Source organism: Zea mays, chromosome 2 (assembly GCF_902167145.1).
Source record: "Zea mays cultivar B73 chromosome 2, Zm-B73-REFERENCE-NAM-5.0, whole genome shotgun sequence".
NCBI lineage: Eukaryota > Viridiplantae > Streptophyta > Magnoliopsida > Poales > Poaceae > Zea > Zea mays.
In genome coordinates this window covers 242,196,362-242,267,380 of record NC_050097.1, presented here as the reverse complement: position 1 = coordinate 242,267,380, position 71,019 = coordinate 242,196,362, and the positions used below count along the sequence as shown (strand labels likewise).

The window sequence follows — 71,019 nt, the reverse complement described above, 5'->3', positions numbered from 1 at the left end:
AGTCTGCCGCGCGCGTGGTCACCCAAGGCCTGCAGGCGACTCTAGGGGGAGCTCCCCGAGGGGACGTCGTCAAGACCAAAGATCTGGCAGAAGGCTGAGACAGCCTTGGACATGGCCACGCGGTCGACCTCCTTCTGCTCATCCGCCTGGGCAAGTGCCTTGGCGGACTCGTTGAGGGCAGACTCGAGCTCTGCAAACAGCCAAAGCAGAAGTCTTCAAACACGAGTTGAAAAATGAAGCTGAATCAAAATCTCAAAACAGCCAAGACATACCTTCGGCCCGGGCACGCTGCTCCGAGGCTGCGGCTTGGGTGGACTGAGCAGACCCGACGGCCACGACCAGGTCCGCCGCAAGGGCTCCGGCCCGAGCAGATGCCTCGGCTAGCTGGCCTCCAAGGGCCTCAGCCCGGCTTTCGGCCTCGGCGGCCCAGCCCCGAGATTGGTCCCGCTCACCGATGACCTGGCCAAGCTCCAACTGCCGCCGCTGCGCCTCTGCGCGTGCCGCCGCTGCCTCTGCCCCTAGCTCGTCACAGAGCAACCGAAGGTCTGCCGCCTCGGCGCACCGTTGGGAGAGGCGCTTGGTAGCCTCGGCAAGCGTGGTCCTCAGGAACCGCAGCGAACCCCAGACGTCGGCCTCGCGGCGGATGTACGACGACTTGGCGGTGCTCAGATCTGTCAGATCCTGAGGAAGGGAAGCGGGGCGTCACAAAGAATGCCTTGATCACATGAAAGGTATGCCTGAAATCCTTACCTAGAGGATCCTGGGAACGTCCCTGGAAAGGACCTCCAGGGTCGACCGAAGCGACCCCACCGTTGCCTCGGCACACTCACGAAGCTCGTCCCAAGCCTGCTCCTCTCGCTCATCGTCAAGAACAAAGAGGGGTTTCGAGGCACCACGGGTCCAGAACCGGAGCCTCTCCCCACGCCGTTCATTGGGACCTCGTTGCGCGAGGATGAGGTCGCCGCTCCCCAGAATGGGCCGCGGTTCTGCGCCCCCCTCCAAGGCGTCGGCACCCCCTGCGGTCGGCGCATCAAGTACCTCCTCGACTAAGGGGGAAGGCCTCCGATCACCGGCCTCGGGTAGCAGCGCCTCAGCCATCTCAGCATCGGCGGCGACGGATGGCCCCACGGGCAGAACGGCAACAGCCTCGGCGGAGGCTGGTGCCGGCATCGGCAACACGTCAGGTGGTGTGAAGGCCGCGGCCGCGCTAGTAGTCTCCCCCGGCACGACGGCCGCCTCAGCAGAGGGGTCAGCCTAAGGAGCCCGCCCCACGGCAACTCGTGCCGCCTGAGCCCCTCGCTTTGGGGCATCTTGTGAGGAGGTCAGCCGACCGGCGAGGCCCGGTGCGGCACTGGCTGCAGAAGCCGACGCTGCCTTGAGGACCTTCCAGGGAGCCAGACCGGTTGAGCCGTGCCTCCGTTTGCTGGGAGGAAAAGGAAAGGCAGAATCAGAACATACGAAGAAGGAACCGGGACAGAGGTATCCTCAGACACTTACCCACTCCGAGCCACGACCAATCGTGCCTGCGGGGAGGCCCCTCGAGCCTCGGTCCCCGTGGGCACCACCAAGGTTTGCCCCGCTGTCGGCTTCGGCACCATCCCTACCTCGGGTGCCCGGGGCGCCGAAGGGACGGTCCGCTCAGGCGCAGACACAGCGACCTGAGGATCAGTCTCCTGTGCTGCCGGCACAGGCAACGGCTCTTCAGGGACAGGCGGGTCGGCCTGACTCCCCGGGGTCACCTCAACCACCTCGGCCAAGGGGTCAAGTACCCCCTCGGCCTGCCCCTGTTCTTCGGACCGGGACCCTGATGCCCTGGCCCTGGATACTGATGGCGCCAGCCCACTTGGGGGCTGGCTCGACGACCCCGGGCCCAGCCGCAGATCTGGGCTGAGGCCGAGGCGGGCCGCCATGTCATCGTCCTCGTCGTCATCGTCATCGTCGTCGTCGTCGTCAGGCGTCTCCGGCGACGGCTCCCTCGGGAGCCCGTCCCTCTCCTGCCGCCGACGACGCTTCTCCAAGGCATCCCGAGCCCGCGTCCGCTCACGGGCCCGAGCTTTCTTCGCGTCCTTCTTCTCCTTCCTCTTCTCCGCAGCAACCCTCCGCGCGGCTCGGTCCACCGCGTCCTCCGGGACCGGTGGCAGGGAAGGCTTGTGAAACCCCACCTCCTGGAGACGGACGAAAAGTCTCGGCTGTGAGAACCAAGGGCAATCTGACACAAGAAGGAAGAAGGAGCGGACACTCACCAAGGACATACACCCGCGCTCAAGACGCATCGGGAGCTGGGTAAGGGCGCCGGCGTCTAGCCTCCCTACCGTGCCAGCTACCCGCCTGTGGAGGTCATTGGCGGGGAGGGGGACCGAGGACATCTGCGAACCCTCCAAGTCGACCCCCGGCGTCATCTCCGAAAGCAGCAGCCGCCGCTCCGTCAAGGGGAGCACCCTCCGGCGATGGATGGCGGCGACCACCCCCGCGGCGGTAAGCCCTCCGTCTCGCAGCTCCTGCAAGGCCTCTAGAAGGGGCTGGAGATTCTTCTGTCTGTCGCGCGGGGCCCCATAGCGCCAGTTGCTGCCGGCGGTGGTCACCACTCGTTGAGAAAACGATGGGAGCCTCCCATCGTCGTTCCGAAGGTAAAACCATCGGCGCTGCCACCCCTTGTTTGAAGACACAAGGATGGCGGGGATGTACTGTTGCGCACGCGCCTGCCTCAACTAGAGGATGCAGCCATCGGCCCGCACCACCATGCGAACTCTCCTTTCCCCCATCGTCAAGGCAAAGGGCTCCGCGGAGAAGAGATGGGTCCACAGATCCCAGTGGGGTCAATCCCCAAAAACCCTTCGCAAACCGCCGCGAAGATGGCTGCTTGCGCGATGGAGTTGGGGTTGAGATTGTGCAGCTCCACCCTGTAGAAATGCAGAATCGCCCGCATGAAACGACTTGCTGGCACTCCGAACCCCCGCTCGTGGAAAGAGACGAAACTCAGCACATACCCCGGCGGCGGGGACGGGGCGGCTCCGCTCGGGGGAGCAATCCACTCCGGCTGCGGGTCACCGGAGAGGGGATGAAGCAAGCCATCGGCAACAAGGGCCTCCAGATCGTCCGCCGTGACGGTGGAGAAAGGCCACGGGTCGCGCGACGGAACGACAGTTACCCGATCGGTCATCACCAAGCGAAGGAGGTGGCGGGGGAGCGGACAAGGTGCGCGGTTTTCTTTCTCTAGCTATTCCCTCAGGTTGCGGAAACCTAAGCGGGAGGCGAGTAGCAGAGTAAAGAACCACCACCGGTCCCTCTTCCGAATATATAAAGGCCCGGGCAAGACCCGTTCAACACTCCGCCCGAACCCGCCGAAATCCAAAACTCGAAGGCGAAACGACTGTTCCTCAAACGGCTCGCACAATGACTGCCCCGCGAAACACTCGTCCCATCGCATTAACTCTGTGGCAGGGCAGGCGACACCTTTGGCAGGCGAAGCGAGCGACGCTTCACCTCCGCCATGATGACCGCGTCAAAAAAGGTACGCCACGTGGTTCAATTTCGTATCCTTTTCCTCTTCCCCTTTCTCTCTCTTGCTACAGGGACCGGGAAAGGGGATACTCCAAAAGGGATCCTTCTCCGCGAAGGATGCGGGCCCCGAGCCCCCTACTGATCAGAGGTTCGAAGGCTGGCCCCTCGGAAGGGTTCGACAACCGCCTCAGAGCACTCGGGCTCCGCGCCCACTACTGGTCAGAGGTTCGAAGGTTGGCCCCTCGGAAGGGTTTGACAGACGCCTCAGGCCACTCGGGCTCCGCGCCCACTACTGATCAGGGGTTCGTAGGCTGGCCCCCGAAGGGTTCGACAGCCGCCTCAGAACACGCAGAGCGAGGGATGACTCTGGGTACGTCCGATACATGGCCGAGGCTCGGGCTACGCTCCCGAGGTACCCTAGGACATTTCTGAGACCAGCAGGAGCGATTCTGTAACGGAATCCCATCAGAGGGAGGCATCAAGCCCTCGGACCCTATCAAACGGGACCGGGACCGGCAAATCACCTGCAGGTACTTTTGGAGCGCGCCTCTGGGCCACTAGCCGACCCTTATCGAACGGGGCACGGGCGTCCACTCGGATCACCCGTTAGCAACTCACTGGAGACACCATGTTCGACGCCCTCTGAGGGCAACATGGCGCTCCCCCCTCTCCTCCCTGCGGAAAGGCGACGAAGGGGCGTATGATAAAAGCCGAGTCAGTCCTTGACCGTCCTCTCGCTCTGTGCGGAGGCTCGGGGGCTGCTCTCGCAAACCCGGCTCCGGCCAAACCGTTGACAGCGTCAACATACCAGCCCGAGAACTCGGAACCTAACTATGCACCCGGCAACGACCAGTTCGCATGAGGGAACAACCAGACTGGCCGAGGCATCACGAAACGCGCTAAGACCTCGGAGGAGTCAAACCACTCCTCCGAGGCCTCGGGGGCTACACCCGGCGGGTGCGCTCGCGCGCACCCACCGGAACGAAATGCAACCAAGAAAGGTCGGTCCCCTTGCAAAAAAGTGCGACAAAAACCTCCAAGCGAGTACCAACACTCCCTTCGAGGCTCAGGGGATACTGTCGGGGACCATAATTAGGGGTACCCCCAAGACTCCTAATCTCAGCTGGTAACCCCCATCAGCACAAAGCTGCAAAGGCCTGATGGGCGCAATTTAGGTCAAGGCTCCGTCCACTCAAGGGACACGATCTCGCCTCGCCCGAGCCCAGCCTCGGGCAAAGATAGTCGACCCAGGAGGATTCACGTCTCGCCTGAGGGTCTCCTCAAGCAACGGGCGCACCTTCGACTCGCCCGAGGCCCAGCTCGGGCAGGCTTCGCGGAGAAGCAACCTTAGCCAGATCGCCACACCAACCGACCGTATCGCAAGAGCATTCAATGCAAGGATCGTCTGACACCTTATCCTGACGCGCGCTCCTCAGTTGATAGGGCCGAAGTGACCGCAGTCACTTCGCCGCTCCACTGACCGACCTGACAGGAAAACAACACTGCCTGCCCTGCTTCGACTGCTGTGCCACCCGCTAGGGTGAGGCTGACAGCAGCCAAGTCCAGCCTCGAGCGCCATAGGAAGCTCCGCCTCGCCCAACCCCAGGGCTCGGACTCAACCTCGACTCCGGAAGACGGCCTCCGCCTCGCCCGACCCCAGGGCTCGGACTCAACCTCGACTCCGGAAGACGGTCTCCGCCTCGCCCGACCCCAGGGCTCAGACTCCACCTCGACCTCGGAAGACGGTCTCCGCCTCGCCCGACCCTAGAGCTCGGACTCAACCTCGACTCCGGAAGACGGTCTCTGCCTCGTCCGACCCCAGGGCTCGGACTCCACCTCGACCTCGGAAGACGGTCTCCGCCTCACCCGACCCCAGGGCTCAGACTCAACCTCGACTCCAGAAGACGGTCTCCGCCTCGCCCGACCCCAGGGCTCGGACTCAGCCTCGACCTCGGAGGAATCACCGCCTCGCCCGACCTTGGGCTCGGACCGACCACGCTACAGGGGGCCCATCATTACCCTACCCCTAGCTAGCTCAGGCTACGGGGAACAAGACCGGCGTCCCATCTGGCTCGCCCCGTTAAACAAGTAATGATGGCACCCCGTGTGCTCCATGACGACGACAACTCTCAGTCCCTTACGGAAGCAAGGAGACGTCAGCAAGGATCCGACAGCCCCGACAACTGTGCTTCCACAGGGCTCAAGCGCTCCTCCGACGGCCACGACATCACATGAACAGGGCAGCAACACCTCTCCAACAGCCATGACGGCATGTACATAGGACTCTGGCTCCTCTCCGCTAGACACGTTAGCACATTGCTACGCTCCCCGTTGTACACCTGGACCCTCTCCTTACATCTATAAAAGGAAGGTCCAGGGCCCTCAGACGAGAAGGTGGCCGCGCGGGAGAACGGGCCGACGCACAAGGCTCTCGCTCCCTCTCTCTCCCTCGTGAACCCTTGTAACCCCCTACTGCAAGCGCATCCACCCTGGGCGCAGGACAACACGAGGCCGCGGTTTCCCCTTATTGTTTCCCCCTTGTGTTCCGTCTCGTGCCGACCCATCTGGGCTGGGACACGCAGCGACAATTTACTCGTCGGTCCAGGGACCCCCGGGGTCGAAACGCCAACACTTAGTTTCCACACATCACAAATGGTTGGTTTAAGGTCCTATGAATAACCTCAAGGATAGATATAGTTGTTTCACCCTCAACAACCAACTATGTGCATCGTTGAACCGTCTGACAATGACACTATTGAACCATTGAGCATGATCTGAAGTCTCACAACAACTATTGTGTCAGAACTAGCCAACCATTGGGTATGCCTCCATTCAACACCTACCATCAGATCAATTCGACGCTCCATTTCTTTATTTGGAACCTTCCCACATAAATGTTGGACTATGTCGCAATGGTCTGACCCCTGCTAAATAGTCATAGCCTGAGGCCAACATGAGATGAACAGTGCAACTGTATGGTCCAACGCACTATAGCTAATTGGTCCAAAGATCGCATACGACCACCGGACAGCTATTGTTCATGTCCGGTGCACGATTTCTTTCCATACGGAGAACAGTCGACCGTTGCAGCTTTAGGTGCGTTGGCGCATCGGACAGTCCGGTGCCCACTGCCGACCGTTGGCGCGACCACGTGTCGCGCGAAGATTGCGCGGCCGACCGTTGGCGTGACCACGTGTCGCGCGAAGATTGCGCGGCCGACCGTTGGCGCTGGCGACCGTTGGCTCACCGGACAGTCCGGTGCACCACCGGACAATCCGGTGAATTATAGCCACGCCGCCCCTTTGCTTTTCCCGAGGGCGACGAGTTCGCCGCGGATGACTCACCGGATAATCCGGTGCACCACCAGACGGTCCGGTGAATTATAGCCGTACGCCGTCGTCGAGTCCCGAGAGCGGCCTTTTCAAGCGGACCAGCCTCCGGACCAGCCTCCGGTGTGCCAAGCCGAGCTGGAGTTGGCTGCTCAGAGCCAAGTCTTTTTCCAATTCTTTTCTCCCTGTTTCTAGCACTTAGACAAAATATGTTAGTACTCAAAACAATGTACTAAGTCTAGAAATGTACATTTTTCTTTGATTTGCACTTCTCGCTTGTTTGGCACATAGCAACTCACTTATTATGTGTTGTACACTTAATCACCAAAACATTATAAAAATGGCCCAAGGGCACATTTCCCTTTCAATCTCCCCCTTTTTGGTGATTTATGCCAACACATCCAAAATTACCAAAAGAAGTGCAACATCAATGTAATTGAGGACCAAATTGTTTTTGACTATAATTTGGCATATTTGGATCATTCTTTGCCACCACTTGGTTTGTTTTTGTAAATCAAATCCTTTTTCCTATCTCTTAGTCAAACACACTTGTTTGGGCAAACCAAGAGATATTCCAATGAAAAATTGATCAAGTACCAAAAACTCCCCCTTTTCCCATAATAAAAAATTCTCCCCCACAAGAGACTAAATTTTGCAATAAGAGTATTTTGGACAAATCAAAAGTTCTAACTCTATTGTTTTCAAAAATCACAAGTGGTAGCTGATCCATTTGCTTTTGCCTTAATTTCTCCCCCTTTGGCATTAAGCACCAAAACGGGATCATTCTTGGCCCTTCCCCATTGCCTCACCAAAAAATTCAATTAAGAGCAAAAGGCAATGAGAGCATAAGTATGAACTTGGAAGTGAGTACACTAATACCGGAGTGCAGTGGAAGTCTTTGCTTTGTCCAAGTCCATTTTCCCTTTCAGTGCACCTTTGAGACTACATCAAGTATACTCAAACAAATAGATTAGTCTCAAAGGGTCAAGTTGTAGCACATCTCTCCCTAAATATGTGCATCATTCACACATGGACTTGTGAGGTCCGGGGATCCCTTGCACAACTTGAGCACCATAAATAAGCAACAAATCATGTAAATGCTCAAAGTAACATGATCAGAGGCATAGACTACATGTATGCTATAGATCAATCCAAGTTACACGAATCTAAGACATTTAGCTCACTACGCAACCTGCAAAAGGTTTTCTCATCTAACAGCTTGGTAAAGATATCGGCTAGCTGGTTCTCGGTGCTAATGTGGTACACCTCGATATCTCCCTTTTGTTGGTGGTCCCTCAGAAAGTGATGTCGGATGTCTATGTGCTTAGTGCGGCTGTGTTCAACAGGATTATCCGTCATGCGGATTGCACTCTCATTGTCACATAGGAGTGGGACTTTGCTCAGACTGTAGCCAAAGTCCCGAAGGGTTTGCCTCATCCAAAGTAGTTGTGCGCAACACTGTCCTACGGCAATATACTCGGCCTCAGCGGTGGACAGGGCAACGGATGTCTGTTTCTTGGAACTCCAAGACACCAGGGACCTTCCTAGGAATTGGCATGTCCCTGATGTACTCTTCCTATCAACCTTGCATCCAGCATAATCGGAGTCTGAATATCCAATCAAGTCAAAGGTAGACCCCTTTGGATACTAGATCCCGAAGCAAGGCATAGCAACTAAATACCTAAGAATTTGCTTAACGGCCACAAGGTGACATTCCTTGGGGTCGGATTGAAATCTAGCACACATGCATACACTAAGCATAATGTCCGGTCTACTAGCACATAAATAAAGCAATGACCCTATCATAGACCGGTATGCCTTTTGATCAACAGACTTACCTCCTTTGTTAAGGTCAACATGCCTGTCGGTTCCCATCGGTGTCTTCGCGGGCTTGGCGTCCTTCATCCCAAACCTCTTGAGAAGATCTTGAGTGTACTTTGTTTGGGAGAGGAAGGTGCCGTCCTTGAGTTGCTTCACTTGGAACCCAAGGAAGTAGGTCAACTCGCCCATCATTGACATCTCGAACTTTTGTGTCATCACCCTGCTAAACTCCTCACAAGACTTTTGATTAGTAGAACCAAATATTATGTCATCGACATGAATTTGGCGCACAAAAAATCACCATCACAAGTCTTAATAAAAAGAGTGGGATCGGCTTTCCCAACCTTGAAAGCATTAGCAATTAAGAAATCTCTAAGGCATTCATACCATGCTCTTGGGGCTTGCTTAAGTCCATAGAGCGCCTTAGAGAGCTTGAACACATGGTCGGGGTACCTGTCATCCTCAAAGCTAGGGGGTTGTTCCACGTATACCTCCTCCTTGATTGGCCCATTGAGGAAAGCGCTCTTCACATCCATTTGAAACAACCCGAAAGAGTGGTGAGCGGCATAGGCTAATAATATTCGAATAGACTCTAGCCTAGCCACAGGAGCAAAAGTCTCCTCGAAGTCCAAACCTGCGACTTGGGCATAACCTTTTGCCACAAGTCGAGCCTTGTTTCTTGTTACCACACTGTGCTCGTCTTGCTTGTTGCGGAACACCCACTTGGTTCCCATAACATTTTGCTTGGGACGTGGCACCAGGCTCCAAACTTCATTTCTCTTGAAGTTGTTTAGCTCTTCCTGCATGGCCAACACCCAGTCCGGATCCTGCAAGACCTCTTCTACCCTGAAAGGCTCAATAGAAGAGACAAACGAGTAATGCTCACAAAAATTAGCTAAACGTGAGCGAGTTGTTACTCCCTTGCTGATATCACCCAGAATCTGATCGACGAGGTGATTTCTTTGGATTGTCACTCGGACTTGAGTTGGAGGGACTCGTGGTGCTTCTTCCTCCATAACTTGTTCTTGTTGTGCTCCCCCTTGATCACACGCCTTTTCTTGAGGAACCTATCCATCATCTTGAGTTGGGGGATGCACTATCATAGAGGAAGATGGCTGATCTTGCTCTTGTTGTTCCTGTGGTCGCACATCACCTATCACCATTGTGCGCATTGCGGGCGTCGGAACATCATCTTCATCTATGTCATCAAGATCAACTTGCTCTCTTGGAGAGCCATTAGTCTCATCAAATACAATGTCGCTAGAGACTTCAACCAAACTCGATGATTTGTTGAAGACTCTATATGCCTTTGTATTTGAGTCATATCCTAGTAAAAACCCTTCTACTGCCTTGGGAGCAAATTTAGAATGTCTACCTTTCTTCACCAGAATGTAACATTTGCTCCCAAATACACGAAAGTAAGAAACGTTGGGTTTGTTACCAGTAAGGAGTTCATACGAGGTCTTCTTGAGAAGGCAATGTAGGTAGAGCCGGTTTATGGCGTGGCAAGCTGTGTTCACAGCTTCCGACCAAAACCGCTCGGGCGTCTTGAATTCTCCAAGCATCGTTCTCGCCATGTCGATAAGCTTCATGTTCTTTCTCTCTACCACACCGTTTTGCTGTGGTGTGTAGGGAGCGGAGAACTCGTGCTTGACGCATTCTTCCTCAGATACTCCTCCACTTGCAGATTCTTGAACTCGGACCCATTGTTGCATCTTATCTTTTTCACCTTGAGCTCAACTTCGTTTTGAGCCCTCCTTAGAAAGCGCTTTACGGTCCCTTGGGTTTCTGATTTATCCTGCAAAAAGAACACCCAAGTGAAGCGGGAAAAATCATCAACAATTACAAGACCATACTTACTTCCCCCGATGCTAAGGTAGGCGACGGGTCCGAAGAGGTCCATGTGAAGAAGCTCCAGTGGTCTTGATGTTGTCATCACATTCTTGCTGTCATGAGTGCTTCCCACCTGTTTCCCTGCCTGACAAGTTGCACAAGGTCTATCTTTCTCGAAACATACATTGGTTAGTCCTAACACATGTTCTCCCTTTAGAAGTTTATGAAGGTTCTTCATCCCAACATGTGCTAGACGGCGATGCCACAGCCAGCTCATACTAGTCTTAGCTATTAAGCATGCATCTAGATTGGCCTCCTCTTTCGAAAAATCAACTAAGTAGAGTTTGTCGTCTAATGCACCCTTAAACGCTAATGAACCATCACTCCTTCTAAAGACAGATACATCAACATTTGTAAACAAACAATTGTAGCCCATGTGGCACAATTGACTTACAGACAGGAGGTTGTACCCTAATGACTCTACTAAAAATACATTTGAAATAGAGTGCTTGCTTGTGATGGCTATCTTTCCCAAACCTTTGACCTTGCCTTGGTTCCCATCTCCAAAAATAATTGTATTCTGGGAATCCTTGTCCTTGACGTAGGAGGTGAACATCTTCTTCTCCCCCGTCATGCGGTTTGTGCATCCGCTGTCGATTATCCAGCTAGATCCCCCGAATGCATAAACCTGCAAGGCAATTTAAGCTTGGGTTTTAGGTACCCAACTCTTGTTGGGTCCTACAAGGTTAGTCACAATAACTTTTGGAACCCAAATACAAGTCTTGTCTCCCTTGCATTTGGATCCCAATTTCCTAGCCACTACTTTTGCATTCTTACATGTAAGAACAAATGAAGTGTTGCAAGCACGGAAAACAGTGGTAGATTCATTACACATTATCCTAGGCACATGATGCACAACATGATTTCTCCTAGGCCTACTTCTACCGTGAACAAAAGTAGAACTAGAGGCAAACATAGCATGTGAATCAAAAGCATCATGAACATAACTCCTATTATAATTGGAATGACTAGCAATTTTCCTATTATAAATGAAAGCATGATTCCTTTGAGTATTACTAGCCATAGGGGCCTTCCCTTTCTCCTTGGTGAGAATGGGAGCCTTTTGGCTTGTTAAGTTCTTGGTTTCCCTTCGAAAACCAAGTCCATCCTTAATTGAGGGGTGTCTATCAACGGTGTAGGCATCCCTAGCAAATTTTAATTTATCAAAATTAATTTTTCAAGTCTTAAGTTGAACATTAAGACTTGCCACCTCGTCATTTAATTTGGTAATAGAAATAAGGTGTTCATCACAAGCATCAACATCAAAATCCTTGCATCTATTACAAATAACTACATGTTCTACATAAGATCGAGTTGCATTTGCCTCCTCTAGCTTAGCATTTAATTCATCATTTAAATTCTTTTAACTAGAGACAAATTCATGGCATGCGGACAACTCAGAGGATAGCATTTCATTTCTTTTAATTTCTAGAGCAAGAGATTTTTGAACACTAACAAATTTATCATGTTCTTCATTCAAAATATCCTCTTGCTTTTCTAAAAGTCTATCCTTTTCATTTAGAGCATCAATTAATTCATTAATTTTTTCTACCTTAGCTCTATCTAAACCTTTAAATAAACTAGAGTAATCTACTTCATCATCAGAAGATTCCTCATCACTAGAAGAACAGTACTTAGGTGTATCTCGAATACTTACTTTCTTCTCCTTGGCCATGAGACACGTATGGTGTTCGTTAGGGAAGAGTGAAGACTTGTCGAAGGCTGAGGTGGCCAGTCCCTCATCGTCGGAGTCGGATGAGGAGCAGTCAGAGTCCCACTCCTTTCCAAGGTGTGCCTCGCCCTTCGCCTTCTTGTAGTTCTTTTCTTCTCTTTCTTGTCGTGTCTTTCTTGTGCATGGTCATTCTCATTATCGGGACATTGAGCGATAAAGTGACCAGTCTTACCGCATTTGAAGCAGGAGCGCTTTCCCCTTGTTTTGTTCTTGTTGGGGTACTCCTTGCGTCCTTTAAGTGCGGTCTTGAAGCGCTTGATGATAAGCACCATCTCATCCTCGTTGAGGCCAGTAGCCTCCACTTGTGCCACCTTGCTTGGAAGCGCCTCCCTACTACTAGTTGCCTTAAGAGCAACATGTTGAGGCTTGTAGACGGGTAGTGGACCGTTTAGAGCATCATCCACATATCGAGCATCCTTCACCATCATACGCCCGCTTACAAACTTTCTAAGGATCTCCTCGGGCGTCATCTTTGTGTACTTGGGGTTTTCATGAATAAGATTCACAAGATGGGGGTCAATTACAGTAAATGACCTTAGCATGAGTCGGACGACATCATGATCCGTCCATCTTGTGCTTCTGTAGCTTCAAATCTTGTTGACCAGGGTCTTGAGCCTGTTGTAAGTCTGAGTTGGCTCCTCTCCTCTGATCATGGAAAATCTCCCCAGCTCGCCTTCCACCAGTTCCATCTTGGTGATCATGGTGGCATCATTTCCCTCATGTGAGATCTTGAGGGTGTCCCAGATTTGCTTGGCGTTGTCCAAGCCGCTAACCTTGTTGTATTCATCCCTGCACAATGGAGAGAAAATAGATGGCTACACATTTAATGACTCCAAAATGAGTAATCCTCTCCATCAAAGTGTGGGGGTTTTCCAAGAGGAATAGAAAGTAAATGGGCATTTGAATTGTACGGAATACGGGAATAATCAAAGGAATAGTTTTGATTAACCGTCTTTTTCTTTGACGAAGATTCATCGTCGTCGTCGTCTCTTGGTGAAGAAGAAGATGCATCACTGTCGTAGTAGATGATCTTCTTGATGCGCCTCTTCTTCTTCCCGTCCTTCTTCTTGTGACTCGAGCCAGAGTCAGTGGGCTTGTCATCTCTTGGTTCGTTGAAGATGGACTCCTTCTCCTTGTCGTTGACCACCATCCCCTTTCCCTTAGGATCCATCTCTTCGGGCGATTAGTCCCTTACGTGAAGAGTACGGCTCCGATACCAATTGAGAGCACCTAGAGGGGGTGAATAGGTGATCCTATAAATTCAAACACTAATAGCCACAAAAACTTAATTTAAAGTGTGAGTACGGCTAAGTGGTTGAGAGACGAGTTCTTGTGGACAAAACAATCACAGAGAAAGCGATCACAAGAGACACACGATTTTTATCCCGTGGTTCGACCAAGTAACACTTGCCTACTTCCACGTTGTTGCGTCCCAATGGACGAGGGTTGCACTCAACCCCTTTCAAGTGATCCAATGATCAACTTGAATACCATGACTTTCTTACTTATAGTCTTCTTCCCGTTTGCGAGGAATTTTCACAAGTTGGAGCCTCTTGCCCTTACAATATCGATCACAAAGAACGCACAAGAGTAAGGTTAGGAAGAGAAACACACACAAGACTCGAATACGCAGCACAACCACGCACACAAGTCACGACTTGAGCTCGAAACACAACGCACGGAGTTCACAACTCAAATGGAGCTCAAATCACTATCACAAAGAATCGAATGCATGAAGTTGGAGTCTTGGAGTCTCAGGATGCTTAGTGATGCTTGTGTGTCTCCTCCATGCGCCTAGGGGTCCCTTTTATAGTCCCAAGGCAACTAGGAGCCGTTAAAGACAAACTTGGAAGGCCATCCTTGCCTTCTGTCGTGTGGTGCATTGTAGCATCCCAAAAATTCAAATATTGAAAATTTCTCAAACTTGCTCTAAATTCAAAATGAATTTCAAATTTCATTTCAAAATGTTTGTTTGCGAGTTGATATCAACAAATAAAATTATAGTGGTCTATATTATCTCCAAAATCCTCCTCAAAATATCCTACAAATATTTTCTGAGTGATCCCCCTCAAATTCTTTCCAGAAATACTGCCCAGATATTTCCCTAGTGATCCCCTTCAAGTTCTTTCCAGAAATATTGCCCAAATATTCCACCGATATATCTCCAAGTATTTTCCTCTTGAGAAATACCTTCAGAATCATTTTTCAAGTCCCTACAAATATTTTCTTCATAACTTTCCTCATGCTCATACGTATACGTATGCCTCCAGTGTCATACGATGAGCTCTACAAGCTAATTACACTTATACAAGACAAATACATGCTAATCTCCCACTAATCCTCTCATCCTCCCACTAATCCTCTCATCCCTCCCCCTAATCCCCCCACCATGGCTATAAATAGAGGGGCAAGGGCCTCCTCTCATCCCACCCCAAGCCATTTCATGGCAACTCTCTCCCCCCCCCACACACACCCACTCCATGTTCCACACAAGCACACACTAGCACAAGGATCGTTCGATCGTTCTTCGATCGTTCGTCCCCTGTTCTTAGTTTGTTTGTTCGTTCGTCCGATCGTTCGATCGTTCGTCCGATCGTTCATGGTTCGTTCGTTCGTTCGTCCGATCGTTCGATCGTTCGTCCGTCCGTTCGTCCAAATAATCTTTTTCCTGCCGTTATGCTGCCGAAATTCCGATCGTTTGTTTGTTCGATCATTCGATCGTTCATCGTTCGTTCATAGTCCCTATTCATCGTTCATTGTTCGTTCATAGTCCCTATTCATCGTTCTTCCAGATAATCTTTTTCCTGCCGTTATGCTGCCGAAATTCCGATCGTTCGTTTGTTCGATCATTCGATCGTTCATCGTTCGTTCATAGTCCCTATTCATCGTTCATCGTTCGTTCATAGTCCCTATTCATCGTTCTTCCAGATAATCTTTATCCTGCCGTTATGCTGCCGAAATTCCGATCGTTCGTTTGTCCGATCATTCGATCGTTCGTCCGTTCGTTCGTCCAAATAATCTTTTCCTGCCGTTATGCTGCCGAAATTCCAATCGTTCGTTCGTCCGATCATTCGATCGTTCGTCCGTTCGTTCATAGTTCCTATTCATCGTTCATCGTTCGTTCATACGAACTATTCACCATTACTATTCACCATCACTATTCACCATTACTATTCACCATCACTATTCATCATTACTATTCACATACACTATTCACATACACTATTCATCATCGTTACTATTTACCATTACTATTCATCATCGTTACTATTCATCGATGATATCTATAATTTCTTTTCTATCGCCACTATTCATCGTTACTAATCATCGTTACTATTCATCGGTCATCTAGTCATCCCAAATTTCAACTACTCATACATCATGCTGTCCAGTCCATCTAAGACCAGCCAGACCCATATTCCAGTCATACGAACTTCGGTGACTGTGATTTTCCTTCCAGTGGGAACTTCCCATCTGGTCACCCATCCCAGGTTTCTCCAAGTTGAGCACGCTTAACTTTGAGATTCCTTCAAACCAGGCTCCCAAACTCAGATTCTAATAATTCTTGTTTCTAAATTCTTATCAAATTATTCCCTATCCAACCATGTCATCCCTTAAGCATGGTTCATATTCTAGAAAACTCCCAAAATACTCTTGTCCCATATTCTGCCTATAACTCTCCTGTTCATACTAAGTCAGACGATTCATTCGTCACTATTCTCACCAACAGTGAACTTCACTGTGCTACACCACATACACCCAGCTATAAATACACCCAGCTACCCTCTCCCTCTCCACACACACTCAACACCCTCAGCCAAGGCAAACACCCCACCCACTCAGTTACTCTGCTCTGCCGGCTACACGCATAGTGTCGCTTCGCCTCCAGTCCACCCTCCTGGTAAGCACCTCCGCTCCACCACTAGTAGTATCTCAACACCACATGACACAGATTCTACTCAAGACTCTACCCATCCATATATCGCTTTTCTGACCACTATACTAAATATTTGTTGGTATACTTGCTGGTTTGTATGTTTGCTTGTTCATGTTGCATAGTTATCGGAGCGTTCGTGTCGTCTCGTGGAGGCCAGATCTGCAAGTCTACGCCAGGCAGTGGAGCTAGAAGCCAGTTCCGCGAGCTCCCCTTCCCCCTTCGCCGAATAAGCACGGCAAGCTCACTGGATCCCTTTGATGCATAAATTACCTATGATTTTTCAGCCACAACCCTCAGCCTGTTATTTTATGCATGATATGATTTTGAGACAAGTTATTATGGCCACCCAGCCGCTTGCCGCAATCAATCCCTGATATATATGTTCCAAATGATTTGAGAAAAGGTGTGAGTTTTCAAAAGAAAATGATTTTCAAAATGTGTATGATGAAGGGTTTTCACCCTTATCACCTTGTGAGTGGGATAATCAGGGACTCCCTGGTTTAAGGGAGGGCCTAAGGTGTTGGCTCAGCTGGTTTAGGCGTGAGCAGAAGGATTGTCCCCTCATATAAGGACCGGTTTGTCATCTTCACTACCTGTACTCTTTAATAGTACAACCACTCGAGACTGTGTGGGCAGTCACTCAATCTGAACTCGTACGGTCCAACCCCAGGGTTATGAAGGCTGGGGAGCACCGGGAGGATAAGGAGGGGGAAAGTTTTGTCCGGTTTGGACATGGTGGTGGCCTGACTCCTTCCGGATAACCGTTAAGGTTAGGACGTGCGGGGAAAGAAAGAGAGTCGGATTCGGGTCTCACTAGCTATGAGATCGCAGAGCCGGACTAGTGGGTAAAGTGTACACCTCTGCGCAGAGTTTGAAAACCTATTCGAATAGTTTGTGTCCACAGGAATGGACGAGTCTGGTATGGTATGGCAATTAATGTTTTGTTTTCCAAAAAAAGAGATGGTTTTGAGAAAAGTGGTTTTTAAAAAAGGTTCGGCGGTTGAGCCGTGAGCTATGGTGGACGGGAAGTCCAGTAGCTGTTTTTGAAAATGAAAACCAGTGGGAAACTACTGAGATACCTGGATGGTTTAGTCCAGGGGATTTTGTTATAATACTGAAAAACTTCCTGCTCCTTTTGGAGAGGATGCGCTTTGCAAAAATACAAAATGTTTTTTCAAAACAACTCTGCATAAAATATTGCTGTTTCTGCAAAATATCCTGAGCTCCACATATTCCATGCATTATATCTGATTTCCCCATTCCGCGGGTGAAGGTGGGCTGCTGAGTACGTTTGTACTCACCCTTGCTTATTTGTTGTTTTTTCAGAAAAAGGAGATCGGGTAAGAGTTACGACTGTTCCCAACCTTGCCTGTGGCTGTTGGACCGCTGATTTGCTTCACTGCGTATATCGGGCTGCTTCAGCCCCACTCTGATGATATGTCCTGAGTTGTGGACCAACTCTTAAAGTTGTTCGCCACCTTTGTAGGTTTGTCTCGTTTAAGCAGATTTGGTATCATCTGATGTATAAATGTGTTTACTAGCCTCCTGGGACTAGTAATTGTATCACATTTGAGTCCCAGAGGATTGGGGACGCTTCAGGTGGTATCAGAGCTGTTAGGTTGGCCGCAGGACGTAACCCTTAGCCTGATCAAAAGTTTTTGAGTCAAAACTATTTTCTTAAAAAAATTCTTGCTCTCATCCCTTCATTTCAAAAATGTTTTCCCCCTTTCCTTCTCTCAGAAGTCAGATGGAGGTTCAGTGCCAAACCAGCTTGTGCCAAAATGAAGATGGTTTCCCCAAGTTGCTGAGAGCATGCACAGTCCGCCTCGGAATCAGGAGCCAGCCAGAGTATGATGGTCGTGAATTCATCGAGCATGGCAAAGAGAAGTGTGTCGTGACTGTATACATTGGATCCAGTCCGCACCATGTGGAATGGAGTGTCACTACTACTGGGCACAGATTCAAAGACACCTGCCAAGTCGTCGCTCGCAAGGCATTGAGGGCCCTGTGTCAGATCTATGAAGAAGAAGTGGCTGACACCCCGCTCAGATTCTTTCCGCCCTTTCAGAGAGACCGTCCGGTTTGGATGGCCAGGATGCGTGCATTGGAAGGTCAGCAGCTGCTTGAGGACGACCCCTCAGTCGTGTACCTCACTGCATACCTGCTCACCCTAGATGCACAGTATGATTTCTTGGCTCGGCACCACCGTCAGATGATTGCCCGAGCAGAAGATGCAGAGAAGCTCAACCGTAAGCTCCATGTGGATCTCACCACATCTCAAGCCCTTGCAACTGCATTGGAAAGTCGTGAAGTCACTGATGTTGAAGCCATGAAGCAAGCCAAGGATGAGCACGTCCAGAAGTTGATGGAGGCCTACTTGGTAACCCATAACCAACGTAGAGCCCTGCGGATCCAAGAGCCCGCTCCATCCAACCCAGTTCAACCCAGGAGAGCTGAAGATCCCCAGATTCTTGAAGGTCACCCGGTCTCTATCAGAGGAGAGAAGAAGGCTTGGGAACTCCCGGAAGGAGCCATAGTCTTGGAAGGAATTCCAGTCTTCCCTCAGGCTATGGATAAGCAAGAGCACCCTGAGTCCTCCCAAGATCCCCCACCGGAGTTGTTTGAGCCCCTCACCATGAAGAAGATTCCAGCACCATCCCTTGAAGTCAAGGAAGAAGCTGCAAGCACCCCACCAGCACCGCCGCCCTCTAAGGAGCTACAAGAGCCAGTCTCGCTTGAAGAAGAGTTCGACCCCGTCTTACCATCTCAGTTGCCGCCAGAAGAAGTCATCAACATCAGCTCCCTCTTAACCCATCCAGGAGATGTCTCAGATTGAAGTTGTGTGCAAGCCTTGCCAGAAGAGAAGCTGCCAGATCTGAGTTAGTATGCCCAGTCCTCTGCGTGCATTGGGTAGTGAAGTTTTTCTTCACTTTGGCTAGAGCCCTGCATGTATGAAAGGTAATCGTGTAGACTCGTGTTTTGCAACACTCTAATTGTGTGGCCCCCTAGGGCATTTCAAAATGAATTTCGCTTGATGTTTTCTCCTCTTTTGAGTGCATATGTGATGCTTTAACGTTAGTTCTCATAAGTCCTGGTTAGCATAATCCTCAATTCAGGAGCTGAGCAGTAGTAGTTATGCTTAGCCCCCGAATCTGAGTAGTCCGTGCTTTGGAAAAACTCTATTCTTCCCTTATTCAAAACATTTGATTTGTTTGTGCTTATCATTGCTGAGCTTGTGTGTTTTCTTTTCGTTTTTCTTAAAAAGGTTTTCTCTAAAAACATAGATCACAAATTAGAGCTAATCCTTACCTTATGCTTCCATTCTCATCTTAACCCATCTGAAGGGAAAAGTGCCTTACCCAAGAAGATACCGGGAAGCTTACCCTTGAAGCCTGGAACAAGCTACAGAAGAAACCAGTCCAGCCGCTCAGTCAAAAGGACCGACCGTGAGAATCAAAGCACTGCCCCTGAGTCAAAGTAAATAGGAAAAAAGGACAGAAGGAGTTATTACCATACAGAGATGCAAAGATTCTTGGAACCAGAGACCACAAACATCAGGGTCATTGACCCCACCACTCACCCGTGCCCCTCGCACGCGTGCCCGCCTCCATGCGCACTACCACCGCCACCCACCGCCCCCCTTTGCAGCGCACTACCGCCGCCCACGCCACCTTTGCAGCGCACCCACCGCCACCCTCATCGCCGGCAACACCAGGCCCCCCCTCCCCTTATCGCACCCGCTGCCGCGTAGCACCTACTCCATCACCACCACTCTGCAACCAGACACCCCCGCTCGCCTATAAATCTCCCCACCAGCTCCCTCAACTCTCAACTCGCTCAAAGCACACTCCAGATAAACCCCCCTGCCAAATCGCAAGCAACTCCATTTTCCACTCCCTCACCCCTAAGATCACAATGCTTGGTGATTCTTGGGTTGAAGACTGTTGCACATGGTTCATAGTCTTTGGTTTCCTCCTCTGTATGATGGTAATACTCATCGATAGAATCCTCCAGTGGGAAGAGCAAAGAGAAAGAAAGGGTCAGTGAAAAGAAGATAGCGAAGAGAAGATAAGAAGAAGGTTCCCCCAGAATCAACCCTGTGCCAGTCATCCCTCCGCAGCCAGCTCAAGCAGCAACAGCAGCAGAAGGACCCGTAACACCCTTGTTATGAGGTACTTCAAGGAGTTCAAATCCCCAAGATTCAAGAGATCTACCCTCATTCTTTTTAAGTGGGGTAGTATTCCAGTAAGGTTCCTGCTATGGAGAAAAAGAAGAAGGCCTGTAGTAAGCTTGTGGAGGACCAGATCATCGAAGCATATAAGTTTCTAGATGAGAAGTGGTCACCCAAGTTCCGTTGATGAAGCACTAGAAGACCAATCAAAGAAGAAATCCATGTGGAAGTTCGTAAGAGGAAGGTTTGCATGTTGGCATCTTGCTTCTTCAGTAAGCTAGCTGCCAAGCGAAAGCTAGAAACCTGAAGATGATCTTGAGTAGCCAGAATCAGCGTTTGCAATCAGCAGCCAGATGCTTCTCAAAGGCCAGATTTTGTTGAAGTTCCATCTCCTCGAAGAGTTGCAAAGTGAAGATATGTAGCTGAAGTAAAGCTATACCCATAACCCTTCTAAGCCGAATCTCGAGGACGAGATTCCTTTTAAGTGGGGTAGATTTGTAGCATCCCAAAAATTCAAATATTGAAAATTTCTCAAACTTGCTCTAAATTCAAAATGAATTTCAAATTTCATTTCAAAATGTTTGTTTGCGAGTTGATATCAACAAATAAAATTATAGTGGTCTATATTATCTCCAAAATCCTCCTCAAAATATCCTACAAATATTTTCTGAGTGATCCCCCTCAAATTCTTTCCAGAAATACTGCCCAGATATTTCCCTAGTGATCCCCTTCAAGTTCTTTCCAGAAATATTGCCCAAATATTCCACCGATATATCTCCAAGTATTTTCCTCTTGAGAAATACCTTCAGAATCATTTTTCAAGTCCCTACAAATATTTTCTTCATAACTTTCCTCATGCTCATACGTATACGTATGCCTCCAGTGTCATACGATGAGCTCTACAAGCTAATTACACTTATACAAGACAAATACATGCTAATCTCCCACTAATCCTCTCATCCTCCCACTAATCCTCTCATCCCTCCCCCTAATCCCCCCACCATGGCTATAAATAGAGGGGCAAGGGCCTCCTCTCATCCCACCCCAAGCCATTTCATGGCAACTCTCTCCCCCCCCACACACACCCACTCCATGTTCCACACAAGCACACACTAGCACAAGGATTGTTCGATCGTTCTTCGATCGTTCGTCCCCTGTTCTTAGTTTGTTTGTTCGTTCGTCCGATCGTTCGATCGTTCGTCCGATCGTTCATGGTTCGTTCGTTCGTTCGTCCGATCGTTCGATCGTTCGTCCGTCCGTTCGTCCAAATAATCTTTTTCCTGCCGTTATGCTGCCGAAATTCCGATCGTTTGTTTGTTCGATCATTCGATCGTTCATCGTTCGTTCATAGTCCCTATTCATCGTTCATCGTTCGTTCATAGTCCCTATTCATCGTTCTTCCAGATAATCTTTTTCCTGCCGTTATGCTGCCGAAATTCCGATCGTTCGTTTGTTCGATCATTCGATCGTTCATCGTTCGTTCATAGTCCCTATTCATCGTTCATCGTTCGTTCATAGTCCCTATTCATCGTTCTTCCAGATAATCTTTATCCTGCCGTTATGCTGCCGAAATTCCGATCGTTCGTTTGTCCGATCATTCGATCGTTCGTTCGTTCGTTCGTCCAAATAATCTTTTCCTGCCGTTATGCTGCCGAAATTCCAATCGTTCGTTCGTCCGATCATTCGATCGTTCGTCCGTTCGTTCATAGTTCCTATTCATCGTTCATCGTTCGTTCATACGAACTATTCACCATTACTATTCACCATCACTATTCACCATTACTATTCACCATCACTATTCATCATTACTATTCACATACACTATTCACATACACTATTCATCATCGTTACTATTTACCATTACTATTCATCATCGTTACTATTCATCGATGATATCTATAATTTCTTTTCTATCGCCACTATTCATCGTTACTAATCATCGTTACTATTCATCGGTCATCTAGTCATCCCAAATTTCAACTACTCATACATCATGCTGTCCAGTCCATCTAAGACCAGCCAGACCCATATTCCAGTCATACGAACTTCGGTGACTGTGATTTTCCTTCCAGTGGGAACTTCCCATCTGGTCACCCATCCCAGGTTTCTCCAAGTTGAGCACGCTTAACTTTGAGATTCCTTCAAACCAGGCTCCCAAACTCAGATTCTAATAATTCTTGTTTCTAAATTCTTATCAAATTATTCCCTATCCAACCATGTCATCCCTTAAGCATGGTTCATATTCTAGAAAACTCCCAAAATACTCTTGTCCCATATTCTGCCTATAACTCTCCTGTTCATACTAAGTCAGACGATTCATTCGTCACTATTCTCACCAACAGTGAACTTCACTGTGCTACACCACATACACCCAGCTATAAATACACCCAGCTACCCTCTCCCTCTCCACACACACTCAACACCCTCAGCCAAGGCAAACACCCCACCCACTCAGTTACTCTGCTCTGCCGGCTACACGCATAGTGTCGCTTCGCCTCCAGTCCACCCTCCTGGTAAGCACCTCCGCTCCACCACTAGTAGTATCTCAACACCACATGACACAGATTCTACTCAAGACTCTACCCATCCATATATCGCTTTTCTGACCACTATACTAAATATTTGTTGGTATACTTGCTGGTTTGTATGTTTGCTTGTTCATGTTGCATAGTTATCGGAGCGTTCGTGTCGTCTCGTGGAGGCCAGATCTGCAAGTCTACGCCAGGCAGTGGAGCTAGAAGCCAGTTCCGCGAGCTCCCCTTCCCCCTTCGCCGAATAAGCACGGCAAGCTCACTGGATCCCTTTGATGCATAAATTACCTATGATTTTTCAGCCACAACCCTCAGCCTGTTATTTTATGCATGATATGATTTTGAGACAAGTTATTATGGCCACCCAGCCGCTTGCCGCAATCAATCCCTGATATATATGTTCCAAATGATTTGAGAAAAGGTGTGAGTTTTCAAAAGAAAATGATTTTCAAAATGTGTATGATGAAGGGTTTTCACCCTTATCACCTTGTGAGTGGGATAATCAGGGACTCCCTGGTTTAGGGGAGGGCCTAAGGTGTTGGCTCAGCTGGTTTAGGCGTGAGCAGAAGGATTGTCCCCTCATATAAGGACCGGTTTGTCATCTTCACTACCTGTACTCTTTAATAGTACAACCACTCGAGACTGTGTGGGCAGTCACTCAATCTGAACTCGTACGGTCCAACCCCAGGGTTATGAAGGCTGGGGAGCACCGGGAGGATAAGGAGGGGGAAAGTTTTGTCCGGTTTGGACATGGTGGTGGCCTGACTCCTTCCGGATAACCGTTAAGGTTAGGACGTGCGGGGAAAGAAAGAGAGTCGGATTCGGGTCTCACTAGCTATGAGATCGCAGAGCCGGACTAGTGGGTAAAGTGTACACCTCTGCGCAGAGTTTGAAAACCTATTCGAATAGTTTGTGTCCACAGGAATGGACGAGTCTGGTATGGTATGGCAATTAATGTTTTGTTTTCCAAAAAAAGAGATGGTTTTGAGAAAAGTGGTTTTTAAAAAAGGTTCGGCGGTTGAGCCGTGAGCTATGGTGGACGGGAAGTCCAGTAGCTGTTTTTGAAAATGAAAACCAGTGGGAAACTACTGAGATACCTGGATGGTTTAGTCCAGGGGATTTTGTTATAATACTGAAAAACTTCCTGCTCCTTTTGGAGAGGATGCGCTTTGCAAAAATACAAAATGTTTTTTCAAAACAACTCTGCATAAAATATTGCTGTTTCTGCAAAATATCCTGAGCTCCACATATTCCATGCATTATATCTGATTTCCCCATTCCGCGGGTGAAGGTGGGCTGCTGAGTACGTTTGTACTCACCCTTGCTTATTTGTTGTTTTTTCAGAAAAGGAGATCGGGTAAGAGTTACGACTGTTCCCAACCTTGCCTGTGGCTGTTGGACCGCTGATTTGCTTCACTGCGTATATCGGGCTGCTTCAGCCCCACTCTGATGATATGTCCTGAGTTGTGGATCAACTCTTAAAGTTGTTCGCCACCTTTGTAGGTTTGTCTCGTTTAAGCAGATTTGGTATCATCTGATGTATAAATGTGTTTACTAGCCTCCTGGGACTAGTAATTGTATCACATTTGAGTCCCAGAGGATTGGGGACGCTTCATGCATCGGACAGTCCGGTGCACCACCAGACAGCTACTGTTCATGTCCGGTGCACGATTTCTTTCCATACGGAGAACAGTCGACCGTTGCAGCTTCGAGTCCGTTGGCGCACCGGACAGTCCGGTGCCCCCTGCCGACCGTCGGTGCGACCACGTGTCGCGTGAAGATTGCGCGGCCGACCGTTGGCGCTGGTGACCGTTGGCTCACCGGACAGTCCGGTGCACCACCGGACAGTCCAGTGAATTATAGCCACGTCGCCCCTTTGCTTTTCCCGAGGGCGACGAGTTCGCCGCGGATGACTCACCGGATAATCCGGTGCACCACCAGACGGTCCGGTGAATTATAGCCATACGCCGTCGTCGAGTCCCGAGAGCGGCCTTTTCAAGCGGACCAGCCTCCGGACAGTCCGGTGTGCCAAGCCGAGCTGGAGTTGGCTGCTCAGAGCCAAGTCTTTTTCCAATTCTTTTCTCCCTGTTTCTAGCACTTAGACAAAATATGTTAGTACTCAAAACAATGTACTAAGTCTAGAAACGTACCTTTTTCTTTGATTTGCACTTCTCGCTTGTTTGGCACATAGCAACTCACTTATTATGTGTTGGACACTTAATCACCAAAACATTATAGAAATGGCCCAAGGGCACATTTCCCTTTCAAGCTTGCTATGATTGATGAATTGGCTGCTCTTGAATGCACTGGCACATGGGATATAGTTCCTTTACCCTCGCATGTTGTTCCTATCACTTGTAAATGGGTCTTCAAAGTTAAGACAAAATCAGATGGTTCTATTGAGAGGTATAAAGCTCGTCTTGTGGCTCGTGGTTTCCAACAGACTCAAGGACTTGACTATGATGAGACTTTTGCACTAGTTGCCCATATGACCATTGTACGAACCTTGATTGCAGTTGCAGCCTCATCCTCTTGGACTATCTCCCAGATGGATGTCAAGAATGATTTTCTCAATGGTGATCTACATGAAGAAGTTTATATGCATCCTCCTCCGGGGGGTTAATACCCCCGCAGGGCATGTTTGTCGTCTTCGTCGCGCATTGTATGGTCTGAAACAAGCTCCTCGTGCTTGGTTTTAGAGATTCATCTCTGTCATCACAGCTGCTGGTTTTTCTTCGAGTGAACATGATCCTGCTTTATTTGTTCATGTCTCTCCAAAAGGCCGCACTTCACTTTTATTATATGTGGATGATATGCTGATTACAGGTGACAACTCAGACCATATTTCTCATGTCAAGAAGCATCTTAGTAAGGAATTTCAGATGTCTGATTTGGGTCCTCTTAGCTATTTCTTGGGCATTGAAGTTCAGCAGACTCCAAAAGGATTTTACCTATCTCAGTCCAAATATATACAAGATCTTCTTGATCGCTCTAGACTTACTGATACAAGCACAGTTGCGACACCAATGGATATTCATTTACAACTTCGTCCGAAGGATGGTACACCACTAGCAGACCCAACTCGATATCGCCATATTGTGGGTAGCCTTGTGTATCTCAGCATCACCAGACCTAATATTACTCATGTTGTTCATATTTTGAGCCAATTTGTATCCACACCGACCTCAGTTCATTATGGTCATTTGCTCCGTGTGCTTAGATACTTACGCGGGACAAGATCAAGATGTTTACTCTATGCCTCTGATAGCCCACTTCAGCTTCATGCATATTCCGATGCCACATGGGCAAGTGATTCTGTTGATTGTTCTTCTACTACAGGTTATTGTATTCTTCTTGGATCCTCACCTATTGCCTGGAAATCCAAGAAGCAAGCAGCCATATCTCGTTCTAGTGCTGAAGCCGAGCTCCGGGCTCTTGCTACTACCACTGCTGAAATTATTTGGTTGCGCTGGCTCTTGAATGATCTTGGTGTCTCTTGTGACACTCCTACACCTTTGTTATGTGATAATATGAGTGCTATACAAATTTCTCATGATCCAGTGAAGCATAAACTTAATAAACACATTGGTGTCGATGCATCCTTTACTCGATCTATCTCATTGTTAGTAGAAGACTATTGATCTTAAATATGTACCCTCAGAATCTCAGTTGGCAGATTTCTTCACCAAAGCACAAACAAGAGCACAACATCAGTTTCACTTGATTAAACTCAAAGCTTCAGATCCTCCATTTCCACCTTGAGTTTGAGGAGAGGTGTTAAGTCCCATTAGGCGGCCCAGGCCCACTGCCTATATATATATATATATATATATATATATATATATATATATATATATATATATATATATATATATATATATATATATATATATATATATATATATATATATATATATATATATATATATATATATATATATATATATATAATATATATAATATATACTATACTTAAAGCACCAGTTTCAACGGTCGTCATACGTCAATATTTTACAAAAAAAACCCTCACTTCTCTTTTAATCAACCCGTGCTCCCAGCCGTCATTTGCCCCGTCATCCTCGGGTCCGCCCCACACCCGCCCCGCATGCAACAACCTCTGCTCGAGATGGCGCCTCGCGTGCAACGGCCTCCGCTCGCGATTGTTGAATCTGCAACCGTCGCGAGCCCCCCCCCCCAACAAATATAAACTTCATGCCGTCGGGCGGCGGCAGAGCAGGTAGATGGCGTGCTCGCGCAGCCACGGCTCGACACAGGTGGTGTGGAAGCAGTGCATGCACGCCTCCGGCACCCCTCACTTTTTTGCCGCCGGCCATCTCCGACAGGCGCATGGAGCACGTCGTCTCCGCTCACCCGTCCGCCATCCGGAATGTGCACTCCAGCATGAGCACCTGCACCACCAGCTCCACGTCGTCCACTGCAGGCGGTGCCGCCGCCACGTCGTCCCGCCGCGTGCGCTTCGTTGCGGTTGCTCCGCCCTGCACGGCCACCATTATTCCTGCCGCCGATCCCCTGCCACGTCTCCATCGTGGCAGAATTTGAGGCGGATGTAGCAAAAGATGGCGAGGGTCACGATCTAGAAGACGACGAGAAACACCACGATCGTTTATACGAAGATTCATCACAACCTGGGAGCTTGTGTCGCTGGGATGGTCCATTCCTTTGCCAGAGCTGTTAGTAAAAAAAGAGGCAATGGAGGGAAACCGTCGTTCACGAGGTCTTATTTGGAGACCTGTTATTTATATCATGAAGCAGGAAAATGCCTTTTCTTATACTATCTACCACCATGAATATTCTGCAGATTCATCAAGAGGGTCAAGTAAATAGTTGACATGTGTAGAGTGATCAGGTAACTACTGACCAGCAACACCCCAACACCACCATTTTGCATCATTTCTTTTATTCTAGAACTTCCTTGATCGCATTCAGATGTAATGTCTGGGAGTTCTGATCTAGAACTAAACTGAAGTATTGAATTTCTATTGTGGAGGTGGCTGTTGTTTATAGCTCTCATCCCAAGTGAGGAGCATGCCTTGTCCTCATCAAGGTTCTTGCCCAGGAATGTGGGCACTTTACTCAGCCCTTGGACCTTGATGCCACATACAGGTTGAAAGCTAACGATGCCAAAATGATATTGCATGTATATTACTATATTCTAAGGTCAACTGCTGCAATGAGAATTACTCTTGTTATAGAATTCTGACAAATAGTTATGGCACTGTTTCTGAACTAGAACTAGGCGCTTACATCAATTATTCCCCGTTCAAGCTGGAGACTCGGGCTCCCACAATGGCGACATCCTGCTACTCGCCACACGTGAAAATCGCTGAGGCCTGCGATGTCGCGCCCCAGTGGGCTCCTTGCTTCGCGCGTCATGGCGCCGTCGTGGCAGTTTGTGACAGGTTCCACGCGATTGACTCCATCGAACTTGCCGAGGAGCGAGGTTAGTATAAACATCATGCTTATGCTAATTAAAAACCCTGTATGTATGGAGAAAGTTGGATTTAGGACTAAGTTATGTGTGTTGTATCTTGTATGATGCTACTTGCGTGTAAAGGAATTTGTGAATCAAAATATACTTTCTTTTGCTTTTAGTTGCTCTTCCTCGTTTTGGCTTCTCGTGTTCCTTTCTTGGCTTGTCAGTTGTCACTTGGCATTGCGTCGGTGAGGAGAGCAAGTAACAAATCAAAATCAAAAGAATAAATCACTTAGTATTAGGTGTGTTCTATGCTGCTACTTTTGCCTTGTTTGTAGTAGGTGGTCCTGAATTTGTAGTTGGTGGTCCTGAATTACTAATCCCCTATGTAATTCCAATGGTGTACTCTCAATTTTTTTGTAGTTAAGCATAGAACCTTTATAACTAACCAGGTCTAAGAAAGTCACTGAGGTCCCATTTGTTTCTTTTCATTTTAAGGAATTGGAGTCTTACTATGGAATAGGCTTTTTTTTAGAATGTGACATTACATCACTTTCCAAAATTATCATATAAACCTATCTCAAATTTATGAGGTGATAGATGAAAATTGATTATATAGATTTACATGCTATTTTTTCGATGCACAACTTATAGCACACTCTTTTACTTGCTTCGTTATAACATAAATGTAGTATATAACTATCTTTCTCATATGATTTAGGATAATATACAAATATATCATATATATAAATATAAATATATGAACTTAATTAGTTTTGTCTAAATTATAATTATTAAAATGGAATTCAATTCCAATGAAACAAACGAGGCCTTAATTCCCTGTTCACAAGACTGTTGCCTTGAATTTTGAGGAGAGCATAATTCTCTGTTAGTCAGGTCATCGAAGGTCGAGCTATTTTTCACATTCTCAGTTATATAATGGTTTCAGGTGGTTAACATGGACTTATCATTTTCTAATTTCGAACAAAGCAGGTTGATGAATTTAGCGCAAGGCTGCTAGAAAGTCATGATAAAATGATGTCGATAACTAAGGAAGAGGTGAGTAAAATGTTTCTTATCAGCCTCTATTTCAATTCTGACCTATAGGAAATGCTTCTTTCAAACTCTATCTTGTTTTTTTTATCTAGCCACGGATATGTGTCCGATACACTTTTAGGATATACACTTAGGATTGCACCGGTTGAACTATATGTTGGATGATAAAACCAATTCACTACTTTAAATTGAAAACTCCAGGAGATATTATTTTGCACTAGACACTGAGTTCATTTTATGTCATGTCTGACGATGGGTACATTAGCTTTCAACACACGATTCAATATAATTAATTCCAATGATCTCATGTAACTGTCTCTATAGCTATTTGAATGGATAGCATATAGTTTTGTGTGCTTTGTTCTGCTTTGTTGGCTAATATTTTTTTTATTCAAATATGCTCCAATTACAAGTGAATCTTTTTTAACAATGGATAATACTTTTATCATATAAAACTGATTTCTGAATCATCTTCATGGACGCAGACCTAACATTTGTTGGCATATAAATCATATAAAGCTAGATTTTCAGAAAATAACATATAGTTCATAACGTATTTCAACTGATGAGTCTTTTAGAGTTCTGTTATCATAATATACTGCCATTGATTGTTGCCAGGGTGCATGCCTTTTATTTCTAGGTATGGCGCATAAAAAAAGTAGGAACCATAATTGGATTACAATGCTGCTCAGTGTGCATATGTTCTGTATGCTTTGATCTACTTTGCTCTGAATGTTCATAGCCCTTGTACTCCTCATTCACCCACCTTGTTGGCATTTGGATAAGAGAATCGAACGTGTCAGGATATGTACCCATGGAAATTATCGTAAAGTGCACACAATTATATGTATGGTTGTTTAGAATTGGCCAAAATTAGGTTTGTTCAACCGGAGTAGTGATTTATGAAGCCTACTGAAATGTACTATATGTAGCATTCAAGTTTGCTGGTTTTTAATTCAACCTTCTTTACAATATTTGTAAGTTGCTTTAAAATTGAGTGGTCAACAGAGATGTATCAAAATATTTCTTATCCAGAGCGAGCTCGTATACTATATTTGTTTCATGAACTTAATTTTGTTGTTTTATGACTATCACAAAGTTTTAGAGATTAATTTTGATAACAGCACAACATCGCCATACATATGGCTACGTTGCAACGCACGAGCACTTATCTAGTATATATATATAGTCCTTAGGGACTGTCAGATTAACCGTCAATTCTCAGGTTAGTCACAAAGGGAAAGTAGCCCCCAGGAGCAAACGGACAAACATTTTATGACAAATATCTTAGGTGCCGTTTGGTTCACATATTTATAACGTAATGGGTAACTGATAACGTTAGATCATGTTTGTTTTAGTCCAACCGTAATCAAATAACACACTAAAAATTGATATCAGCCTATTCAAATTTGTTACCGCCAGTAATCGAGCGTAAACCATTACCATTACCATTTGTGTTACATTTCTTGAACCAAACAGCACCTTACATGAACAATCATTAATATACCATGTTCGCAATCACGTCCCAAACCTCACAACTCCTCGAGGAGGTTACGTTACGTACAGTACAGGCTCTACCGCTATTGTTTATTTTCTGCCAAGTGACCCAACGGCTACTCATCTCATACAACCTGACTGACTGATAAAAGAGCAGATGGTCTTCGCTCTTTGCCTGTCACGCTCGCGTCCTGCTGTTCTCAGCGGCTCTCACTTGTTGGAAGTACGGGTGCGTCTGCAACAATATAAAACGACAAGGCATCACAATCCACACCTCCCAAAACAATTAAAACTAGCACTGGGAAATTCACCATAGCTTCAAGTGCAGTAAGCCTCTCCTGATGATCATAACGCAAAAGCTTGTCAAGGAAATCTATGGCCTACAGAGATAAACAAAGGGATCCTGTCAGGAGTCGAGAGCCATCAATCAAATGCTAGTTACGCCTATTTAAAATACAAGAGAGACATTAGCACACACCTCAGGAGACACTAGGTGCTGGTTATCTGCGTTCATAAACTTTAACCAGGGTTTCCTGCTATGCCTGCATCCCCCCAAAAAAACAAGATTCTCCTTATATTAATGAAAAATGCGGCAAAGGCGCGCCACCAAAAAGTCTAGTGAGCAGTGGCGTGCTATACCTTCCAACGAGGGCTTCAAGCTGAGGGTCAAGCTCAATTCTGTACTTGTTCAAATAAACATTCAGCCCATCTGTCCCAAGTACCTGATAAAGGATGTAACAATAATCAGCACTTGCAAGCTACATGACATTGCAAAAGTAAGCAACATAGCTAGCTAAGCAGTTCATTGCAAACAACAAGCAGGCTGAATTGATAACCTTGGCTATCTTAACAAGTTGATCATGGTTGTCATGCCCGTAGAAAAATGGTTCCTTACGAAAAATCTGCAATCAGAACAGCAAATCAGTACCAGTTATTTCTATAAGAAACCGTCAGAGATACCAAAGGAGGATATCAGGATATGGCAGCAAATAGGTGGAATAGTAATGTGGGTAAATACCATCCCAGCAAACATGCAGCCCAGACTCCACATGTCCAAAGAGTAATCATAATCTTGCAAGTCAACAAGAAGCTCAGGCCCCTTGAAGTACCTGAATTAACTGCTGTTAGCCATTGAACCAACAATGAGAGTTTTTAGTATATCTGCAGCTACCTGGATGCAACACGGACATTATATTCCTTGCCAGGATGATAGAATTCAGCAAGACCCCAGTCTATCAGCCGGAGTTTCCGAAGCTCATGATCTATCATAACATTGTGGGGCTTCACATCTCGGTGCATAATACCTTGTGAATGGCAGTAATCTAATGCCTGTATATCCAGAAAACAGAAACAGTTAATGCAACCATAGTGAAATTCCCACTCAATTGCAAACACAGGTTCCTTGATAATTAGGGAAAAAAAAACTGCTGTGCAATCAAGCTTCCCGTTCAATTGCACAGAAAGATTGATTGCATATCAGTTTTTTGCTGATAATTAGTTTATGACTAGATAAACAGTAACTTGGTGCGGTCATTAGTTTCATATACAAAGGAGTTATTATTTCGTTATAACATGCCTAAATGCACAAACAGAAACCTGTGTGAACACTGGAACTTAAAAATAGATAGATATCAATACTTTGAAATTGCCAAGACTTCAATAGCAGCAACCAAGCCTTTTTAGTTCCAGCAAATTGGGTTACCAACAAGGTTACATTAGGTGCTAGGCGCTCTCTAGGTGGTGACCCACAGCCTAGAGCCTAAGCGAGCCTAGGTGTTTTATACACATATATAACCTTAAATTACCATAAGTAAAGGAAGAAATATAAGACCTGTGGACCTAAAGTTGGAACAAAGGGCCATCAAGGGTGTGTTTGGTTGAATGTACAAAAAGGGATGGAATGAGACGGCCACGTTTTTTATAGTGTTTGGTTAAGAGTCAACCGGGGGCAAGATGAACATCGGAGTGATTTTTGGGGGCGGCGTGATCCCAAAAAATCGAGCGAACGGTGGCGCCCCCGACTCATCCTACTTTGACCTCAAACCAAACACACCCCAAAAGAGCTCAGCCCACCTTACCCACCCCACCTTATCCATCCTCCACCCAGCCGCATGAACCAAACTCTGCTTTCTCCACCTCCCTCCCGTGATTCCGTCTCTGCCGCCGCACGCCTTCTCCCTTCCGTCTCTGTCGACACCTGCCTCCTCCCTCTCCTTCTCCGGCGCCCTCTCCTTCTCCAGCGCCGTTCGCTCCTCCTGGCTGCGACTGTCGTCTCCGCTGCCGTCAGTACCATTGACCTTTGCCTCCCGACATCCAAACCTCCCCAGCGCCTGCTGTCCATGCCTCCTCCCTCGTGGGAGCTGCTATTCCCACCTCCAACCCTGCCGCTCAGCATCCAGGAACAACTTGTCTGGCCACTGCGGCCAACAAGCACCACCTAGGTCCTGCCTATCCCCCTAGGCTCCATGGTACCCGGTCACCTAGCGCATAAATGTGCCTAGGCAGCCGCAGAATGCCGCCTTGTCAAACACTGGTTACAAAGACTTCTTTAAAGAAGAAAATATACCAGCTGTTTACACAGAGTGACAGATGTAACAAAAATATGAGAATTTACCTTGAGTAACTCGTAGATGTAATACCGAATGTCATAATCTGTTAATGTTGGGTACAGCACTTTGAAATCTGTGTTGTTAACATATTCAAAGATCAAGCTGGGCGTTTTCGAATGCTGATCTCTAACAATATCGAGCAGCTTCACAATGTTAGGGCCTCCACAAAGATTCTGAAGAATTTTAATTTCTCTTTTGATCTACACCAGCACGAGGCATAGGTTAAAATCAATTGAAATTATGAAATTTAAACATGTGTGGAATGAAAACAGTAGCCTGTCATTGGTAAAATAGTAGGTTCAGGGGATAACAAGTTACAAAGGGCAGGTGATATAGTTCATAGTCTACCTTCTTTTTCTTCACAGGCTTGAGGATCTTGATGATGCATTTCTCATTATTGTTAACATTAATACCTTCAAATACTTCACTGTATTTTCCTCTCCCGACCTTCCTGACAACTTCATAGTCATCCTGCTCACTGATCAAAGAGATATGATACTTGTCAGAAACCCAAAATGTAATGGGTTTGGGAAAATATAACTGCACGTTTAAAGTTGTCAGTCACACGACGGCTATCCAAAGGCTAGGAGTAATAACAAAATGATTTAAAGAAGAAAATTGCAGGAAGAGAATAGAGCTATCATTGTGAGGCAGAAATGTCCACAGTTTCCTGCTTAAAATACATGTGATAAAATAAACTAGTTTAGTTTCTTCAGGCACGGGGTTTTCTTTCATATCTGGGACTTGGATGATGCAGAGAGAAGAGAAAACATCAGTACTTGATTCCTAAGTGTGATATTTCCTTGCATATTTGGCATACCCCACAACCCACGTCTATTATACATACAGCTATTTTAGACTCTGTTCTGTTAAGTATGTATGATATCAAAGCTATAAGAAAAAAGGCCAAGCTCAACGCCAATTGCGTAGACACAGCAGTCAAATAGAGAACATCAAAGATCTATGGACATGGTAAATATCAAGTGTTGATTACAACCTTAAATCAACTTTTAGCTAAGCGCATTTAGTAATCCAAAAACCATGGGTATTGCAGTAGATTCCATGCACCAACTGGGTTTTATTTATTTCATGTAGCTCTACTTAGTGGTTGATGGAGCTGAGAAAGAGTTGTAGATTGGCCAGATAGACATGGATGTTGTTTTGAATTGTCGTTTCGCATTTAAGAGTACAATGAATCAGTAGGATCTGAGAACTCATAGGATATAACCATATATCGCTCCAGAACCAAGTTAATAATAACTGAATTTGACTACCAATCCAAACGTTTTACAAATTATGCCTGCCAAACCAATATACAAAATGAGAAATCAAGTTAAGGAAAATGGTATCTCGCAAAAATCACGAAACTAATTCAGCTTCGTGATGAAATTAAACGAGGAAAGCAATACATTCAGTCATTCAGAACATATGTGGCGAAGCTTCCATTAAATTGATCTCAAATACTTCTTAGCTCATAATTGCCGCTACAAATCATATTAATCAGTTGCCTAATGGTTTAATCGAGGTATCAAAAAATGGATGGATTAGTAGGAGCAATCAATGAGCCTAATGGTGATGTCGAGGTATCGCAAAACAGAAGGATTAGCAGGAATAATAATGAGCACTTATTATATCATCAGGAGAGCAGCCTAACTAGCTAGCTCATGGCCAAACAGTTGCCAACAAAACTATAGAACAGATGCACCAAACAAACGGCAATACCCAGTCGAGCTAAGCATGGGGACTATCACATGTTGGAACTCCACCTGAATAGCATGTGTACAACCCAAACGACACTACCAATCCAAGCTAAGTTACAGGAGTTCCGCCTGAACACTGTACCGAGCCCAGCCTTACGAGCCGATCAAACGATTCGTCATACAGGCACGCTCGTAGCACTGCGAAACCGAAGCTTGAGGTAGGGTTATGCGCAGGAGGGGCGGAGGACGCGAGAGGAGAGCGCGCGAGATAGCACTCACCCCCATTGAACGGTGAGCGCCTCGTAATCCCAGTACTCCTTGGGGCGCAGCACGTTGACGTCGGCGTAGACCCTGGCCTTGGACATGGCGCCGACCGATCCGGCGTGCCGGCGGCGAGGCGGGGCTAGGGTTTCGACGATGGGGAAGGGAAAAGGGGGCAAGGAATCTCCGTTTTTCTCTTTTTCTCTTTCCAGGGGAAAACGTTTTGGGAATAAAGCTAGGTGGTGGGGGTGCTGTGGTCAGACAGAGTGGCCGACGTGTGGGCCCTCTTCCTGTTCGGGCGGGGGGCAGGCCATGTAACTTTTGTCCGCCGGCGGGATGGGGTCCTCACCGCACCGGAGCCGGAGGAGATCAGATATCTCGCTGGCTGACAACCTCAACCTGTCGAGCTCATTTCCGACCAACCAAGAAGATGGCGATCTCAGCCTAGTTGTCAACTTGTCATCAGATGCTCATGCATGCCACGTAATCCGTCGTCTAAATCCACTACTCGATCGAAACACTTCTGGCATAATTCATACACTTTTGTCGGTCTCAGTCTCAGTGGAGGCATGCAGGGAGTGCAAACAAGATTATGTGGTGACGGATAGGTATAGGTGCTTTATCTTCTACCTCCCGTCACTGTACGACCCCGGCCGCCGGACGGTAGCATATATCATCGTCATCACTTCACCACTTGCGTCACACCAGCTGCACAGCACAGATATAGCAAGCATGGGAGGTCTCAGCTGTGGTCCAGCAAGAACCTGATGAGGCTTTCAGCGGCGGCGCTCCTGCTGGCGCTGGCCGCGTCGGGCAGACGACTCGCTGCTCGGCGCAGCAGCTCCACGTAACCGAGATGGGCCTGCAGAGCGGAATGGGCCTGCTAGCGTCGGACCAGGTGCTGTACACGGACCCCAGGTCTAGGCCCGGAGTAACGTGGCCTTCGGACGGGCCTTTGTGGAGGGGTATGACGAAGATGGGCCAGATCAGGGTCAAGACGGGCGCCCAAGGGAACGAACATCCGACGTAACCGAGGTGTTTGTTGAATTGTGGCTCTGCACTTGTACTATTGATGAACAAATTTGCCATGTGTTTATCCGTGAACAAATTGTTGATGTTGACGCCTTTTTGGAGGCGTCAATCACTCAAAAGAACCAGCGGCGGTGCTCTCTAGTCAGGCGCGGACGGTTCGCGGCCAGGGGCCGGACGGTCCGCGACCTGGCGTGAGGCGGAGGTGCTCTCTGGTCAGGCGCGGACGGTCCGCGGCACAGGGCCAGACGGTCCGCGACCTGGTACAGGAGCCCGGGTTCCCTGCCTGACGGCCGGACGGTTCGTGCCCTGGGGCCGGACGGTCCGCGCGTGCGCAGGGGCGGCGGAGGATCGCTGACGGCGCCTGGATCTCGCTCCCGGGAGGGACCCCGTCGGGGAGGAGAGATCCTATGAGTTGTCTAGGCTCGGGCAGGCCGACCTAGACTCCTCTAATCGACGTAGAGTCGAGGAGAGGCGGAGAATTTGGGGATCGAGAGGCTAAACTAGGGCTAAACTAGAACTAGACTAGAACTACTCCTAATGCATAAGTTAAAAAACGAGTAATAGACTGGATTTGATCGATTGTTGGGGGTTCAATCGACCGTAGCCCTTCATCTATATAAAGGGGAGGTCTGGATCCGTTTCCAACTGTTTCCCGAGTTAATCCCGCGGTTTTAGGTAACAAATCCCACGAGAAACTAGGAACCCTAACTGACTCTGCGCGCGCGCGGACCGTCCGCGCCACCACCGCGGACAGTCCGGACCGTCCGCCGGCTCTTTTTAGCCTTCAACATATGCCCCCCTGCTTTTTGGTGCAGTTTGACGAACCAAAAGCATATGAACTAAACCTGATGTAAGTCATCGGCTTTTCAAAATAGAGATCATTCAATAAAGCACCAATGTATAAAGGTCGTTTTGGATCGTGTCTTTCTCGGCCATGACCATTTGATCAATGGATCAAAATGAATAGAATGGAGGTGCCCCCCAGCCTGGATAGACAAAGGGACTATACATGTACCATGAATTCATCGTCATGCTATTCCACATCTGGGTAGGACAATATACCGACGATGAATAAACGGGTAGAAAGTACCCTGGTCTCATAGGATGAACAGACGATGCTTGTCGCGTCGCCTTTTGGGCCGTTTTGTTCGGCCGTTTCGTTTTAGTATGTGACCGGGGTTTCTTTGTTGACCGATCACGTGGAACGGTCTTTTTGCTAGCATTTTTGGAGAGCAACTGATCAAAAGTAGGGTCGGCTTTGATCAGCCGACTATATGTGCTTTGACCTTGCGTCTTTTTCCTTGCTTCGTGTAGAGGTTGACGCCTTTGGTCATAGGTGGACTGTCCGGCTGAGTTAGCCGGACCGTTTGTCTGAGCACCGGATTGTCCGCACGTAAGTGCCGGACCATCTACGATGCTCGGGCTAGGCTGATGTGTTTGGTTCATTGACTGTGCCTGCCCCCCGGCGTCTTCGGACTTTTTAGCCTTCTCGTCCGAAGCCTTTCGAGCAATCTCCTTTTATGATATATCTGTCATGCGAGGATCACCAATGACGATGCCCTTGCCTTTGCCTTTATCGGCCATTTCGGGCCGAACCAAGACCCTTTTGCATGTGAGTTCTATTGTATTAACAGGAAAGGGTTGTGTGTCTACTTGCATCTCCTGAAAAGCCAATTGACCCTCATTTATGGCCGATTGTATCTGTCGACGAAAAACATTACAATCATTGGTGGCATGAGAAAAGAAATTATGCCACTTACAATGAGCATGCCTCTTTAATTCATCAGGAGGAGGAATAGTATGAGTTAATTTAATGTTGCCGTTTTTCAGTAACTCGTCAAATATTTTATCGCATTTGGCAACATTAAACGTAAACTTAACTTCTTCTTGTCGATTCTTTCGAATCGACTGTAAAGCAGAACACGGTGAAGGTTTAGCTTGCCCTGGCCAAACCAGTTCAGCGGTGTATACATCCGTGGATTCATTGTCCGAGTTATCGTATCCCACTAGATGCATCTTATGGCTAGCCGATTTTGATGTTTCCTTACTTCGGCTTTCACAGGTCATAGCCCGCTGGTGCAAGTGCACTAGCAAAAAGAATTGGGTGCCATCTAATTTTTCTTTTAAGTAGGGTCGCAACCCATTGAAAGCCAACCCTGTTAGTTGTTTTTCTGCGATATGGATTTGAAAGCATCGGTTTCTAGTATCCCGGAACCTCCGGATATAATCATTAACCGATTCTTCAGGCCCCTGTCGGACTGAGGCTAAGTCAACCAATTCTAATTCATGTTCTCCTGAGAAGAAGTGTTCATGAAATTTCTGCTCTAATTCTTCCCAAGAGTTAATAGAGTTTGGTGGCAAGGCTGCGTACTGAAAGGGAATTAGGCTTACACCTAGTTCCTAAATAATTTTGGTGGTTGAAATGCCCAACACAAATTATTGGACTAACTAGTTTGCCCAAGTGTATAGATTATACAGGTGTAAAAGGTTCACACTCAGCCAATAAAAAGACCAAGTTTTGGATTCAACAAAGGAGCAAAGGGGCATCCGAAGGCACCCCTGGTCTGGCGCACCGGACTGTCCGGTGTACCACCGGACATGTCCGGTGCACCAGGGGGACTCAGACTCAAACTCGCCACCTTCGGGAATTCCCAGAGGCGACTCGGCTATAATTCATCGGACTGTCCGGTGTACACCGGACAGTGTCCGGTGCGCCAAGGGAGGTCGGCCTCAGGAACTCGCCTGCTTCGGGAAACTCCAACGGCTAGTCCACTATAATTCACCGGACTGTCCAGTGCGACTCCGGAGCAACGGCTACCTCCGCGCCAACGGCTCTCTGCGGTGCAATAAATGCGCGCGCAGCGCGCACAGATGGCAGGCGTGCCCATACTGGCACACCGGACAAGGAACAGTAGTTGTCCGGTGTGCACCGGACACCTTGGAGGGCCCACAAGTCAGAAGTTCCAACGGTCAGAATCCAACGGCAGTGATGACGTGCAGAGGGCACCGGACTGTCCGGTGTGCACCGGACTGTCCGGTGCGCCATCGAGCAGACAGCCTCCCAACGGCCACTTTTGGTGGTTGGGGCTATAAATACCCCAACCACCCCACCATTCATTGCATCCAAGTTTTCCAACTTCCAACCACTATACAAGAGCTAGCATTCATTGCAAAGCACACCAACAAGAGATCAAATCCTCTCCCAATCCCATTCAAAACCCTAGTGACTAGAGAGAGTGATTTGTAGTGTTCATTTGAGCTCTTGCGCTTGGATCGCTTCTTTTCTTTCTTGATTCTTTCTTGTGATCAAACACTCACTTGTAATTGAGGCAAGAGACACCAATTGTGTGGTGGTCCTTGCGGGAAGTTTGATTCCCAAGTGATTTGAGAAGAGAAGCTCACTCGGTCCGAGGGACCGATTGAGAGAGGGAAGGGTTGAAAGAGACCCGGCCTTTGTGGCCTCCTCAACGGGGAGTAGGTTTGCAAGAACCGAACCTCGGTAAAACAAATCCGCGTGTCACACTCTTCATTTGCTTGCGATTTGTTTTGCTCCCTCTCTCGCGGACTCGTTTATATTTCTAACGCTAACCCGGCTTGTAGTTGTGATTATTTTTGAGAATTTCAGTTTCGCCCTATTCACCCCCCCTCTAGGCGACTTTCAATTGGTATCAAAGCCCGGTGCTTCATTAGAGCCTAACCGCTCGAAGTGATGTCGGGAGATCACGCCAAGAAGGAGATGGAGACCGGCGAAAAGCCCACTACAAGCCACGGGAGCACTTCATCGGAAGAGTCCCGCACCAAGAGGAAGGAGAAGAAGAAAGACTCCTCCAAACGGAAGGAGAAAAAGTCTTAATCTTCTCACCACAAAGAGAAGAAGGAAAAATCGTCTTCCCACAAGCCGCATCGGAAAGGCGACAAGCACAAGAGGATTAGGAAAGTGGTCTACTACGAGACCGACACTTCATCAACATCGACCTCCGACTCCGATGCGCCCTCCGTCACTTCTAAGCGCCAAGAGCGCAAGAAGTATAGTAAGATCCCCCTACATTATCCTCGCATTTCTAAAAATGCACCTTTACTTTCCGTCCCATTAGGCAAACCACCAACTTTTGATGGTGAAGATTATGCTAGGTGGAGTGATTTAATGCGATTTCATCTAACCTCACTCCACAAAAGTATATGGGATGTTGTTGAGTTTGGTGCACAGGTACCATCCGTAGGGGATAAAGATTATGATGAGGATGAGGTGGCCCAAATCGAACACTTCAACTCTCAAGCGACAGCAATACTCCTCGCCTCTTTAAGTAGAGAGGAGTGTAACAAAGTTCAAGGGTTGAAGAGCGCCAAGGAGGTTTGGGATGTGCTCAAAACCGCGCACGAAGGAGATGAGCTCACAAAGATCACCAAGCGGGAGACGATCGAGGGGGAGCTCGGTCGGTTCCGGCTTCGCAAAGGGGAAGAGCCACAACACATGTACAACCGGCTCAAGACCTTGGTGAACCAAGTGCGCAACCTCGGGAGCGTAAAGTGGGACGACCACGAAATGGTTAAGGTTATTCTAAGATCTCTCATTTTCCTTAACCCCACTCAAGTTCAATTAATTTGTGGTAATCCTAGATATACTAAAATGACCCCCGAGGAAGTTATCGGGAATTTTGTAAGTTTTGAGTGCATGATCGAAGGCTCGAGGAAGATCAACGAGCTTGATGATCCATCCACATCCGAAGCTCAACCCGTCGCATTCAAGGCGATGGAGGAGAAGAAGGAGGAGGCTACACCAAGTCGACAACCTATAGACGCCTCCAAGCTCGACAATGAGGAAATGGCGCTCGTCATCAAGAGCTTCCGCCAAATCCTCAAGCAAAGGAGAGGGAAAGACTACAAGTCCCGCTCCAAGAAGGTTTGCTACAAGTGTGGTAAGCCCGGTCACTTTATTGCTAAATGTCCATTATCAAGTGATAGTGACAGGGGCGACGACAAGAAGGGGAGAAGAAAGGAGAAGAAGAGGTACTACAAGAAGAAGGGCGGCGATGCCCATGTTTGTCGGGAGTGGGACTCCGACGAAAGCTCTAGCGACTCCTCTGACGACGAGGACGCCGCCAACATCGCCGTCACCAAGGGACTCCTCTTCCCCAACGTCGGCCACAAGTGCCTCATGGCAAAGGACGGCAAAAGGAAGAAGGTTAAATCCAACTCCTCCACTAAATATGAGTCTTCTAGTGATGATAATGCTAGTGGTGAGGAAGAAAATTTGCGTACTCTTTTTGCCAATCTTAATATGGAACAAAAGGAAAAATTAAATGAGCTAATTAGTGCCATCCATGAGAAGGATGATCTCTTGGACTCTCAAGAGGACTTCCTAATCAAGGAAAATAAAAAGCATGTTAAGGTTAAAAATGCTTATGCTCTAGAAATTGAGAAATGTGAAAAATTATCTAGTGAGCTAAGCACTTGTCGAGAGATGATTGACAACCTTAGAAATGAAAATGCTAGTTTAAATGCTAAGGTTGATTCACATGTTTGTAATGTTTCAATTTCCAATCCTAGAGATAATAATGATGATTTGCTTGCTAGGATTGAAAAATTAAACACTTCTCTTGCTAGCCTTAGAATAGAAAATGATAATTTGATTGCTAAGGCTAAAGATTTTGATGTTTGCAATGTCACTATTTCTGATCTTAGAGATAAAAATGATATATTACGTGCTAAGATTGTTGAACTTAATTCTTGCAAACCCTCTACATCTACTATTGAGCATGTATCTATTTGTGATAGATGTAGAGATATTGATGTTAATGCTATTCATGATCACATGTCTTTAATTAAACAACAAAATGATCATATAGCAAAACTAGATGCTAAAATTGCCGAGCACAACTTAGAAAATGAGAAATTTAAATTTGCTCATAGCATGCTTTATAATGGGAGACGCCCTGGCATTAAGGATGACATTGGCTTCCAAAGGGGAGACAATGTCAAAATTAGTGCCTCTCCTAAAAGATTGTCAAATTTTGTTAAGGGCAAGGCTCCCATGCCTCAGGATAACGAGGGTTACATTTTATACCCTGCCGGTTATCCCGAGGACAAAATTAGGAAAATTCATTCTAGGAAGTCTCACTCTGGTCCTAATCATGCTTTTATGTATAAGGGTGAGACATCTAGCTCTAGGCAACCAACCCGTGCCAAGTTGCCTAGAAAGAAAACTCCTAATGCATCAAATGATCATACCATTTCATTTAAGACTTTTGATGCTTCTTATGTGCTTACTAACAAATCCGGCAAGGTAGTTGCCAAATTTGTTGGGGGCAAACACAAGGGGTCAAAGACTTGTGTTTGGGTACCCAAAGTTCTTGTGTCTAATGCCAAAGGACCCAAAACTGTTTGGGTACCTAAAGTCAAGAACTAAAATTGTTTTGTAGGGTTATGCATCCGGGGGCTCAAGTTGGATACTCGACAGCGGGTGCACAAACCATATGACAGGGGAGAAGAAGATGTTCTCCTCATATGAGAAAAACCAAGATCTCCAAAGAGCGATCACATTCGGGGATGGAAATCAAGGTTTGGTCAAAGGTTTGGGTAAAATTGCTATTTCACCTGACCATTCCATTTCCAATGTTTTTCTTGTTGATTCATTAGATTACAACTTGCTTTCTGTTTCCCAATTATGTCAAATGGGCTACAACTGTCTTTTTACTGATGTAGGTGTCACTGTCTTTAGAAGAAGTGACGATTCAATAGCATTTAAGGGTGTGTTAGAGGGTCAGCTATACTTAGTAGATTTTGATAGAGCTGAACTCGACACATGCTTAATTGCTAAGACTAACATGGGTTGGCTCTGGCACCGCCGACTAGCCCATGTTGGGATGAAGAATCTTCATAAGCTTCTAAAGGGAGAACACATTTTAGGATTAACAAATGTTCATTTTGAGAAAGACAGGATTTGTAGCGCATGCCAGGCAGGGAAGCAAGTTGGAGTCCATCATCCACACAAGAACATCATGACGACCGACAGGCCGCTTGAGCTTCTCCACATGGATCTATTCGGCCCGATTGCTTACATAAGCATCGGCGGGAGTAAGTATTGTCTTGTAATAGTGGATGATTATTCTCGCTTCACTTGGGTATTCTTTTTACAGGAAAAATCTCAAACCCAAGAGACCTTAAAGGGATTCTTGAGACGGGCTCAAAATGAGTTCGGCTTAAGGATCAAGAAAATAAGAAGCGACAACGGGACGGAGTTCAAGAACTCTCAAATTGAAGGCTTTCTTGAGGAGGAGGGCATCAAGCATGAGTTCTCTTCTCCCTACACCCCTCAACAAAATGGTGTAGTGGAGAGGAAGAATCGAACTCTATTGGACATGGCAAGAACCATGCTTGATGAGTACAAGACACCGGACCGGTTTTGGGCCGAAGCGGTCAACACCGCCTGCTACGCCATCAACCGGTTATATCTTCACCGAATCCTCAAGAAGACATCATATGAACTCCTAACCGGTAAAAAGCCCAACATTTCATACTTTAGAGTTTTTGGTAGCAAATGCTTTATTCTTGTTAAAAGAGGTAGAAAATCTAAATTTGCTCCTAAAACTGTAGAAGGTTTTTTACTTGGTTATGACTCAAACACAAGGGCATATAGGGTCTTTAACAAGTCCACTGGACTAGTTGAAGTCTCATGTGACGTTGTGTTTGATGAGACTAACGGCTCTCAAGTAGAGCAAGTTGATCTTGATGAGATAGGTAATGAAGAGGCTCCATGCATAGCGCTAAGGAACATGTCCATTGGGGATGTGTGTCCTAAGGAATCCAAAGAGCCTCCAAATGCACAAGATCAACCGTCATCCACCACGCAAGCATCTCCACCAACTCAAAATGAGAATGAGGCTCAAGTTGATGAAGGGCAAAATCAAGAAGATGAGCCACCTCAAGATGATGGCAATGATCAAGGGGGAGATGCAAATGATCAAGAAAAGGAGGATGAGGAAGAACCAAGGCCGCCACACCCAAGAGTCCACCAAGCAATCCAACGAGATCACCCCGTCGACACCATCCTCGGCGACATTCATAAGGGGGTAACTACTAGATCTTGAGTTGCTCATTTTTGTGAACATTACTCTTTTGTTTCCTCTATTGAGCCACACAGGGTAGAGGAAGCTCTCCAAGATTCGGATTGGGTGGTGGCGATGCAAGAGGAGCTCAACAACTTCACTAGAAATGAGGTATGGCATTTGGTTCCACGTCCTAACCAAAATGTTGTAGGAACCAAATGGGTCTTCCGCAACAAGCAAGATGAGCATGGTGTGGTGACAAGGAACAAAGCACGACTTGTGGCCAAGGGATACTCCCAAGTCGAAGGTTTGGATTTCGGTGAAACCTATGCACCCGTAGCTAGGCTTGAGTCAATTCGCATATTATTGGCCTATGCTACTTACCATGGCTTTAAGCTTTATCAAATGGACGTGAAAAGTGCCTTCCTCAACGGACCAATCAAGGAAGAGGTCTATGTTGAGCAACCTCCCGGCTTTGAAGACAGTGAGTACCCTAACCATGTATATAGGCTCTCTAAGGCGCTTTATGTGACACCCACTTTGTAAATTGCTAGGATAATGCCAGTAGAGGAACAATTTCTCCTTATGTGAGTTTGACCTTTATGTACCATCACATGTGAACACCATATTTAAAAACAAATAACTGTTAAGATATATGCTACCAAAACATGCATCATGCTGGGTTTTCATGTTGTGTGCATTTTGTGACAACATAAAAAAATGTGACAAGAAATATATTAAAAATCCCAAAAGTGGAATTTAAGTTCTAAAGGAAATTTAGAATTTGAGAAAAGAGAAGAAATACTATACAAATGAGATAAAATAGATATATAAAATAACTAGATGTGGTTATTTAAATTTAACCTAAGTATGAACTCCCCAAATATAAACTCAAATTTTGAATTTGAATTTGAAAAGGAAAGAGAAAGAGAAAAGAAAAATAGAAATGAAAAAGGAATTGAAAAAGGGAAAATAAAAATAAGGGAAAACCTCATCTGGGCCAAAACCCATTTGTCTCGGCCCACCAAACCCCGCATGCGCCAGTCCACTACTGCCCTCATCCACTGGTCGATGGGGCCGCTCAGCAGACCAGCCAGCACTTCCTGTGTTTGCTTCACTGGCGCGTGGGCCCCTCCTATCAAGTTTATCCCCTTCCCCTGTCCGGTCCGGTGTTGAGCGAATTCCTCCGTGGATCTCTCCGGTCATTCCGCCACCGCCTTGGTTGTTGGATCGACCGAGTTTCTTGCCACCAAATTCTGTGAAATCCACTGCTCCAGTGAATAACTACCGTGTCGGCTGCCTTCCCCAGTTCCCCTCCTCTCCATTTCTCCCCTTCTGACCACCCATGGCGCTCGGCACCCAGTGTCTCTGCTCACCCTTGGCGACCGAACAGGTGAACCACCCACTCCTTTCCGCCGTCCTCTAAGGGCCATCCAGTTGCACCTACGCGTGAGCTCTCCCTTCAACACTCCAGTGCCCGAGCTCCCTCCCCTGTGGCCTCCGCTCGGTGCGCCCCTCTCTGCTCCTCTGCCGTGTCCCTGCTAGCGCCTGCCGTCAACCACCCGCCGTCCGAGCAGACACCGGGCGCCAGCAAACTACGTGGAGGAATCGCTATGCCATACTGTGGTCGTGGGGTTCCTCAACCACGCTCTTCGTCGCCGCGACGCGTAGGCCACCGCCCGCCATTGTTGCCCCGTTCCTGCACCGACGTTCGGTGGTCGGGATTGGGTCTTGGGCGCTCTACGGCGTGTGTGGATTGTGTGTGTGGAGTGCCCAATGTGGGGAGCGACCCGAGCCCCTGGAATTCCTCGTCGTACCTCACCGCCGCTGCAACTCCGCTCCGCGCGGTGGACTGGGTACCTTCGCGGCCAAATCCCTGGTGAGCCATCCCCTATCGCACTCGCGCTAGCTGTAATTTCATTTTTTTTGCACATCACCGTAGGTTAGCTTCACCGGATCGACGGATTAGGTGGCTCTCCGGTGAGCGTGCCGCCGTGGGGGATGACGGCCCGCTGTGGCGAGTCCCGGGTTAGGAAGAAGCACGTGCACGCGTCAGATCTTGACGGACGGTCAGGATTAGATCGTGGCATATCGGTTTGCGTAAATGCGATCTGGATCGTTGATGCGGACGTGAACGGCTTAGATCAATATTGGTGCGTGGTTGTCCTTTGTGCGTTGAGATCGGATCTAACGGTCGGAGCGGATTATACGTGTTCATGACACGTGGGTTTAATCTGGAGCGTCGGTGGTCGATTGTGTGGACCAGATCGCTCCATACCCCTTCGGTCCACATTTCACAAAAGAACCCCTGCGTCTTTCTAAAATAGAACCCGTCGTCCTGGGGTAGTGTGCACTGGGTCTTAGGAATTTTATCCCCGTGACCCCTGCGCTTCCCATTAATTGAGGCCCAGTCCAGAGATGTTTAAAAACAGAGAAATAATTATAGAAATTTATTTTTAATACAAAAACAAATCTAGAAACTTGTAAAATGCATAGAAAATTCATTTTAACTCCAAATTGAACCATTCCAATTTCTAAAATTTTGTAATAATATTCTCTATCATTTAGTGTCACTGTTTTGACATGAATTCTGTTAGAAAATTTATTTATCATTTAATCCTATTTCAAGCACATTAAATCTTAGGAAATCCATAACTTGAAATCTATAACTCCAAATTTAATGATTCCAGTTCCTATGATCTCATTTTAATGTGTAGATTTTTATTGTGTATTTTATTCACATGTTTGGTGCAATGTTAATTTTTGTTATACTATGTATGTATTGTGTTGATGCGAGTAGACGAGCAAGCCACCGTGGAAACTGAGGTTCAACAAGTAGAGATAGCTGAGCAGGAGCTCATTGAAGGCAAGTTGTGCCCTTGATCACTTACTTTTTCCCAGCCATGTTCTTATTAATTTTAATGATCTGCATAGGATAATTTTGATGGGAGCCTTTATGTTACCCCAGTTTTGATTACCTCTATACCTTGTTCACCCCTGAAATATTTTTGGGTAGTACTTGCTATTGCTTTATGTGGATTGGGTATGGAGATACACTATTCATGATTATTCTGTTATTAACTTGTTACTATTATTGTTCATGTTAAGATCATTAAATTAATGGGAACATGGAGCGACCACCCGGGAAAACAGTGCTACCACAAGGGTATAATGGGACGCCCTTGGCTGACTAATTAGGAAAGCTAGTGGAAGACTACCTTACCCGAAAGGGGCAAGGGCAGTAGGGGAGAGGTCAGTGCGGGGAGGTCTCTGGTTGATTTTGCTGCGATGGCTGTCAGCCAGGAACCCTGTACTGGATCTTCCTATAAACTGTAGCGGGTTTTCGGAAGCTAGTGGAACTTTGTAAAGGCCTCGTAGTGGATCCCTAGCCATTCACCTCGGTAGTGTCTAAGGGCCTTGCAAACCCAGGCGACATGGGATACACGACTTGTGGGTAAAGATGCGCAACCTCTGCAGAGTGTAAAACTAGTATACTAGCCGTGCTCACGGTCATGAGCGGCTCGGACCCTCACATGATTAATTATGGAACTTAAATTTAATTTGACATCTGCATTGCATTTGGGATTATTTTACTATTACTTTTCTTTATTATTATTAAGAATTGGTATTTACTTACACTTAGTAATTGCTAATAAAATTTTGACCAACTTATAAAAGCAATGCTCAGCCTCAGCCTTTATTCCATTGATTAGCCTTACACTACATGAACTCCCACCTTTGGTGAGTTCATGCCACATTATTCCCCACGACTTGTTGAGCTATGAACGTATGTGAGCTCACTCTTGCTGTCTCACACCCCCCCCCCCCCCACAGGAGAAGAACAGGTGGTTCAGGAGGAGCCACAAGGCGAGGAGTTTGATCTGATCTAGGTGGCGTTTCTCAGTCGACATTGGCGCCAACGATCCTTAGTTCGTTTTATATTTATCTTTATTTTGTAATAAGTCTTCCGCTATGTAATAAATACTCTGATGTTTTGTGACATTTATCTCTATACACTCTGTTATTATATATGTTGTCTTCTTGGCGCATGTATGAGATGCACCCGGCTTTGTTCCTTAAAACCGGGTGTTACAGAAGTGGTATCAGAGGAAATGTTGACTGTAGGACGAAACCTAGATAGAAATGGACAAAACCCTTATCTACTTATCTTACTCTGATTCATTCCATACTTACCTTATCTTGATCCTATCTCACCTTCTACTGTTCTACTCTGATCATTCTTACCTTTTCTACTCTTAGACAAGATGGATTTCACACCTTGGAATCCTACATTTATAACCTTTTTAAGAGATAGGAGACCTAAAAAAAAAGAAATTAAAAATTATTTTCTCTATTAAAAATGTTGGTTGATTGTTCTGCTGATCAATGCCTGATTTGCTTCTTTGATTGATTGAAATAGTATAGTTGGGCATCTTAGCATGTACCACCATAAGGTAATGTATTAGCTTTAGTGGATAACACACTAATCTACTTAGCTAATAAATCCCCCGCAGTAACATTTCTCGTAATTACTCGCCTTGTCTACAATTCTTCCTTTCTTACCCTGTGTTCCTAACCCAGATGGGCGACCCCTATAGTGTTAGAAGAGAACACTATAGATGTGATCCTTGGTATGTCGTGGTTAAGAAAGGTAAAGGCAGTTTATACATTGTGCTAAAGGAACCATAGAAGTCACCAGTTCCAAAAGAGAAAGATTTAAAGTTGGAATTGCAGTAACTACCGCCACCAAACAAGCGGCATTCTTGGTCGATGGGAAGTTTGTTGGTGACAACATCCGTGTGGTTAAGGATTTTCTGGATGTCTTTCCAGAGGAGTTATCAGGGATGCCACCAGATACGGAAGTTGAGTTTGTCATAGATCTCTTACCTGGAACTGCTCCTATTTCTAAATGGCCATATAGGATGTGTGTACAAGAGTTAAAAGAACTCAAGAAGCACTTAACGGAGTTGCAAGAGGCTGGTTACATTCGTTCGAGTCTTCACCTTGGAGAGCACCGGTTTTGTTTGTACAGAAGAAGGATGGATCACAGCGGATGTGTGTGGATTATAGATCTCTTAATGATGTTACGGTGAAGAACAAGTATCTGTTACCCCGTATTGAGGATTTATTTGATCAGATGAGAGGAGCCGGGGTATTCTCGAAGATTGATCTCCGATCGGGATACCATCAGATGAAGATTAGACCATCGGATATTCCCAAGACATCTTTCTCGACTCGATATGGATTATATGAGTTCTTTGTTATGTCGTTTGGATTAGCTAAGGCACCAGCTTATTTTATGGATCTGAAGAATAAGGTGTTCATGATTTGGATAGATTCGTCGTGGTTTTCATCGATGATATTCTTATTTATTCCAAGAGTGATAGTGATCATGAGAAATATCTGAGATTGGTGTTACAGAAGCGACGAAATAATCAACTCTACGCCAAGTATAGCAAATGCGAGTTTTGGATTGGCGTGGTGCCCTTTCTTGGACATATCATTTCTAATGTAGGGATTTCAGTGGATCCTGCTAAAGTAAAGGAGATAATGGAGTGGAGAGTGCCCACTACAGTTACTGAGGTCCAGAGTTTCTTGGGACTTGCAGGATATTATTGGAGATTTATTGAAGGACTTTCTAAGTTTGCTAAGCCTATGACCTCACTTTTGGAGAAAGGAAGAGAATTCAAGTGGGATGAGAAATGCCAAGAGAGTTTTGATCAATTGAAGGAGAGATTGATGTCTCCACCAGTATTGATTATGCCAGATCTGCAGAAGGGATTTGACATTTACTGTGATGCATGTGGCCAAGGACTTGGATGTGTGCTTATGCAAGATGGTCATGTGATTGCCTATGCATCTCGTCAGTTGCGCAAACATGAGTTGAACTACCCCACTCATGACTTGGAATTGGCTGCCGTTGTGCATGCACTTAAGATTTGAAGACACTATATCATGGGGACCAAATGCCAAGTGTATACAGATCATAAGAATTTTAAGTATATATTCACTTAGAAGGATCTCAACCTTAGGCAACGCCGTTGGTTGGAGCTTGTTAAGGATTATGATTTGGAGATTCACTATCACCCGGGCAAGGCAAATTTGGTTGCAGATGCCTTTAGTCGCAAGGAGCATGTTCATTCAGCTATTGTTGCCCAGTTACCCGATGAGATTGTTGAGGATTTCAGGAGACTTAACCTGGGGATAGTTACTCATACTGAAGGAGTTACTATTGATGTGGAACCTACTTTGGAGCAAGAGATCCGCAAAGGACAAATTGGTGATGCTAAAATAAAAGAGATTAAGGATCTGATTACTGAAGGTCGAGTTCCGGAATTTACGGAAGATGAGCAAGGCACGATATGGTTCAAGAATCGGATTTGTGTTCCCGATACTAATAGTCTTCGGGAAACCATATTAAAGGAGGCCCATGACTCAGATTATTCTATTCATCCTAGTAGTACCAAGATGTATCAGGATTTGAAGCAAAAATGCTAGTGGTATGGATTGAAGAGAGATGTGGCTACACATGTGGCTATGTGCGATGTGTGCCAAAGAGTTAAGACCGATCACCAAAGACTAGCTGGACTATTACACCCACCAAAGATGTCCAAGTGGAAGTAAGAAGAGACTGATATGGATTTTATTACTGGATTGCCTCGCACCCAGAAAGGATATGATGCTATATGGGTGACTGTGGATAGACTGACCAAAGTGGCTCATTTCATTCCGGTCAAGACTACTTATAAGGGATCTCAATTGGCAGAGTTATATATGGCTCAGATTGTGTGATTACGTAGAGTATCAAAGGAGATCATTTTGGATAGAGGATCACAGTTTACCCCCAGATTTTGGAAAAGTTTTCATGAGAGAACGAATGCGAAGTTGAATTTTAACACAGCTTACCATCCTCAGACCGATGGACAAACTAAAAGGACTAATCAAGTATTGGAAGACATGTTGAGAGCTTGTGCCCTTCAGCATGGTAGTAGTTGGGATAAGAGTCTACCGCATGCGGAGTTCTCATATAATAATAGTTACCAGGCCAGTCTGAAGATGTCACCGTTCGAGACCCTATATGGCAGGAAATGCAGGACTCCTCTATATTGGATCAGACTAGGGGAAGACAATTCTTTGGACCTGAACTTATTCAAGAGGCAGAAGAACAAGTCCGTATAATTCGGAAGAATTTAAGGGTAGCTCAGACCAGATAAAGGAGCTATGCTGATAATAGAAGGAGACCACTGGAATTTGAGGAAGGTGATCATGTGTACCTCAAGGGGTCACCACTTCGTGGAATGAGGAGATTCAAAGTCACGGGCAAATTGTCCCCTCGCTTTATTGGACCATTCGGAGTTTTTAGGCAAGTTGGAAAGATGGCCTATTAACTCGAGCTACCTGATAGTCTATCTGATATGCATAATGTATTCCATGTGTCTCAATTTAAGAAGTGTCTCCGTGTCCCTGAGAAACAGATACCAATGGAAGAGCTCAGTGTTCAAGGTGATTTGACTTACACGGAGTACCCGATCAAGATTTTGGATACTTTGACTCGGGTTACGAGAAATAAGGTGATAAAGATGTGCAAAGTTCAATGGAGCCACCACGGTGAAGATGAAGCAACTTGGGAAAGAGAAGAAGAGCTTCGTATAGATTTTCCCCACCTTTTCTCTAGTTCTTCTTAAATCTCGAGGACGAGATTATTTTTAAGGGGGGTAGGATTTGTGACACCCACTTTGTAAATTGCTAGGATAATGCCAGTAGAGGAACAATTTCTCCTTATGTGAGTTTGACCTTTATGTACCATCACATGTGAACACCATATTTAAAAACAAATAACTGTTAAGATATATGCTACCAAAACATGCATCATGCTGGGTTTTCATGTTGTGTGCATTTTGTGACAACATAAAAAAAATGTGACAAGAAATATATTAAAAATCCCAAAAGTGGAATTTAAGTTCTAAAGGAAATTTAGAATTTGAGAAAAGAGAAGAAATACTATACAAATGAGATAAAATAGATATATAAAATAACTAGATGTGGTTATTTAAATTTAACCTAAGTATGAACTCCCCAAATATAAACTCAAATTTTGAATTTGAATTTGAAAAGGAAAGAGAAAGAGAAAAGAAAAATAGAAATGAAAAAGGAATTGAAAAAGGGAAAATAAAAATAAGGGAAAACCTCATCTGGGCCAAAACCCATTTGTCTCGGCCCACCAAACCCCGCATGCGCCAGTCCACTACTGCCCTCATCCACTGGTCGATGGGGCCGCTCAGCAGACCAGCCAGCACTTCCTGTGTTTGCTTCACTGGCGCGTGGGCCCCTCCTATCAAGTTTATCCCCTTCCCCTGTCCGGTCCGGTGTTGAGCGAATTCCTCCGTGGATCTCTCCGGTCATTCCGCCACCGCCTTGGTTGTTGGATCGACCGAGTTTCTTGCCACCAAATTCTGTGAAATCCACTGCTCCAGTGAATAACTACCGTGTCGGCTGCCTTCCCCAGTTCCCCTCCTCTCCATTTCTCCCCTTCTGACCACCCATGGCGCTCGGCACCCAGTGTCTCTGCTCACCCTTGGCGACCGAACAGGTGAACCACCCACTCCTTTCCGCCGTCCTCTAAGGGCCATCCAGTTGCACCTACGCGTGAGCTCTCCCTTCAACACTCCAGTGCCCGAGCTCCCTCCCCTGTGGCCTCCGCTCGGTGCGCCCCTCTCTGCTCCTCTGCCGTGTCCCTGCTAGCGCCTGCCGTCAACCACCCGCCGTCCGAGCAGACACCGGGCGCCAGCAAACTACGTGGAGGAATCGCTATGCCATACTGTGGTCGTGGGGTTCCTCAACCACGCTCTTCGTCGCCGCGACGCGTAGGCCACCGCCCGCCATTGTTGCCCCGTTCCTGCACCGACGTTCGGTGGTCGGGATTGGGTCTTGGGCGCTCTACGGCGTGTGTGGATTGTGTGTGTGGAGTGCCCAATGTGGGGAGCGACCCGAGCCCCTGGAATTCCTCGTCGTACCTCACCGCCGCTGCAACTCCGCTCCGCGCGGTGGACTGGGTACCTTCGCGGCCAAATCCCTGGGGAGCCATCCCCTATCGCACTCGCGCTAGCTGTAATTTCATTTTTTGCACATCACCGTAGGTTAGCTTCACCGGATCGACGGATTAGGTGGCTCTCCGGTGAGCGTGCCGCCGTGGGGGATGACGGCCCGCCGTGGCGAGTCCCGGGTTAGGAAGAAGCACGTGCACGCGTCAGATCTTGACGGACGGTCAGGATTAGATCGTGGCATATCGGTTTGCGTAAATGCGATCTGGATCGTTGATGCGGACGTGAACGGCTTAGATCAATATTGGTGCGTGGTTGTCCTTTGTGCGTTGAGATCGGATCTAACGGTCGGAGCGGATTATACGTGTTCATGACGCGTGGGTTTAATCTGGAGCGTCGGTGGTCGATTGTGTGGACCAGATCGCTCCATACCCCTTCGGTCCACATTTCACAAAAGAACCCCTGCGTCTTTCTAAAATAGAACCCGTCGTCCTGGGGTAGTGTGCACTGGGTCTTAGGAATTTTATCCCCGTGACCCCTGCGCTTCCCATTAATTGAGGCCCAGTCCAGAGATGTTTAAAAACAGAGAAATAATTATAGAAATTTATTTTTAATACAAAAACAAATCTAGAAACTTGTAAAATGCATAGAAAATTCATTTTAACTCCAAATTGAACCATTCCAATTTCTAAAATTTTGTAATAATATTCTCTATCATTTAGTGTCACTGTTTTGACATGAATTCTGTTAGAAAATTTATTTATCATTTAATCCTATTTCAAGCACATTAAATCTTAGGAAATCCATAACTTGAAATCTATAACTCCAAATTTAATGATTCCAGTTCCTATGATCTCATTTTAATGTGTAGATTTTTATTGTGTATTTTATTCACATGTTTGGTGCAATGTTAATTTTTGTTATACTATGTATGTATTGTGTTGATGCGAGTAGACGAGCAAGCCACCGTGGAAACTGAGGTTCAACAAGTAGAGATAGCTGAGCAGGAGCTCATTGAAGGCAAGTTGTGCCCTTGATCACTTACTTTTTCCCAGCCATGTTCTTATTAATTTTAATGATCTGCATAGGATAATTTTGATGGGAGCCTTTATGTTACCCCAGTTTTGATTACCTCTATACCTTGTTCACCCCTGAAATATTTTTGGGTAGTACTTGCTATTGCTTTATGTGGATTGGGTATGGAGATACACTATTCATGATTATTCTGTTATTAACTTGTTACTATTATTGTTCATGTTAAGATCATTAAATTAATGGGAACATGGAGCGACCACCCGGGAAAACAGTGCTACCACAAGGGTATAATGGGACGCCCTTGGCTGACTAATTAGGAAAGCTAGTGGAAGACTACCTTACCCGAAAGGGGCAAGGGCAGTAGGGGAGAGGTCAGTGCGGGGAGGTCCCTGGTTGATTTTGCTGCGATGGCTGTCAGCCAGGAACCCTGTACTGGATCTTCCTATAAACTGTAGCGGGTTTTCGGAAGCTAGTGGAACTTTGTAAAGGCCTCGTAGTGGATCCCTAGCCATTCACCTCGGTAGTGTCTAAGGGCCTTGCAAACCCAGGCGACATGGGATACACGACTTGTGGGTAAAGATGCGCAACCTCTGCAGAGTGTAAAACTAGTATACTAGCCGTGCTCACGGTCATGAGCGGCTCGGACCCTCACATGATTAATTATGGAACTTAAATTTAATTTGACATCTGCATTGCATTTGGGATTATTTTACTATTACTTTTCTTTATTATTATTAAGAATTGGTATTTACTTACACTTAGTAATTGCTAATAAAATTTTGACCAACTTATAAAAGCAATGCTCAGCCTCAGCCTTTATTCCATTGATTAGCCTTACACTACATGAACTCCCACCTTTGGTGAGTTCATGCCACATTATTCCCCACGACTTGTTGAGCTATGAACGTATGTGAGCTCACTCTTGCTGTCTCACACCCCCCCCCACAGGAGAAGAACAGGTGGTTCAGGAGGAGCCACAAGGCGAGGAGTTTGATCTGATCTAGGTGGCGTTTCTCAGTCGACATTGGCGCCAACGATCCTTAGTTCGTTTTATATTTATCTTTATTTTGTAATAAGTCTTCCGCTATGTAATAAATACTCTGATGTTTTGTGACATTTATCTCTATACACTCTGTTATTATATATGTTGTCTTCTTGGCGCATGTATGAGATGCACCCGGCTTTGTTCCTTAAAACCGGGTGTTACACTTTATGGGCTCAAGCAAGCCCCAAGAGCATGTAGGCCTGCTAATGGCAAAAAATCCAATCCACTCCCACCCATACCCAAATCTAATTACTTTGATATCCATCCCACACCCAACCAAAAATACTAGAGGGAAGTTAAACCCAACCCATCCAATAACATTATTGATCCCAAACCAACCCGTAATTGGGTGGAAACCCATGGAAAACCCGTGGGTTTAACTTATTGTCTCACATCAAGCCAACTGCATATACATTTTAAAAATCACATTTTAAAGCAGTAAATTAATTCAAATGAAAAAGTTTTCAACTATAAATTTGTATAACTCATCATGATGTACATTTTATATTTTGAACATTTCTTCATATGATAAACTAAAAATAAATTTGTTCATAAAACCTATATCTCTCTCATAATTTATGGAACTACAAGAGATATGTATAGAATTTGTGCATATTGTTAGAACTATCATGTGAGATGAACAAATGATCAAACAACCAAAATAAACTTTGTAGATCTTAAAAAGTTATAGAAGTTTGTAGTTGACAACTTTTTTATTTGAAGTCATATTGTCAACGAAAACTATGCCTGAATTTAAAAAATTTAAAATTTGAATTTTGAAAACAACCTCGAAAGAAAAAACCATCAACATGAAAGTTGTAGGTATTGAAGAGTTATGAAACTTTGTAGTTGACAATGTTTTGGTTTGAAATCATCTTGCCATGCAAAACTATGTTTGAATTTTGAATTTTAAATTTTTCAAACTACCTCGGATGGAAAAACCACCAAAATAAAAGTTGTAGGTCTTGAAATGTTATGAAACTTTATAATTGTCAACTTTTTTATTTGAAATCATCTTATCATTGAAAAATTCGTGTGAAGTTTTCAAATTTAAAATTCAAATTTTGTAAACGGTCTCGGATGTAGAAACTATTAAAATAGAATTTGTAGATATCAAAAAGTTATGCAACTTTATAGTTGGTCACATTTTTAAATAAAATTGTACTGATAAAATGGTATAGTATAGTGTGTTGTGTGTGACTAAAGAAATCAAAGACTTCTCTAAACCTGAAATAAAATGGTACTGATTAAGGTGGTAGTCTGATTGGTGAATACCCATGGAAACTCATACCTATACAAATCCATCTATACCCATGGGTATCCACCATTTTGACCCGCAATATAAAATAAACCCACCCAACCCAACCCGTTAATAATTAAAACACATCACAACCCACCAAAACAAAACCATTTCTTAAACCCACCTAAAATACCCATTTACACCCACCCCATTTGCAGGCCTAAGAGCATGGTATGAATGCCTAAGAGATTTCCTTATTGCTAATGGCTTCAAAGTCGGCAAGGCCGATCCTACACTCTTTACTAAAACTCTTGAAAATGACTTATTTGTATGCCAAATTTATGTTGATGATATTATATTTGGGTCTACTAACGAGTCTACATGTGAAGAGTTTAGTAGGATCATGACTCAGAAATTCGAGATGTCAATGATGGGGGAGTTGAAGTATTTTCTAGGATTCCAAGTCAAACAACTCCAAGAGGGCACCTTCATCAGTCAAACGAAGTACACTCAAGACATTCTAACCAAGTTTGGGATGAAGGATGCCAAGCCCATCAAGACACCCATGGGAACCAATGGGCATCTCGATCTCGACACGGGAGGTAAGTCCGTGGATCAAAAGGTATATCGGTCGATGATTGGTTCATTACTTTATTTATGTGCATCTCGACCGGACATTATGCTTTCCGTTTGCATGTGTGCAAGATTCCAATCCGACCCTAAGGAATCCCACCTTACGGCCGTCAAACGAATCTTGAGATATTTGGCTTATACTCCTAAGTTTGGGCTTTGGTACCCTCGGGGATCCACATTTGATTTGATTGGTTATTCGGATGCCGATTGGGCGGGGTGCAAAATCAATAGAAAGAGCACATCGGGGACTTGCCAGTTCTTGGGAAGATCCTTGGTGACTTGGGCTTCAAAGAAGCAAAATTCGGTCGCTCTTTCCACCGCCGAAGCCGAGTATATTGCCGCAGGTCATTGTTGCGCGCAACTACTTTGGATGAGGCAAACCCTGCGGGACTATGGTTACAAATTAACCAAAGTCCCTTTGCTATGTGATAATGAGAGTGCAATCAAAATGGCCGATAATCCCGTCGAGCATAGCCGCACTAAGCACATAGCCATTCGGTATCATTTTCTTAGGGATCACCAACAAAAGGGAGATATCGAGATTTCTTATATTAACACTAAAGATCAATTAGCCGATATCTTTACCAAGCCTCTTGATGAACAAACTTTTACCAAACTTAGGCATGAGCTCAATATTCTTGATTCTCGCAACTTCTTTTGCTAGATTGCACACATAGCTCATTTATATACTTTTGATCATATCTCTTTTATATGCTATGACTAATGTGTTTTCAAGTCTATTTCAAACCAAGTCATAGGTGTATTGAAAGGGAATTGGAGTCTTCGGCGAAGACAAAAGGCTTCCACTCCGTAACTCATTCTTCGCCATCACTCCAAGAAAAGGACCTTGTCTTTGGGGGAGAGAGTAAAAGCCCAAAGCAAAAGGACCGGACCTCGTCTTTGGTATAATCTTAACTCATTCATTTATGACCAAAGGGGAAGAAAAGCACTTCTAGGGCTCTAATAATTCCGTTTTTGGCGATTCATGCCAAAGGGGGAGAGAGTATGAGCCCAAAGCAAAAGGACCGCACCACCACCAATTTCAAAAACTTAGTGCTTTCCAAAAGTATTTTTCAATTGGTATCCTATTGTGTTCAAAAGGAAAAGAAAATTAGTTTTTCAAAAATGTATGTCAAAATCCTCTTGAACACTAAGAGGTGGATCTCCTTTAGGGGGAGTTTTGTTAAGTCAAAGGAAAAGCATTTGAAACAGGGGGAGAAAATTTCAAATCTTGAAAATGCTTTGCAAACTCTTCTTCATTTACCTTTGACTATTTGCAAAAGAACTTTGAAAAAGATTTACAAAAGAGTTTGCAAAAACAAAACATGTGGTGCAAGCGTGGTCCAAAATGTTATATAAGAAAGAAACAATCCATGCATATCTTGTAAGTAGTTACATTGGCTCAATTCCAAGCAACCTTTACACTTACATTATGCAAACTAGTTCAATTATGCACTTCTATATTTGCTTTGGTTTGTGTTGACATCAATCACCAAAAAGGGGGGAGATTGAAAGGGAATTAGGCTTACACCTAGTTCCTAAATAATTTTGGTGGTTAAAATGCCCAACACAAATTATTGGACTAACTAGTTTGCCCAAGTGTATAGATTATACAGGTGTAAAAGGTTCACACTCAGCCAATAAAAAGACCAAGTTTTGGATTCAACAAAGGAGCAAAGGGGCATCCGAAGGCACCCCTGGTCTGGCGCACCGGACTGTCCGGTGTACCACCGGACATGTCCGGTGCACCAGGGGGACTCAGACTCAAACTCGCCACCTTCGGGAATTCCCAGAGGCGACTCGGCTATAATTCATCGGACTGTCCGGTGTACACCGGACAGTGTCCGGTGCGCCAAGGGAGGTCGGCCTCAGGAACTCGCCTGCTTCGGGAAACTCCAACGGCTAGTCCACTATAATTCACCGGACTGTCCGGTGTACACCGGACTGTCCGGTGCGACTCCGGAGCAACGGCTACCTCCGCGCCAACGGCTCTCTGCGGTGCAATAAATGCGCGCGCAGCGCGCACAGATGGCAGGCGTGCCCATACTGGCACACCGGACAAGGAACATTAGTTGTCCGGTGTGCACCGGACACCTTGGAGGGCCCACAAGTCAGAAGTTCCAACGGTCAGAATCCAACGGCAGTGATGACGTGGCAGGGGGCACCGGACTGTCCGGTGTGCACCGGACTGTCCGGTGCGCCATCGAGCAGACAGCCTCCCAACGGCCACTTTTGGTGGTTGGGGCTATAAATACCCCAACCACCCCACCATTCATTGCATCCAAGTTTTCCAACTTCCAACCACTATACAAGAGCTAGCATTCATTGCAAAGCACACCAACAAGAGATCAAATCCTCTCCCAATCCCATTCAAAACCCTAGTGACTAGAGAGAGTGATTTGTAGTGTTCATTTGAGCTCTTGCGCTTGGATCGCTTCTTTTCTTTCTTGATTCTTTCTTGTGATCAAACACTCACTTGTAATTGAGGCAAGAGACACCAATTGTGTGGTGGTCCTTGCGGGAAGTTTGATTCCCAAGTGATTTGAGAAGAGAAGCTCACTCGGTCCGAGGGACCGATTGAGAGAGGGAAGGGTTGAAAGAGACCCGGCCTTTGTGGCCTCCTCAACGGGGAGTAGGTTTGCAAGAACCGAACCTCGGTAAAACAAATCCGCGTGTCACACTCTTCATTTGCTTGCGATTTGTTTTGCTCCCTCTCTCGCGGACTCGTTTATATTTCTAACGCTAACCCGGCTTGTAGTTGTGATTATTTTTGAGAATTTCAGTTTCGCCCTATTCACCCCCCCTCTAGGCGACTTTCACGTACCATGCGAATGCAGTATCAGTAAGGGACAACGAGAATAAACGAACGCGGTAGGCTTCCCCATCAGCCAATTCTCCCAAGTGTGCTATGAATTGGCTTATATGTTCGTGTGTGCTTTTCCCACCTTCACCAGAAAACTTAGAGAAGTCTGGTATTCTAGTTCCCTGTGGGTATGGCACGGTGTCGAATCGGTGGCTATAAGGCTTCCGATACGATTGCCCTGTACCTGACACACTAACACCGAGTTTGTCCCTGAACATCCCGGCTACCTCGTCTCTGACCCTCTCCGCCATGTCTGGCGACCATCCATTGAGTTTGTGGGTGGAGATTTCAGGTTGCCTGACATTACTCTGTCGGCTTTCCTCCCAGGGATGTTTGAGGTGTGTGTTAGGTGTCCTATTAATGTCACCATCTCCTGCCCTATACCCCTCAGGCTCTCTTGTGGCCGAATAGTATTCAGCCCTATGTCCATGAGGTGGTATGGCATGATTATAATGTGTTGCTGGTGGGGCACCATAATGTTGCTGCGATGAATGTGGGAACTGTGCGTATTGCGCAGCTCTCGGCTCTGCGTATGCATATCCGGATGGTCCGGCGTAAGAGGCCGAATGGTCCGCGACCTGGCCAAATGGTCCGAAGGTATATCCGGATTGTCCAGCCGTATATGGTGCTACGTGGGTAGTCTCGTACCCAGACCGTCTGTCGTAAAGAACTAGACGGTCCGCGATCGGGCCGAATGGTCCAGGGCTGTACCCGGACTGATCGGCCATATATGGTGCGACTTGGGCAGTCTGCGCATGGACTCGTGTAGAGTCGGATGGTCCAGCATAGTACGTCGGCCGGTTCATGCCATATCCGGACGGTCCGGCGTAAGATGGCGGACGGTCTGCAACATATCCGGACGGTCCGGCGTGATGCACCGGACGGTCCGTGATGGGGACGAAGTGTTCAGGGTTGTACCCTGATGGTCCGGCCATGTACGGTGCGACCTGAGTGTTTTGTGTGCGGGCCTGCATCTGGTCGGACGGTCCGGCGAAATACGCCGGACGGTCCGCGGTATAACCGGACTGTATGAGATGATGCTCGGATGGTCCGGTCGCGTCCAGTACCTGCCGCGTGCCTAGTGGTTGCGGCTGTGATGGTGACACGAAAGCGTGCATCGGCATACCATATGATGGCTGGGTCAAGGGTGACCCGTTTATAGCCGATGTGTTTGACGTGGGTGGCACTGTATTAGACTCTCGTGATGGAAAGTTAGGAGCAGCTGATTTCTCGTATGCACGTAAATGCATTTTAATAGATTCATCTACATATTGCTTTAACTGATCTCCTCATTGATCCATGAAAGTCGTAAGAGATAGGTCTGGAGTACTTACAACGGGACCCTGAAGTGGAGGTAGGAGAGATTCCATATCGATCTCCCCTTGACGGACGATCTTCTGGTGGCGATCTACCGTGAAGTGTGACAAGTACTTGTCCGCCGCCTCCTTGCGCCGTTCGGAGAGTTTATGCAGCAGTTCCGCCTCTTCCTTGTCGCGTTGTTCGTTCCATTGCCGCATCACCTCCTTCTCATCGCGCATTACGAGGTCTTCAAAGGGCCTTTGGTCATCAGCCGGGAGCACCTCCATGGCCGGCTTGATGATGTTCGTACTGGAGATCTTGGTGTGATCCTTAGAACCGGCCATTTATGGGCCGATTTTTAACAGATCTAGACACCTAGTCCCCAGCGGAGTCGCCAAAAAGTATGTTGACGCCTTTTTGGAGGCGTCAATCACTCAAAAGAACCGGCGGCGGTACTCTCTGGCCAGGCGCGGACGGTCCGCGGCACAGGGTCGGACGGTCCGCGACCTGGCGCGAGGCGGAGGTGCTCTCTGGTCAGGCGCGGACGGTCCGCGGCACAGGGCCGGACGGTCCGCGACCTGGCGCAGGAGCACGGGTTCCCTGCCTGACGGCCGGACGGTCCGTGCCCTGGGGCCGGACGGTCCGCGCGTGCGCAGGGGCGGCGGAGGATCGCCGACGGCGCCTGGATCTCGCTCCCGGGAGGGACCCCGTCGGAGAGGAGAGATCCTAGGAGTTGTCTAGGCTCGGGCAGGCCGACCTAGACTCCTCTAATCGACGTAGAGTCGAGGAGAGGCGGAGAATTTGGGGATCGAGAGGCTAAACTAGGGCTAAACTAGAACTAGACTAGAACTACTCCTAATGCATAAGGTAAAAAACGAGTAATAGACTGGATTTGATCGATTGTTGGGGGTTCAATCGGCCGTAGCCCTTCATCTATATAAAGGGGAGGTCTGGATCCGTTTCCAACTGTTTCCCGAGTTAATCCCGCGATTTTAGGTAACAAATCCCGCGAGAAACTAGGAACCCTAACTGACTCTGCGCGCGCGCGGACCGTCCGCGCCACCACCGCGGACCGTCCGGCCTCAGGGCCGGACCGTCGGCCGGCTCTTTTTAGCCTTCAACAGTTGACGAAATGGATCTATGACCTAATAAACGACACACTTGTCAATGTAGGCAAGACAAGAAACTGATATAGCAAGTGTGTTTTTTCAGTAACGCCAAAGGGCCAAAGTCACTTTATCTCAAATGGAGGAGGCATGGAGACAGGGCAAACGTACGTATGGGTCTGGTCACTTGTAGTAGTAGTGTACAGGTCGAGTTGTCATTGTCAGTAAACGTTTGGCACTTTTAGTCAAGAGCAAGTATAATAATGGGCTCTAAACCTAATTACATGGCATTTTTGTTTATGTGGAAGGGAGAGGCATCAAAAAGTAAAAGGAGTTGGCTCTCATGAGTTAGATGATACATGGGCTTTAAGACAAAATGTGAAAATGATAAAAGAGGGAGACAAGAGATTTATCTAAAAGCTAAACTTAGAGCCAGCTTTATTATATAAGTGTGTTTATTGTTGGCTCTAATTGACATGGTAAGGAGTTAGAGCCAACAATAGGCTCTATTATTAAATCAGAATGATGAATTTAATTACCTTCACTTTTCTCAATGTCCACTCTCCTATAGGCAATTAATGTGGATGCTAGTGCTTGGCGTGGGTATCAGTCACTCTCAGTTCCAGTTCACTGTCACACTCACACAAAGCAGCTCCGGTGAATCTCTGTCTGCAAATAGTGTGTATATATATATAGGAAGCTGTGACAGCTCGATTTCTTGTTGTCACATGCAGAAATAAATAAAGGCATATGCGACAATGACTATAGAAACATGTAAACGACAGGCTCACAAGTCCAAACAGAAACCAAGCACAAGGAAGAACAGCATACCATCTTGTTCCAAGAGCACTGTTCTTTCTATCTATACCATCATATAACACACATCACCGCTTTAAATTTTGCAAAACTCACTCGATCAACGTACCAAATCACCCGACACGCACTCATAACCTCCGTTAAATCCACAAAACAAATTGCACTTAGAATAACGCAACATCAATATTTAAAAGTGAGAAATCAAAGCTCCTCGTCTTTGCAGTCGTCTAGCGCCAAGAAGCAAGGATAACGTTCTAGCTTTGGGACATAGGCCGTTGAAGATATGATCGATCAGACGGGGCCTAGATCTAATCTAGCTAGCTAGCAAGTGACCATATCTTATCCTTTGTAGCCAGTACCCACCATGCCGCCGCCATGCGTAATGTGGCGTCGACGTCACAATATATAGGGTAGCCCACCAGCTAGCCTCCGGTCGTGGCACGCCGGCCGGCCGGCCATTGTTCGTTGGCAGCGAGAGTTGGAGCGACGGGCAAGCCAATCCAGCATGGGCGGCGGCGGCGGCGTGCATCGGCGAGCGGCGGCGCTGCTCTTCGTGGTGGTGCTAGCCGCGGTGGATCAGGCCGGCAAAAGCGTCTGCGAGGCGCAGCTCCGGCGCGGGTACTACGCCGGCGTGTGCCCCGACGTGGAGTCCATCGTCCGCGGCGTGGTGGCCAGGAAGGTCCAGCAGACGGCAGCCACAGTCGGCGCCACCGTGCGCCTCTTCTTCCACGACTGCTTCGTCGAGGTAAATATATTATATATACCGACGTAACGACCGGGCATGCATCATGCATCCGGCAGCCGGCCGTGACATGCATACGTCGACGACCTGTACGTACGTACGTAGGGCTGCGACGCGTCGGTGATGGTGGCGTCGACGGCGAACAACACGGCGGAGAAGGACCACGTCATCAACCAGTCCCTGGCCGGCGATGGCTTCGACACGGTGATCAGAGCCAGGGCGGCCGTGGACGCCGTGCCGGGGTGCCGCGGCAAGGTGTCCTGCGCCGACGTGCTCGCCATGGCCACCAGGGACGCCATCGCGCTGGTACACGAACACCGCCTGCAGTGCAGTACTTAATTACTATAGCAAGCGAATTACTAGAATATTGGAAGGTGAACGAATGCGCGCAGGCCGGCGGGCCGTCGTACGCTGTGGAGCTTGGTCGGCTGGACGGGCTGAGGTCGACGGCCAGCAGCGTCAACGGGAGGCTGCCGGCGCCCTTCTTCAACCTGGACCAGCTGAGCCAGATGTTCGCCGCCAACGGGCTGTCGCAGGCCGACATGATCGCCCTCTCAGGTGCATGCATTGCATGGCCGGCCATCAATCGAGTATACTAGCTAGCTATTAGGCTGGAGCCGGATCGGACTGACGACGAACGACCACTGCTGGTCCACTGCATGCAGCCGGGCACACGGTGGGGCTGGCACACTGCGGCACGTTCTCGGGACGTCTGCGGGGGCCGTCGGCGCCGGACCGGACGCTGGACTCGGGGTACGCGGCGCAGCTTGCGGCGTGGTGCCCGGCCGGGGTGGACCCGCGGGTGGCCGTGGCCATGGACCCCGTGACGCCCGTCGCCTTCGACAACCAGTTCTTCCGCAACCTGCAGGCCGGGAAGGGCCTTCTGGCGTCGGACCAGGTGCTGCACGCGGACCCTAGGTCCAGGCCCACCGTCGACGCGCTGGCCCAGAGCAGCGTGGCGTTCGAGCGGGCCTTCGTGGAGGCCATGACGAAGATGGGCCGCGTCGGCGTCAAGACGGCCCGGGACCGGCAGGGCAACGTCCGCCGCGACTGTGCCGTGCTCGGCTGATTAATTAATAATACAGACAGGCCTTTCGATGTTTTTATTCAGTTTGCTCCGGACTTTTTAACGTACGTGCGTACGCACGGCGGATTGCCACATGCATGCACTGATACGTATCTATACGTATCGGATCGTGTCGTCTACTACTACAGCTGGGTACGTACGTCACTGGTGAATTGAAGTTTACACGTAGCTAGATTGATTGATTAGGTCCTTTGGCATTGGGAAGGAACGAAACAACCTACCACACTAGTCTCACCTAATACTGATTCTAGCGCGTCCGTATATCTAATCTAACGACTTTATACGCAAAAGAAATGTTATGGATTTATGGCCATCCTAGGACCGATGTACGTTTTAATTAATTTACAAAAGGTTTCGAAAGACATTGGCTAATATATAGCTAGTAGTTTAGAGATGAGCGTAATATATGCCGTGTGCATATACATGTACACGTGGACCGGTCTGGCCCGGCACGGCACAGGCCCACAAAAGCACGGCCCACAAAGGTACGGCCCACAAAAGCACATATCTAATTATGGGCCGTGCCGTGCCAGCACGTGTGCCCAGTCATCGGCCTACGGCACGACCCACAATTAGTTATGTGTGCCAGGCCGGCCCAAATAGCCCAAAATACCTTAATATGCCAGACCGGCCCATATACATACAACAGTAATACATCAACAAAAAGTATAATATATATATATATATATATATATATATATATATATATATATATATATATATATATATATATATATATATGACCAAAATAAAACTAAGATGTTTTGTGGATGCACATTATAAACCTTTGGTCAGAAAGAAAAAAATATTACAACTAGCTCATAAATTCTCTGTTTAGTGTTTAATTGAGTACTATACATCCATACAGAATACATATACAATGATCATCACTATTCACTATCCATATCTAGGTATTGGTTCTCGATGGCTTATTGAAGCTCTAGATTCTCCAAGTTATGCTAGTCATGTGGGCTTTGATGAACCTTAGTTAAATACTGAGTCTATATTTAGTGGGCCTCGGTGGGCCTTAGTTAAATGGGCCGTGCCAGGCCGGCCCGTGGGCTTGACATGAGGTCCAGGCACGGCCCACAATGTGGGCCGTGCCAACCCAGGCCCACAATTAGGTTGGGCCGTGCCAGATATGGGCCGTGCCAGAAATTGTGTGCTTTGGGCCGGCCTATTAGGCACAGCACAAATGTACACCTATACGTGTGCATCATCAGACCTTCAATTCTCGAGACCATAATTCAAAATATGTCCAAACGGTGATGAATCAGAACATCGTTGTGGTCAGTAAGATTAACTTTGCTATATAATATAAATTTTCTTAAATTTTAACAGTGTTTTGTTGCCAAACTGGATTCTGGGTCTGGAAGATCGAGACGCACGTACGTGCACAAGATGGAGCCTATAAATAAACAGTAAGCATCTCAGCCCATGCATTGACCTACTGCCAGCAACGACGATGCCACCCACATCGGTGGACGCCACCGTGGCCACGCCTGCGCTGGAGCCGCCCGCCCGCCGCCGCCCCGCGCAGCTCCCCAACGCAAGCGCCGGCTACGTCGCCGCCACGGCGCGGGGGGCCAAGGCCAAGGCCGTCGCCTCCCGCTACCTCACCCCTCCTTCCAAACCGACCTCCATCTCCAGTTCCTCCCCTGCCAAGTCGCCAGCACCGAAGACGCCCGCCTCCACCGGCGGGAGCGCCACCACGACGACACGGACGCTCGTGGTCGCGTTCCAGACGCCGACCTACTCCATGGAAACCGGCAGGGCAAGCCCCGCCTCCGCGCCGGAACCCCCAAAGAGGTCCGCGCCGCGCGCCAAGGTGTCCGACGCGAGCCAGAACACGTACCGGTGGCCGCCACCGTCTGCGCCGTGCGGCTCCAGGAGCGTGGAGTTCTCCGCCTCGAGCAGGAAGGAGGCTCAAACGATTGCCGCCGCGCCGTCGACGGCGCTCCGCGGGACGCCGCGGCGCGCGTCGGTGGACGGCGCCAACGAGTACCTGCTAGAGCTGTCCTCCGACACGGACAGCGCGTCGTCCGGCGGGGACGGCGGCGCGACCCGACGCAGCGCCGTCGGCTCGGCCCCGCGCCCGTCGCCGAGGGGCGCCATGAGCGCCTCCGCGCGGTTCACGCGCGACGCCACGGGGACCCGCTCCGAACGCTTCGCGTACTACCAGTACCAGGTCATGCCATCGCCGTCACGCGCGCCTGCCTCGTCGACTCCAGCATCGGCGCCAGTGAAGAAGAGGTCACTGTTCACCGGCTTGCTGTCTTCGCCGTTCAGCAGGGCGTCTCTGAAGCAGCCGTCGCCGAGCAAGCCAGTGGCCAGTGCGTTTAGGAGGAGGGGCGCGGACGACTCGTCGTCCCCGCCGGTCCGGCGCTCCACGGAGGTGCCTGCCTCCGCCGGGAACACGCAGGGCAAGGCTTGTCCTACTGGCTGTGGCGTGGACGGTGACGTGAAGCCGAAACTCCTGGCGGCGATCAAGGCCGAGGAGGAGCACCAGCTGAGACTACTCTACACCAGGGAGTCGCAGTGGCGGCTCGTGAATGCGCAGGCTGGAGCTGCCATCTCGTCGCAGACCGCGGGTGCAGAGGTGAGTGGCTGGCCTCCGTTCTGTTCGTATCAGTTGATTCAGTTCAATTCATCATTTGCATTTCGGTAACACAGCAGCTGATGGTTCTAAATGTTTATGACAGAAAAAATTGTGTGGCGCATGGATTTCCATCCTGAGGATGCGCAAATCCGTCGCCATTAGAAAGATGCAGCTCCAGCTGCTTCAAAACAGGTGCAAACTCATGGCGATTCTGAGAGGACACGTACGAAGATCATACGCTGATCCTTTGCTTCCTTTATACAGCTCAATTCTCCATCTGTTCCACAACACTGACAACCCATCTCACTGATAAAACGGACTTCATACTAGCTTGCAAATTAAAATGGCCATGACATGGTTCATGAAGATGCAACTATAATTGCTATCTTAAAGGTTAAAGCTCGTACACCCAGTTTGCCGCGCTGGAGTAACTAATCGCTAATTTATGACACTAGATTCGTTCTGAGTACACATTGTCCGCACAAAATCTGATAAAATTACAATATGCAGATGAAAGTACAAGCTATCTTCTTTTTATTCCTACGTATGTATTTACATTAACCAGTAGGGGTCGGGTCATTGACTGACCCCTCCTCCTGACTTCCTGGGGCTAAAAAACGCAGATGAAATACCTGGAAGAATGGCCCTTCTTGGAGAGGGGCCATGCCCATTCTTTGTCAGGAACTACACAGGCTCTGACTGCCACCGTCCTGCGCCTTCCTGTCTCCGATGGAGCAGTGGTTGGTGTTCCATAAACCAGGAACTAAGTTTCGTCAATCTGTTGCTTCTCATCTTGAAATACTGAGACCTCATGTTTTCAGGCAGATATTCAAGGGATAAGAAACGCTCTTAGCTCTGCGGTTGATGCCATGCACACCATAGGGAACTCCACGAGAGCCCAGCTGCCTAAGGTGCTGCCGTCATACAGAACTTCTTTTTCCAGTTAGTTCTCTTTGAATCACATGACATTTACACAGACTGGATGCATGCTGCCAATATCACAAAATCTCTAAGATGACATGCTGCTATTTTCCAGTCTGAACCGTCTTCCATCTTCTGCAGTTGGCTCGGACAGATGTCTTTGCGTCCCAGCTCTCCAGAGTTTTCATTCAAGAACACAGTCTGATGATGCAGTGCAGAGATTTGCTGTCCACACTAGCATCAATGCACGTAAGCAGTACATCCAGACCGGCAAAGCCCGGTTCTAGTCTGTCAGCATTGTTGATGTGCTAACTGTTTTAGATTCACAAAAATGTTGCTGACACAGGTGAGGTACAACAGCCTACAAGGGCAGAGGATACAACTGATTAACTGAACCAAATAACGCATCAGTAGCTTAGCTTCAGTAGTCTCTTCAGGCAACCTTCTCCAGTATCCAACCCAGGTGCAGCTGTTGCCAGTAATAATGAGATTTTGCCAAGTGCGATAGTTGGAGCAAACAATGTATTCTTCCTGTAGCCCAACTTGGCAGGAACCTATATACAGAATACATGAGTGATGACACACAAGTTAAAAACTGAAGATGAATGAGTTCTGCAACATTCAAACCCTTGCTATCAGGAGTAGCGTGACTCCTGTCAAGATGTCCACTTGGTCCACTGATGAGCTTTTTTCCCTGCATTCTGATACTCAGGGAGTGTTTGAATACACTAGAGCTAATAGTTAGTGACTAAATTAGCTAGAGACATCTAAACACCCTACCTAATAGTTCAGCTATTAGCTATTTTTAGTAAATTAGTTAATAGTTAGCTACCTATTTGTTAGCTAGCTAATTCTACTAGCAATATTTTAGCCAACTAATTATTAGCTATAGTGCATTCAAACATCCCATCAATCATAGGTTTCAGTATTCCGCACGGAATTCACAAGTTTTGGTATTTTTAAAGACCACACTTGTTTTCAGATAGAAATATGTTGAATAGAACAAGTGTTAACTAAAACACACAAAATTAGCAATCACCATGGCATGAGCAAGCATCATACAGCAGGACCTGTGAATGAAGATGCCCCATATATACGAATTTCATCTTAAGACAATTGTACACTATTTTGATACTAAATATCTGTCACATTACATATGATCTCTGCACTCTTTTACTTTCAGAATAACAGGACAACTTCATAATAGTTCATGGCTCCACAAACAAATGACCAGCTGAACCTGTGAATGTTGCCCCATGCATATGTACAAATTTCATTCATTGACACATATATAGCAACATTACTCACATGCTATTACAATTTCAATCTCTTTGTTCTCACTTGGAGCAGTGCTTGCGCTGGGACTTGCGAGTTCCACATTTTGACCTAGATATGCTTGTTGCCGAATCATCATCCTCACTGTTGAAAAGAATACCTAACTCATATTAGAGAAAATGCATGAGCGATCTTTGAACTTATCATGAGGTGCTACTTAGAACACAAGACACATGATACATTTTTGCTTTCAATGTTTCATTTTCTTTTAAAATAAATCCTTAATGACTTTTTTCAATGGGTTTTAATTAATCAGCTTATTATGAGAAATTCTTCGCTAGTTTGAGAAAGAAGTCATAATATAAAAAACTAAGCTCCGGAGGGATTAGTATATTCATTTTTAGCTCTGAAAATTCAGGTTTCTAAAAAATTATTGTCAAAATATCTGTGACTTGGCGTTACCAAAAGCCATGGAAACGTGGAAGGCAATATGGAAAATGTAATGTTGATGTAAAATTGTAGACTGGTTATTTCATAGAATCAGTGTGCCTGTTTCTAAAAGGGAAAAAACTGAACACTCCTTTTATGTCAGAATATAGATATTTATGTCATTCAAATTTTGTCCCAGCATACAGCCATTGACCCATTTCTGATTATAATAGAGGTTCCAAGGGGCAAAATGTCCCTCATGCTATCTTTTCTGTCTCGGCATGCAAGTGCAAATATGGCAAGCAAGGCAAACAAATATGCAGATTTCCTTTTTAAATT

The 71,019-nt window shown here is 46.9% G+C and overlaps 4 protein-coding genes across 12 annotated transcripts in view; 2 read left to right on the top strand and 2 right to left on the bottom strand.

Moving 5' to 3' along the window:
- Positions 1–30,819: 30,819 nt before the first annotated feature.
- LOC542637 (Casein kinase II subunit alpha) lies at positions 30,820–36,265 on the bottom strand. 2 transcript variants are annotated; one of them, NM_001363915.1, is made up of 10 exons: positions 35,491–35,868; positions 33,860–33,989; positions 33,517–33,711; positions 32,074–32,231; positions 31,921–32,011; positions 31,739–31,804; positions 31,542–31,624; positions 31,381–31,444; positions 31,214–31,282; positions 30,820–31,137 (listed from the first exon to the last, which is right to left on the bottom strand). In NM_001363915.1, the coding sequence occupies exons 1-10, from the start codon at positions 35,574–35,576 to the stop codon at positions 31,081–31,083; spliced, it is 999 nt and encodes a 332-aa protein (NP_001350844.1). In that variant the 5' UTR covers positions 35,577–35,868; the 3' UTR covers positions 30,820–31,080. The 2 variants fall into 2 exon arrangements, with proteins under 2 accessions (NP_001350844.1, NP_001105632.2); NM_001112162.3 differs by lacking the exon at positions 35,491–35,868 and adding an exon at positions 36,103–36,265 and having other exon boundaries at positions 30,946–31,137.
- Positions 36,266–63,643: 27,378 nt separating this feature from the next.
- Positions 63,644–65,641, top strand: LOC100216644 (Peroxidase 73). 2 transcript variants are annotated; one of them, XM_008669104.3, is made up of 4 exons: positions 63,644–64,372; positions 64,475–64,675; positions 64,762–64,927; positions 65,035–65,641. In XM_008669104.3, exons 1-4 carry the CDS (start codon positions 64,133–64,135, stop codon positions 65,436–65,438), a joined length of 1,011 nt encoding a protein of 336 aa, XP_008667326.1. In that variant the 5' UTR covers positions 63,644–64,132; the 3' UTR covers positions 65,439–65,641. The 2 variants fall into 2 exon arrangements, with proteins under 2 accessions (XP_008667326.1, NP_001136527.1); NM_001143055.1 differs by having other exon boundaries at positions 63,936–64,675; positions 65,035–65,580.
- Positions 65,642–66,897: 1,256 nt separating this feature from the next.
- On the top strand, positions 66,898–69,563 carry LOC100277994 (uncharacterized). Its single transcript, NM_001367302.1, has 6 exons — positions 66,898–68,055; positions 68,159–68,278; positions 68,679–68,795; positions 68,877–68,966; positions 69,118–69,225; positions 69,323–69,563. Exons 1-6 carry the CDS (start codon positions 66,922–66,924, stop codon positions 69,368–69,370), a joined length of 1,617 nt encoding a protein of 538 aa, NP_001354231.1. The 5' UTR covers positions 66,898–66,921; the 3' UTR covers positions 69,371–69,563.
- The window catches only part of LOC103648290 (uncharacterized), a 6,924-nt gene continuing 4,263 nt past the window's right edge, over positions 68,359–71,019 (bottom strand). For 3 of the 7 annotated variants that reach the window (XM_035965603.1, XM_008672777.4, XM_008672778.4), the window contains 2 exons: positions 70,285–70,395; positions 68,359–69,530 (listed from right to left, as the gene is read on the bottom strand). In XM_035965603.1, coding sequence (XP_035821496.1) covers positions 69,268–69,530; positions 70,285–70,395 — 374 coding nt within the window. In that variant the 3' untranslated portion in view covers positions 68,359–69,267. Of the gene's footprint in view, positions 69,531–69,603; positions 69,678–70,284; positions 70,396–71,019 lie in introns of all 7 variants that reach the window. The other 4 variants (XR_004856555.1, XM_008672781.4, XM_008672779.4 and 1 more) reach the window with 4 other exon arrangements.

What these genes read in the sequence shown, in the direction of transcription:
- LOC542637 (NM_001112162.3), bottom strand. Translation starts at nt 36,206, where the DNA reads ATGCTTGCTATATCTGTGCTGTGCAGCTGGTGTGACGCAAGTGGTGAA. An exon ending in AGCCTGTGAAGAAAAAGAAG is followed by an intron (nt 33,712 to 33,859) that starts GTAGACTATGAA and finishes GTGCTGGTGTAG; the next exon opens with ATCAAAAGAGAAATTAAAAT. An exon ending in AATGTCCGTGTTGCATCCAG is followed by an intron (nt 32,012 to 32,073) that starts GTAGCTGCAGAT and finishes CAGTTAATTCAG; the next exon opens with GTACTTCAAGGGGCCTGAGC.
- LOC100216644 (XM_008669104.3), top strand. Translation starts at nt 64,133, where the DNA reads ATGGGCGGCGGCGGCGGCGTGCATCGGCGAGCGGCGGCGCTGCTCTTC. An exon ending in TCCACGACTGCTTCGTCGAG is followed by an intron (nt 64,373 to 64,474) that starts GTAAATATATTA and finishes GTACGTACGTAG; the next exon opens with GGCTGCGACGCGTCGGTGAT. An exon ending in CGACATGATCGCCCTCTCAG is followed by an intron (nt 64,928 to 65,034) that starts GTGCATGCATTG and finishes CACTGCATGCAG; the next exon opens with CCGGGCACACGGTGGGGCTG.
- LOC100277994 (NM_001367302.1), top strand. Translation starts at nt 66,922, where the DNA reads ATGCCACCCACATCGGTGGACGCCACCGTGGCCACGCCTGCGCTGGAG. An exon ending in CGCAGACCGCGGGTGCAGAG is followed by an intron (nt 68,056 to 68,158) that starts GTGAGTGGCTGG and finishes TGTTTATGACAG; the next exon opens with AAAAAATTGTGTGGCGCATG. An exon ending in CTGTCTCCGATGGAGCAGTG is followed by an intron (nt 68,796 to 68,876) that starts GTTGGTGTTCCA and finishes TCATGTTTTCAG; the next exon opens with GCAGATATTCAAGGGATAAG.